We start from the raw sequence: 71,722 nt of genomic DNA on the forward strand, positions 1-71,722 counted from the left end.
AGTTTTGTGTCAGTTTAAGGAAGAAGGAAGAGCTCCTGAAGAACTGAGGCCTCCTTTGAAGCAGAAGGACATGGAGCCCCTCAACATGAAGCAGGAAGAGGAGGAGCAGCTTGATGAGATTAAAACTGATGCCACCAACATTTCATTCTCTGCAGTTTCTCATCAGGTTAAGGAAGAAGGAAGAGAAGTTCTGTTGTCACAGTTTGATCAGAACCAACCTAAAGACAGAGATCTTCCAACCAGCAGCACCACTGACCAGATGAAAGCAGAAAGTGGTAGAGAGGACTGTGGAGGAGCAGAAACTACCAGGAATCCAGATCTAAATCTTTATGAATATGATTCTAACTCTTCAGAGACTGAAGTCAGCAATGATGAAGATGATGACCAGGATGGCAACAATTCTGACTCTCAGCTGAAACTCTTGTCAGATTCTGAGCCAAACACCAAAGATGATAACAAAGACTGGAAGGAGAGCAGGTCTTCTAAATCACATGTTAAGGCTGTCAAATCTTTCAGCTGCCCAGAGTGTGGTGAACAGTTTCTCCATGAGCGGTCTCTCCAGAAACACATGAGAGTGACAAGTCCTTCAGGACTGAAGTCTTCAAGCTGTTGTGTTGATAAGAAACGTGTTAGAGTGAAGCAAAATGTAGACTCTAGCAGGAAAGTTCAGACAAAACTAAAATCATTTAGTTGTGACGACTGTGGAAAAAGTTTCAGCTGCATATCATATTTAAACATTCACATGAGAATTCACACTGGACAGAAGCCTTTTGCTTGTGAGCTCTGTGAAAAAAGATTTAGCCAAAAGGGACATTTAGACACACACATGAGAATCCACACTGGACAGAAGCCTTTTACTTGTGAGCTCTGTGGTCAAAGATTTACCCAAAAGACAAGTTTAAACAGACACACGAGAATCCACACAGGACAGAAGCCTTTTACTTGTGAGCTCTGCGGTCAAAGATTTACCCAAAAGACAAGTTTAATCATACACATGAGAGTTCACACAGGAGAGAAGCCTTTTGCTTGTGAGCTATGTGGACAAAGATTTAGTGATAAGTCAAGTTTAAACAAACACATGAGAGTTCACACAGGGGAGAAGCCTTTTGCTTGTGAGCTCTGTGGACAAAGATTTAGTGATGAGTCAAGTTTAAAGAAACACATTATAGTCCATACAGGACAGAAGCCTTTTGCTTGTGAGCTCTGTGGACAAAGATTTAGTCGAAAGGCACATTTAATCCGTCACACGAGAATCCACACAGGACAGAAGCCTTTTGCTTGTGAGCTCTGTGGACAAAGATTTAGTCATAAGACAAGTTTAAACACTCACATGAGAGTCCACACTGGACAGAAGCCTTTTGTTTGTGAGCTCTGTGGACAAAGGTTTAGTGTAAAGTCTAGTTTAAACAAACACGTGAGAGTCCATACAGGACAGAAGCCTTTTGCTTGTAAGCTCTGTGGACAAAGATTTAGTGTAAAGTCAAGTGTAGACACTCACATGAGAGTCCACACTGGACAGAAGCCTTTATCTTGTGAGCTCTGTGGACAAAGATTTAATCAAAAGTCACAATTAAACAGTCACATGAGAGTTCACACAGGGGAGAAGCCTTTTGCTTGTGAGCTCTGTGGACAAAGATTTAATCGAAAGTCACATTTAAACAGTCACATGAGAGTTCACACAGGGGAGAAGCCTTTTGCTTGTGAGCTCTGTGGACAAAGATTTACCCAAAAGGGACAATTAGACCCACACATGAGAGTCCATACAGGACAGAAGCCTTTTGCTTGTGAGCTCTGTGGACAAAGATTTAGAGTAAAGTCACATTTAAACAGACACATGAGAGTTCACACAGGACAGAAGCCTTTTGCTTGTGAGCTCTGTGGACAAAGGTTTACCCTAAAGGGACATTTAGACACACACATGAGAGTCCATACAGGACAGAAGCCTTTTACTTGTGAGCTCTGTGGACAAAGATTTAGTGTAAAGTCAAGTTTAAACAGACACATGAGAGTTCACACAGGACAGAATTAATTTACATTATTAAAATATACATTTTGGGACTTCTAAGGGTGTTGAATAAAATGTGCTACTGATCTGGAAGCTCTTTTAACTAAAATGAAAGGCAGCAGTTTTATTAAATGTTTTGTTTTTGGAGAAGAAGTTCAAAGTGTTTTATTAAATCTCTTTGTTCACTATTCAGTTTGTTGTTCGCTGTTTCTGGAGTTTAAACGTAAATGCTGATGTTTTGCAAAGTGAGAAGGCTCGCCATCAAAGTCACCAGATTAATCCACTCATGTAATTATCTGTCATGCAAATAAACCTGATCAAAAATTAATACCTATATTATCCATATTGTTTGGCATCCAAATACAATTGGAAACTCGGATTCACAGTTAGCAAAAGTATAAATCTGGTTTTCTCAAAAATTGACTTTTTTTGTAACAGTTATTAACCAGAATATGTACAATGAACTGTTTTTAACGTTTTTCAGGTAAAATAGTGCAAACTTATTTGAAATAACAGCATAAGATTTGCTCACCGATTCCAGAGTTCATCTAGCTCCACTGCACGGTGTAGCGGCTCTCCCTCGCACATCTACACATAACATTTTACTTTCTGTAATTACAAATCCAAGTTTCACTGTGACATATAGAAAAAGTTCATGTACAGGTTAGAAGGTTTTACTTTGCTGTTTAACGCTAACAGGGTAAGCATCGGATGGAAAGGTAGCAAAAGCAGGTTAGCTTCATGTGGCGCTCAGCAAACTGGACAAAACCCGCCACTTCCATCGGTCTAGCTGCTTCACTTCACTCCCAAACCAAGGAAGATTCATCCACCGGCAATGGTACCAACTAATCCAGCTTCTTTTTTCCATTCTTTCTGTTTTTGTAATGTCTGAGGTGCAACCTGAGGTGGAAAGAGTACTACAACTTCCTACTTAAAGGTATAGCAATCGATGTTTCTGAATGTCAGGAAAGAACTGCCCTCTCCACGTTGCGCAACACTCTCCCAGCGCCTGTTTACAAGTAGCTGTCGGCCGTAATGTGTAATAAGAGGCTCTTAAAACAGCATGCAGAACGTTAGCTTACCTCTCGAGCAGAAAACCGGCAACGGCGGCGTCTGTGGGGAGCAGACTGGACCGCGTTATCCTCTTCCTGATTTCCATGAAAGTGCGGGGGTGCACAGAGTACGCATGCGCAGGAAGTGAAAACTAACCCAGGATTGGCTTCACCAGAAATTGACATTATTGCGGACCAATGGTTGACGTGATCCACCCGGAAGAAAAACATCGATTGCTATACCTTTAAATACGAGTACCAATACTTTGATAATTTTTTACTCAAGTACAAGTAAAAGTACTTGCCTAAATTTTTACTCAAGTAAATTTAAAAAGTATCTTAAATTAAATATACTCGAAGTAAAAGATACTTGGTTACATTTTTGTCAGTGTAAGGATGGCTACATCTAAGTAGTGAAAAATCACAACGCCAGTTCACAACACGCTTGTGTGCATGCTCACACACACACACACACACACACACAGTTTGATGGAGGGATTTTTATCCAATCATTGAGAAATGGACGTGCACATTGATTGGACGAGGTTCTTCTAGGATTGTGATTAAAATTATTCTTTATTTTGAAAAAAATTATATATTTTAGACACCATCAGTGTGTGAGGTATCTCAATGTTCTCATGACTAAACTCTAACATGAGACTGTGCTCTAACCCGTCACATAACAAGCTAAATGAAAGTCAGACATGTCAGATGGAGCGTATGACAGCTGCTAACGTCGGCCCTGGCCTACTTTACCTCTACATTACAGTTCCTTTATCCATGTCCATCCTAGAGCTCCTCTCTGACCTTCATGCTTATTTAGAGCAGCTGATTTTTAAAGTTAGCAGAGTTCATCCTTGGTAGTGGGTTCACTCACTCATTTAACCCTTCACCACTGAAATCAGTTTGTTCATCCCAATCCTCCTAAATAATCCTCTGTAGCGTGGTTAACTACATACTAGGATTTAACACTGTTTGCTTCAGTTTGGTTAGATCCTGAGAAAAGATCGGACATTAGCATATGAACTTACATTATGCACAAATATCTAGGATATTAATGCAATCGTTCATACACCAACTGTCTTGGTCTATATTTTAATCCAAAGATTAATGTTTAATTTAAGATAATTAAATATAATAGCAAAAGGTTATTTACTGAATCAGAAGTTAGGAATCTTTGCTTATTCAATAACCAAAATATATACACCATTCTGTGTTTGATTTCAAAGAAGAGTCAGGTTTTTAAAAGTTAAGAATTTATTACTGACACTTTTAAAAATGACAATTTGAAACAGCTTGATATTAAAACTTGTTATTAAACAAACCTGTGTCTGGATGGACAGGGCCGGCTCTAGGTAATTTGGTGCCCAAGGCGAGAGTGCCCATGTGCCCCCCCCCCCCCCCCCGTGCCCACCCAAACCCAAGTCCACCCACCCACCACACATTGGAAAAAGCAACTCCACAGTGATTCCTTAGTTACTAATTTTTTATTTTAAATACTCACACAGCAACTCTTTAAAGTCAACAGCCTGAAGAATAAATGTAAGCTTGAAAGATAAGTAACCTGAGAATATTACAATAACCAACAACTCATAATGTTGAGCAAATGTCATGGGGGGGGGGGGGGGGGTGCAAAATCAACAGCAGCATTAAACTGTGCAATCAAAAGCAAAACTCAAACATCAAAGTGTCATCATAAAGAAAGTTCTACTTTCCATTTTGTTCTACTGCTGTGGCCAGTCAGCAGGATCCATGGGGCCAGCAGCTCCTACATGTTCACACACATCTGTTGAAGCTGATGATGGTGTCTCTTCAGGCTGTTGGAGTGGAGCACTGAGTCTGCTGGTGTTGGGTTCTTCTTCTGTGAGAAAATACACACACACACACACACACACACACACAAAGCAACTTAACCCTCTGATGCATGAATTAAGAACAGCGCCACTTTCATGTTCAGTATTCCTCGGTCATGTGCAGTGATGCTTTTCATTATTTTTAATGTTACTGGACTTTTTATTTTATTGATCTTTTTTAATCTGTTCTATGAAAACATGAATAAAATGATCAAAAACAGGTGGAAGTGGGGAAAAACGTATGTCTCACTCTCAGGTGCTCTTCAGCATCAGATAAATGTAGAACATGAGGAAGAAGAACCGGTGATCTGAGGCACTCTGAGGATTTCATTTATTAAACAAGGAAACACCGACGCGTTTCGGTACGACCTTCTTCAGGACATAAACCTTTATACCTTGAAGATGACTCACTATGTCACAAAAACTAACGTCCATCCTTTTTTACAAATTTACAGCCTAATTGACAATAACATCTTAAGGAGACAATTTCAGATGTGTGTGTTCAGATTATTTAATATTCTCAATGCTAAATCAATGCTGCACTGATTGTGCCAAAAACAAGTGTCTGGTGTGGATTTAAATAAATTAATTTTACATATCGATATATGTGATAAGCCGTTTAATTTGAAAAAGCCCGTTTCTACTGCTGATTACAAATAGCCTAACAAGTAACTTACTCACCTGGTTCTAGATGCTGAGACTGTAGCTCAGTAAATGTGCTGCTGCTGCGTGATGCCTGGATGAAGACGCTGCAGCGTAAACAAGAAAGAGACGGCATAAGATGTCATGCTGTGTTTAGGCAGTTCTCACTCCCCGCCGGGCCCGGCGGCAGCGGGGGAGTCCCCGCCACGGCCGCGGCGGTGCCGCCCGCCCGACGTGAAGGACAAAGTTGAAATTTTGCTACACCCACACCTAACGTTCTTCTGATATACAAATATTAAATTCATATTGTATGCGTACTTAAAACTTGAAACAACGTTCATAAAAGGCTGCAATCAAGCTCCAAAAACCAGTAAAAAATCTTACATTCTTCATCATCACAGTGAGACTCAACATTGTCTCACTGCATCTGGACACGACGATTCAAAAGTAAAATGAATGGGTTAAAGTTACAGATACTGTATTGTGTGTGTAAACAGCTAGCGAGGGTCCGTCCGTGGACCGTGCGTGGCAGGAGAGGCAGTTAGCTACAATGCTAACGCAAAAAGTTCCTTTGCAAAACTTATAAAGTCTACATACCTCTGCTTTGGGCCCGTTTTTATTCTTCTTCCTTCCTTCGCTTTGGGAATGCTGATCCCGATGGCTTAGGTGTTCTTTTCATCGTAAAATATCAAAAGTTTAAAAGCAACTACAACAGGATGTCCTTCTGTGCTACCCACACACGTGATCTATGGCACCCTTAACGGTCAAATGCTTCAGAGCGGTGGCTCAAGCGGGAGCTCGAAATGCAGCCAGATCATTAGAATTTAAATATTGATGTTTTAATTTCATGTCATTTCAGAGGGGAATTTTGAGTGTGTAGAGAGCGCATTTCATATAACAAACATAAACTTAATAAACTTTTTATTTTGCACCCTGTTCATCAGATGGAGCCCTAGGGCCGCCTGTCAGCAAAGCCGGTGTCGGTACAGGATCTGCTCGGGTGCAAAATTGGCTCGGGGTCCGTCGACTGCCGATGACGTCTAAGTAGTTGATTGGCTGAACATTACGGAAGTTACGTAATCACGTTACGTTGTTATCACGTTACGTTGGTCCAGGCAAATCTTTCTGTTGGAAAGATGGACAACTTTTACAAAGAAATCCATCATTACCTCTTTGAAAATACACTTTTAGCATAGAGCTGCATGTATATTAGCAGGGCCAGATTAAGACTTTGTTGTACCCTGGGCAACAATATTCAAGGGCCCCATCATCACGACCCAAGGATCACCATAATATGGTCACATACAGAATATTTTACTGTAATATGCAGTAAATATACTCAATGCTTGAATGCCTGACATCACGTAACCCGCTCAGGGTAACCTTTGACCCACCTTGTGTGGACTGACCAATGAGGAGAGGGTCTTAACTTGAGGCCGTCTCTTCATTGGTCAGTCTGCATGAGACTGACTCTCAACTGACGTTCAGTCGTAGGCAGCGAAGCGTCTCTGTGCAGCGCAAAAGCCCGGGTGGACAGTTTGTTTAATATAGGGTGATCATATTTCCATTTCCAAACAAGAGGACAGGGGATCTGTGCCTATGACGTCACTATGGCAACGCCACACAAACCACGCTGGGACCCATTTTTTGTAAGAACTACATTAATATCAGATTCTGTCAATAAAAGGGCTCTAAAACAATTCATATGTAAATATTTAGCATGTTTATTGCAAAATCTCATTTTTCTGCTTTAGTGCTGCAACAAGGTTTTATTAATAATAAATTATTATACCTTTTGTTTTACTACAGCATCGGTACACAGCAAAATCGTCAGTGTAAATTTAACTCGGATAGTGTTATTTTTAACACTATTGCAGTGTTTATATAATCCTCACCAGTCCAGTGTTAAAATTACACTTTCAATAGTGTTATAAAATAACACCATCAATGGTGTTGTTTTATGACACTTTGGAGTGTTGTTTTATGACACTTTGGAGTGTTGTTTTATGACACTTTGGAGTGTTGTTTTATGACACTTTGGAGTGTTGTTTTATGACACTTTGGAGTGTTGTTTTATGACACTTTGGAGTGTTGTTTTATGACACTTTGGAGTGTTGTTTTATGACACTTTGGAGTGTTGTTTTATGACACTTTGGAGTGTTGTTTTATGACACTTTGGAGTGTTGTTTTATGACACTTTGGAGTGTTGTTTTATGACACTTTGGAGTGTCACTTTTAAGTGTATTTAACACTAATCAGCACTAATATTTGATTAAATTTTTAACAAGTGTTTTTAACATGTTCTAATTATCAATTTGTTATGATATTGTGAAATTCACAGCAAACACCAGTTTGGTTGTAGTTAAGTGTTTGCAATAGTGAAAACACTCCCATAATCAAAATTTACAAAATTTCACATTTCACATGAGGCAACAGAATAATGTGAAAGATAAATGCCATTCATCTCTATTAAGCCTGAACGTAATTGCCTTTGAGGCTCAAGAAATACAACGATACATAAACAAATTAAATAAAAATCCTTTAATTCCAAAGGTCTTCCAAGCACCAAAACAAACTGGCCACCAATCAGCTGCTTTAATACAACTAAAAATAAAATAGAGGCACAACATACTGACCAACACCACTATGTGCACATTGCAAGTCAAACGGTTTGTAACTGATGAGATTGTCTGCTTTCACAACATCCTTTTCTTCAATCTTAAACACTTTGTAGGCATGAAAATGCTCACTGAAGTTATCGACCACAAGCTTGTCCACAAGGAAGTACGTGGTACTGTCAGCTAAAATGATCTTTCTTATCTGACTAAATACAGGCATTTCATTTTTAACATCACAGCAAATGATTAGTCCTTGTCTGTACTCTGTTCCACTTATTTTGATCCAGGTAGAAGAAAATAAGTCTTTTGGTGCTGCATGCAGCGCTTTTGCAAAGATCTCTGTATTGTCCTCAGTGTCCACATTAAATGATTTCAAGGGTCCATGTTCGATGCGATTTAAAGGTGACGTCTCCCAGTGGTATCCTATGGAGATCTGGTGTTTTTTTGCAAGGGACTTTGTGACATTTTTAAAGTTCTTAACAGTGTTTTTGAAAACCTTATGTTTAGCTTCAAACCTCATGCTCCACATATGTATTAGAGGCCCAATTTTTCTTATGCAAGCAGGATAATGGATCATAAAGTGATGTTTTGGGATGAGATTCTTATTTGGATACAACTGTTTGAACAAGACATGGTGTTCTATTATCAAATGCTTTAGGTGTACTGTCATGCCAAATGTAAGAGACGGAGAAAATATTATGTTAATGATCTGTAACAAAAGCAACAGCAAAGTCCAGTTTGGGTTTCCCTCAGGCAAAAGATCACCTAAAATGAGAGGAAGGTTTCTTATAAGGCAAAGAGTCTGAGTGGAATTGAGCCCTATGCTGTTGCCACTGCTTTCCAGGTTTATCCTTGTAGGGCGATTTTTGCGCTCCAAATACCCGTAATCAAAAGCATAAACTCTTGAAAGGAGATCGCTTTTTGACAAAACATTTTCACAAAGATGCTCCAACAGTAACTTTATCTCATACTGTGCCACCCCTTCAAGAATGTCGTGCATTATGTCCAAAGAGAAATTGTGGCAAACATGAAAGAACTGTAGGCCATTTAACGTTGAATTGCGCTTTAAGCCAAACACTGACAACTTCTGTGGGTCTGACTGCAACTCATTGCAATGCATTTCAAACAAATCCTTTCCACGCAGGATTATCTTAGGGTCATCTTCGTCAAAAACAGTCTGGGCATCATCTTTCTCAATCAAGCACAAACGGCAGAAATGTCGTGCACTGAAAGACTCAATAAAACCCAAAATTGAGTGCATTGCCAAGTTATCTCCAGTTATCTGACATATAGTGCCATGAACTTTTTCAGTTGAGAATGGTAAAGCGATGCCAGAATGCTCCAGTGTTTTGATGTCACTTATTAGAGGTTGTAGAATTGGATCAAATCCATATTTTTTCACATCTTCAGTGTGAAACAGTGCTACCAGATGAATGTTCATAAGAGCAGAGTTGAACTTAGGTGGCAAGTTTCTAAGGACAAAATAAAGAGCACCGACTTTATGGACAGTGCGTTTTGAACCCAATGGGTTTGCAGTTTCAAAGTCGTCATAGTACAACTGAATTTGCAAGGAACTCTGACCTTTGGAGAACAAGGGATGTGTCTTACAATAACTTCCATCACAGAAGTCTTCAAATGTGTTTGTTTTTGATATATGTGCTTCACTAAGCAATTTACAAATTTCTGCATTACGACACATAAATTTAATGGTTTCTAAAATTGGAATGTAAACAAATGTTTCTTTTACTGGAACTTGATCATAGGTGCCTGTTGATTTATTTCTCCTTGTATCGAATCGAACTCCCAACATTATTTCAACAGGCTCCACAATGCCCCATTTCTCTCTGAAATATGCCATTCTTTTAGTTTCGGAATTAAAGCTAACAAAGGGGTTTTCATAATTGTCCAAGCTTTCATTTAATGTAGACCTCACAGGGTCATCCTTGGAGAAATGAGCCAAAATGTCATTTTTTACCTGAGCGTGTAGACCAGTAGCAAGATCTTCCAAATCACTAACAACTGATGAAACAGCACTATTTGTCATACCACTTCCTTGCAGTTTACCAATTATTGAAGCACAAATATGTTTCACATTTGCAATAAGATCAGTTCCTTTCTCCTCAAAGCCATTATTTTCTGGGCTCTGCGTGGTATTTGTTTCGCTTTCTTTAGTGTCACCATCTGAACAGTTAACAGGATTTTCTTCATCAAGACTTTGCGAAAGATCCTTTTCATGAACAGCTAAATGTTTTTTGAAACCTGAATATGTAGAAAACTGTCGCCTACAACGATCTTGTGCACAAACCAACTTAAACCTGGTGCTTGGATAGAAACTATGGTCAAGTCTTAAATGAGTTATTAGTAACTGGCAAGCAGCATGAACAGCTTGACAGATGAAACACCTGAACATTTTTTAAACCTAGTTAAAGAATTTTGCTCGAAGCTCACAAACTCTTGGAGATCCACTTGTTGTTGTAGCATCGATGTTGTAGATCGTTGTTTGCACAAAGGTGAAGAGCTGGACCAGGGACTCATCATAGGACAGGTTGAAAACGTAGTGACATTTGAACAGTTCATCAAAAGCACCCAATGAGCTGGTGGCTTGGCAGGGGATGAGGTGCTTGTCCACAACAATGTAGAATGCACCAGTTTTGTTTGGTGTGCGACCAACTGCAAGAATGTATGGCTGCTTCCCCTCTCGTCTCTGCAGGTGTTCATCAATGCTGCAGTTTGACTGAGAAACAAAAACACATACAAATGAAATAGACATTTTTATAATCGTATTTATTGCTGAAACACTCCAGTATGGTCATCCAGCAACCAACAAATGTATAAAATTTTCCACAAATAGATGGTGAGAAACTAATTAAATGTTTTGCTTTTATGTGAAGGGAATAAACCTATGAAACTGGAAAGAACACTTAATAATCATCAAACTTATATAGCGCTTGTTTAGGACACTCAAAGATGCTTTTATGCACTCTCACATTCACACACTGCCAGTGATGGTAAGCTACTTTGTAGTCACAGCCGCCCTGGGGAGGTCTAACAGAGGCGAGGCTGCCATTTGGCGCCGTCAGCCCCTCTGACCACCACCAACACAGGCAAGTTGGGTGAAGTGTCTTGGCCAAGGACACAACAGCAGAATACACCTGGCGGGGGCTGGAATCGAGCCCATGATCCTCCATTTATGAGGCAAGCAGCTTTACCACCTGAGCTACTGCTGCACCAGTAAAAAAGCAGTTGAGAAATGAGCAACTTCAATTTTTTAAGTGCTTCCTGCATGCTATACAGCAAACTGCATATGGTGTGTACATATGGCAATAAGAAAACTATAAAAAGTACTTTTGTAATGACAACTTGCATATAGGAAATAATCCATGCATCATTCGTTCTATTCCATCTATCCATTTTTAATCACTTATCCAGGGTCGGGTCGCGGGGGCAGCAGCCTAAGCTGAGAGGACCAGACTTCCCTCTTCACAGCCACTTGGGCTCCTCTTGAGAAATCCCAAGGCGTTCCCTGCATTCATTTCAGCCGCTTGGGTAGTGACCAAAAGAAAGATTGCGGATACAAACGGCCAAAATTAGTTTTCTCCACAGGGAGTCTGGGTTCTCCCTTCGAGATAGGGTGGGAACCTCAGTCATCCGGGAGGGGCTCGGAGTCGACTCGCAGCTCCTCTGCGTTGAGAGGAGCCAGAGAAGCTACTGTTCCCGTGACCCAACCCCGGACAAGCAGCTGAAAATGTATGGATGGATAACCAAATAAACAAAATTTGCCTTTTTTAAACTTTGTTTAAATAGAAAATGAAAAGAACGAATGATACACGGATAGGAAATAATAGTCTGTTGCTAATGGGTTACCCTAGTTTATTAGACTGTAATAGAAGAGGCGTATTCACCTTGTGAAAGTGCACCATTTTGTCCACCGCATCACAGGGGCTAATTTTTGTCCTCTTTCGACCAGCAGTGGGTGGCAACAAATGAAGAAGGAGCAGCAGAGAAGCCATATCACTGTCCCAGTCTTTTGGCAGGGAAAAAGAAGGCATATTAAAATTCACAAATAAAAAAGCTTGAGCTTGCTGGACTACAATGCAAGAGTGTGAGTAGCCTTACTGGAGTCATCATCTGTTGAAAGGTTCTCAGCAGCTTTCAGAAGTTGGCGAACCTCCGCTGATTGAGTCAGATTTCGGGCCTCATCAATAACCTTGGGTTTAAATGTCGTGTCCCATTTCTCAAGCATTTTAGAAGAGGTTTCAGCTCCAAGCAACAGTTGGAAGTCTTGGTTTACCTATTAATCATTAACGCATGAAAATGCTTTAATTAAATAAGCACCATTGTCAAAATCTGACCAGCTAAGACTGCAGTCAATTGCAGTCGTATTAAAAATACCACTTACTAGTCCTTTAACGTCTAAAAAACGTGGGAATGTTTTGAAGACATCTGCACTTGTCTGTGGATCATGCACAAGGTCCTGTCGATGTTGAAAGGTCATCTTCATCTTTTGAAAGACAACTGTCTCATCGTTACAGTGAAGAAGAAATGAAACTGCCTCCCTGCAGGCATCTCCATCAAGCTGTTGAGGCACTGTGGTTGCTGTTCTTTTACGGTTTGGTCCTTGCACATGAGGTGAGGTGGCTACCTTCTCTGGCCTCTTATATCTACTCCTGGACATGGTTTTGAGGCGCCACGCTAAATATCCTGTGCCTTTTTCCCCATCATAGAAGTGCTCCTGTCAATGAAATAAAAAAAAAATATTAGAAAATAATGTTCACTCACATATCTCAGAAGAGCAACTTAAATTTTACACAAATTTAATTTTCAAATATGGGGTACAACACACACACACACACAATTTTTTAGACCTTTTTTCTAACTGGTGAATTATATTATGTCAAAAACTTAGGAATGCACTTAGTTAACCGCTTAATTGCCGTTAATGTTGTAACCGGGTAAAATAGTTTTTCCCGGTCAACAGTTTCATATCCTGCTGCTGCGTTTCCGTATAATATATTATGTGCCACTAGAGGGCGCAATAGTAACACTATTATAATGTTTCCCGGGCAACCACAGAAGAAATTAGCTTGTCAAACACTGAGCAATTAGCACTGTGGAAGCAGTTTATTCTTTGTTATTTCATTCCTGGAACACAATAGGCCTCCCAACAAAGTGCTGAGCCTGGCAGAACATGTCAGTGTAATTATTTAGTTTAATGTAAGGAAAGGAAGTATTTTTTTTAAACCGTGGTCTCCAGAATGCGCTTATGAGCATGCAATTGCCAGCAGCGATGTGTATTTGATGCCAGACGGTTCACTGCACAACTAGTTCCGAGTCTGAAGGACATTCCAGCTGTCATCTCACTCTTTTCTTTTTGTTCATAAATGTAATGAGCGTTGTTGGTTGGTTCCGGTTAACCGGCTATTAATCGTTAAGGGGCATCATTAGCCGGTTAAAGAAATTTTCAAAATGTGCATCCCTACAAACATTGAACAGTTAGTCTGAGTAGATTTTTCTTCAGGTATACCGTATTTTCCGGACTATAAGTTGCACTTTTTTTTTCCCATAGTCTGGTATATAAGTCACAGGACCAGCCAAAGTGACTTATATACCAAATTATGTAGGCTATACCGCGCTGCTGCAGGTCGGCTCCGACCCAGGAATGAACTCCCCTGTCCCGCTAGGAGGGTTTCAAACACTGCCAAACTCTGCTGGAGATCGTGGCACGCTGCTGAGTACCGCTGATGCAACAGCTTGTTTTTTATTCTGTTGTTACCAGTACTTGTCTTGCAATGTGAAATGCTTGGTCTCAGATTTTGTAAGAAAAATAAAATTTCACCCCAAAATGCAACTTATTCCAGTGCGACTTTTATGTTTTTTCTTTCTTCATTATACATTTTATGGCTGGTGAGACTTATACTCCGGAGCGACTTGTACTCCAGAAAATACGGTATATATATATATATTTTTTTTATTTTTTACTTACGTAGCCTTTTGGAGAAAAAGGATCCTTCAGTGAAGGAAAAAGCGTAATGGATCCCAGGGCATACTTCTCTTTCTGCTTACGTGAAGGAATCCTCCTTACAACAAAGAAAACGAATACAAACAAAAATTAGTAAGTTATAACAAGGTTTTATAAAACCGTAATTCAGTACATCTTGAAAACCAAACATTCCTTTTGCTAGATTGATCCTTTTAATCTGAATCAGTCCAGTTTCTTACCCGTGCATCTCAGTCATATGACTAGCCAGTATGTTAACAAGTTGCCTGCGCGTGCGATGCTGCAGGGATTTCTCGGACTTGTACTCTTCCAAGACATCCTCACCTCCAGGTTTTACATGCAATGCATTCTCTACCATCTACAACAAGTTGTCAATTAACAGAGACAGGTTATGTCTTGCGAAATAAAACAAAAAGTATAAACCATCATTTTTCAGTTCTTACTAATAGTGCATGGTATAAACTGTACAAGATGTAACCGGTATGATTTTGGCCTACGATAAAGATTTACTATCGGCTAACTGGCGCTTGCTGATGACGTCATTGAGGAGTGCGACAGTTCAGCTCTTTAAGTAACAAGGCTGAGCGTAAACTTGTCCCGCTTTTACATGAATGTTGTCAATCTGCGTCAGCTCTGGACGAAACACAGAGAGCAGAGAGCGTGAAGATGTGATTGTAAAGAGCATGAGGTTACATTGGTTACACAGACCTTGTTTTGTAGTCTGATGCTGAGCAGAAAAACATCCTCAGAACAATATGATACATTATTGAATCATTATCGTTATTTGCATTTTTCACTTTAGTTCAGACAATTTAGAATCTAGTCTGTCACATTTAGCTTGTTTTTAAAATATCTTCATCTTTATTCATGTTATAATTTTGTTGCATTGTTAGGAAAAATAACCTTAACATTAAAACTGAGATGTTGTATTTAGTTAAGTTTAGAAAATTAAATGCAATTTATAATAAATAATATATATTGAAATTTATTGTATACTTTAGAATTATTTGTTATGCAATTTAACTGGGCATGTCAGATTGTTCAAAAACAGTGATTTTTACATTTATAAACAGAAGAGAAGAATAAATCGAGATATATATCATTACAACATGTGCTTCAAAATTTAGCGCAATATCAGTTTTAGGTCATTTTGCCCTTTCCTAGTTCATACTAAAACAGACAGAGCTACTTCCCTGCCAGCCAGTAAAAATAAAAAATAAATACCTGCAGCAGCTATTCATTCAGATTATTTTATCATACAATTTACAATTTTTTATGAAACCATATTTATACTATAGCAATCTGAATTATGCCAATTACAGTAGAATTTTTTTAAAATGAATCTGAAGTACCTCTTTTGCAGCCTCAGACTCTGAAACTTCTGTGGTAGACTTGTTCTTGACCCCAGAGCTCAATCTACTTCCAGTAACAGGGATCCCCAAATCTCTGTGAAGATCACTGTCACTAGACGATAGTGACACGGTATCCGTGAGGGAGGATGAGGTTGAATGAGCTATAAGAAAAAAAATTATAATTTCAAACATGAAGAAAAAAATAACTTGCCAACCTGGTGGAGGAGTGCAGTTCTGAGGTAATTCTGCCATAAGTATATGTGTTTAATAAAATCAGCTAAGTATGAAATATGTTGGTTTCATTCCATTTGTTTATTTTATACTAACATTTCATATTCAATTAAAGAGATTAAGCTATAATTTTTCATGAAGGTAGACAGAGTAAAGTGTGATTAGGGTGTATGGGCTGTTGAGTGCATGTGTAACATAGCTTTTATTCTTGTATGTTTGCACCATGTGTTATCCGCATATTATGTGTAAAGTCCTTATCTGTTTAATTATGTAGACCAATTTGCATTATCTTTTCAATAAAATAGATTTCTTAACAAAATTCAATTTGGCTGGATTTTATGCAACTGCAAACAACCACAATTTTAAATGTTTGCCTTTTGGATACTGTTGCTGATCGTTCGAATAGCCAGCTTGTTACAGCCAAAAGGTATTATAAAAATCTGCACCTGAAGATCCATGAGCATTCATTAAAATAAGATTTAACAATGAAATGAAACTTACCATCACCTGCTGAGCTGTCACTTACAGTCAGGCATATGTCAGGATTGGCCTCTATCAGTTCAAGAAAGATGTCTTCCTCCACTGCTGTATCAGTCTCATCAAAAATGTGCAGTTCTGTGACATCAGGAAGCCCAAACTTGTTTTTGACTAAAAGAAGATGATAACATATGAGGTAAATATGTCTGAAGCAAAATTTAGTCTGAAAGAAAGAAGAACTGTATTTCTAAAGCTACTCTAAAATTCCACATTGCTTTCACTTAAAAATGAAGTTTAGTGATGTGACACTTCAGTCACTAACTTATGTGCATACAAAACAAATTTCAGTTATTTACATTTGCTAACTTAACACTGCAAGTAAACATTTACATGTGATGTGAAAATCTACAAATTCTGCCTTTGTCGAAGACCAAATAAAATTACTAAGAAAAAGGTACAATAAGTATAAGTAGTTTAAAATAACAAAAGATTTAGCTTGTTCAGATTGTTGTGAAGGTACACAAGACAGCTACCCACCTTCACTGATGAACTCCAAATATGTGAACCCTGGCTGTAACCGTATGTACTTCTTGGAACTTTGGTGTTTCACCTTCAGCAACATGATGATTTCTTAGGAAAAAATGTCAAAAGGAGAAAAGTAGTTAGTGTTTGATATAATAAAATAGATTTATTTTAAACAAAACATAACTCAAAGCTGGCATAAAAATGAAAAATTCTCAAGTTTTAGTCTCTATATTTATTCTTGTTGCTTATTCTAAAATTTACATATTTCAAACAAACAAGTGTTTTAAATCAGTAGAAATCTAAACAATATTTAAAGAAAAAACTTAAAACAAGACATTATTCATGCTTAGAAAGAACAGAAATGGAAAATCTTTATATTCTCCGTTTATCCAATGTGCACGGATTGACTCGTTAAATCCGCTTGTGTGTGTTTGGTAGTGACTTTCTCTACTGTTTAAGCACAAAGAAGAACAATTACATGCATGGTGCTTAAAGAAAATAGATGAGCTCGCTCTTATCTGGAATTATAAAGTTCTAAATCCCGCTGAGTCATTCGGCTGCGGGTGTTTCTGCTTCAGAAGCAGTTTGTAGTTTACCTCGGTAGTTTACACGAGGAAAGCAGAACTACGTCCACACCCGACTGAACTGTTCTGTCCCTTATATTTTAACAATGTCAATCGCTGTGTCCTCCATCTTTTTCCCATTCGGAGAGCTATTTTTACCAGTCATGTAACCTGCAGCAGTGGGCTAAAGCTTCACAAACATTTGCCGTTAGCAGCGCGTCTGCCTGCTGCCGAGTGGCTGTTCTTTCCATTGAGATTCTAGCGACCCGTTCTCAAACGTCTATCAAGAGAAAGTGTTGTTTGTCTGTGTATGACCATTTTATGTTAGCATGATGCGAATTAGCTCCCCAAACCGGACAGGCGCCTAAAATTAAGTCGGTGCAACGGGACTTCCGGGAATCTCACGATAATTTCCCGCACATTTTGTGCTGCACTAATTAACTTCAGTCCATTTTCTCAGGGTTTAGGGCCAGCCGAACTAATTTCTAAAAAATTCAAAACGGCGCTAGTCTATAGCTAATCAACTCTGAGGCTACCGAGCATCTAAGCTAGCTTTAGCTGGATACAAAATTTTACATCTTACAGTCTAAAACCGAAATTACATTAAAGTCCCATTTTATGTGCTGTTTATGGCTCTTTATTAATAAATATATGTGGTACTTACCGTTTGACGTTGAAAACTTGACACTGCATCTGCTAGCCCGCGCTGCCTGGAACTTTCTAGAGTTGCCCGCTCTCCTCTCAGACCGGATGTAGAAATGAACTCGACAGGAGAGTTGGCGCTTAACTCGCGCTGTTAGCTCCACCCCAAGAGCTATTTGGACACCGTGGGTGTTCAAACCACACCAGGATTCAACAATCATCAACTCTAAATCATTTTCACCAGAAAATTGACACTAATTAACACTGCAGATTTTGCTGTGTAAGCTTCCTGTGCACAGATTATTAAGGATGCTTGTTTCAGCTGTGAGATTAGACGATAGGGTCAATGAAAACATAAGTTGTCCCACACTCCATGGAAACGTTCAGAGAATCCACAAATAGTGGCTTTCAAATGGTTTTGTTACTTTTTACAAGTTTAGAAAAGCAGCAGATGAGACAGCGTGCCTGATAATTTAGTTTTTCATCTATTAATATTAGAACATGTCAGTAATGTCTGAGGGGCTTTTATAAACACTGTATAACTAATACTCCTGGAGAGGTTATGAATTACACAGAGGCTTCTGGGGAGCCCAGTTATGGGGGGGGCATTTTGCCTTGGACCCCAAAATGTCTTGAAACGACCCTGGGTGTGTGACTGAGTTTTGAGGGTGATCTGAATTGTATCAGATGTATAAATATTACATGTGTGTAACTTATTGTTTTATACTGGTAAAAACGTGTAGTGGAGATAAATCTACCTACATTTTACTTTTCAACACTTTGTTTTCTTGTTTTTTTTAACTATTTCCTGTCCTGTCTGTCTCTCATCTTCCTGCGTCTCCTCTAAACTCTCCAGAAAATCTGCTGCCTGGATTCTTACTTTTTCACCTCAGCAGTTACTTCTGAGCAGATCAAAGGGATCTCCTGACCGTAAAGCGCAGAGCGCGTTTCGATGCTGCGTCAGTGAGGTGACATCACCGCAGCACAGGTGATGAGCTCCGCAGTAGCAGAGCGCTTCAGGCACAAATAAGACAGAAAATAGAGAACATGTGCGGACATGAACGATTGTGTGCTAATTATAGTTTTTTGGTTGTGCCACTTTGAGAATGGACCGTGCGCTGGAAGCAGCTGCCTGGAGCGCTGCGCAACAACGATCAGCGCGCTGTGCCGCTCTCTGTGCTCTCTGCTCAAAAGAGTCCATAAATAATGTAATATAGGTAGAAAACGGCTCCCCTGGATGTGTAGGATATACAGTTCCCCCATAATTCGATCTCTGCTCCTGGATGAAAAACCGGACATTTTCATCAATACAAGAACCCCCCCCCCGGACGCCCGAATAGAGAGTGAAAAGTAGACATGTCTGGGGAAAACAGGACGTATGGTCACCCTAGTTTAATATAAAGCGGGAGATTACAGATACAGTACTTTGCTCGTGCCCTTGCTCCCCTGGGCCCTTTAGAGTTCGTGGGCCCTGGACAATTGCCCAGTTGCCCGTATGGTTAATCCGGCCTTGACCCACTGACAAGCCGACTCTGATCATTGGCAGCTCCATAGTCAGAAACGTGGCATTAGAGGCTCCAGCAACCATAGTTAAATGTTTACCTGGGGCCAGAGCGGGCGATATTAAATCTTATCTGAAACTGCTGGCTAAGGATAAGCGTAAATACAGTAAGATTGTTATTCACGCTGGCGGTAACGACACCAGATTACGCCAATCGGAGGTCACTAAAATTAATGTTGCTTCGGTGTGTAAGTTTGCCAAAACAATGTCGGACTCCGTAATTTTCTCTGGCCCCCTGCCTGATCGGACCAGTGACGACATGTTTAGCCGCATGCTGTCCTTCAACCGCTGGCTGTCTAGGTGGTGTCCTGAAAACAACGTGGGCTACATTGATAATTGGAAAACTTTTTGGGGAAAACCTGGTCTGATGCGGAGAGACGGCATCCATCCCTCTTTGGATGGTACAGCTCTTCTTTCTAGGAACATGGCCAGTTTTATTAGTCCTCCATGACTACCCAGGGTCCAGACCAGGAAGCAGAGTCGTAGTTTAACACACCCCTCTGCAGCTTCTGTACTGTTACCCACCCACTACCCCATAGAGACAGTGTCCTGCCCACGGCCAAAACCACACAGATTAAATATCAGGCTTAGTAAAGCAAACCATGGAAATCTCATAAATATTAGAACAAATTCAACTGAGCAGAAGACTAGAAAAATTAAATGTGGGTTGTTGAACATTAGATCCATTTTTTCTAAGACTTTGTTAGCTACCAAAACCAAATGATTTAAAGATGCATTTCCTTTGGTTACTGTCATGGTCTGCATCTCCCCTCATGTGTCTCCTTGTGTTCTCCATCCCTCTCTAGGTTCTCCTTTTGTGTCTCCTAGCGCTCTCATGTGTCTCCTGGTGTTCCCCATTTGCCCCCAGATCTTCTGCCTTCTAGGTTTCCCTCCTCAGATATTCCCCTCCTGTGCTCCCGTGGCCCCCTGCAGTCACGCCCCTGTAGTTTTTCTTTCCGTAGTGTTTTCCTTTAGTTTCAGATTCCCCCCTTGAATATTAGTTATGTTTGTCTGCCCTTCTGGTCTTTAGGTTTTTCTCCTAGGTCATTTTCTTTAGCTGCAGCTGTTCATATTATTAGTCTCTCTAGTGTGTTTTTCCCATCAGTGTTTGAGCCCCCCCCCCCCCCCCCCGATTATTAAGTTATGTTCCCTGCTCTTATTGTCTTCAGGTTTTATTCTTAGGTCATGTCAGTTTCCTCCCTGATTAGTAATTGAGTTCACCTGGTCTCTCTCTCCCCACACACCTGCAATTCATCTCCCTCTCATCCTCCCCAGTGTATATAACCCTGTCTGTGTCTCTATGTGTTGTCGGCCCATTGTTCTTGTCAGTCTCGTCTCGTTCCTGTTCCTAGCTTCCAGTGTTTCTAGTTCTCTAGTGTTTTTGATGACTCCGTTTAGATTTTTGATTTTTGGCTCACTGCCTTTGGATTACTACCTTAATAAAGGATTTTTACTTTATCCTCCACCTCTGCCTCGTTCCTCTGGTATCTGCATCTTGGGTCCTAAAACATCCTCCTACACCAACTCGTGACAGAATGGACCAACCATCCAGGACCCAGCAGAGACTCCAGATGTACAGATACGATGGTGATCCTGAGACCTGCTGGACTTTTATTCAGGACTGTGCTGGCTGCCTGGACTTAAATTCTTCTGAATTCAACAAGGTGTCTTTCATGGTGCTTTGCCTGGGAGGCAAAGCTCTGCGGTGGGCCACCAGCTACTTCGACCATCACCCCATAACAGATGTCTCCTTTTGGCGCTTTGCGAAGGACCTATTATTAACCTTCGGCTCCACTCCACCACCACCTTCCGTCAGTATCTCCACGACCCGGATTTACCAAACCTCCCTACCCTCACCCGGTCCGGACAGCACCACCTCTCCATCTCCGGTGGGCTGTCAATCCTCATCTCCATCTGTTTCAGCCGGCACCATCGCGGAACCTTCGATGGGCCGAGCCACCACACCTCCACCAGGTCCAGTTGGCATTGCCGGCGTTATCCCCGCACCTCCTAGGAGCTGTACTCGTCGCAGACGTCACCACCATCACCAGCAGTCCCCAGAGTTGTGCCACCTATCCAAGAGGCCCCTGCAACCTCAGCCCGAGCCCCTTCCATTAACCAGCAGATCATCCACTCGTCGTCGACGTCACCACCAACACCAGCAGTCTCCTGAAGCCAGAGCTGTGCCGCCTGTCCAAGAGGCCCCTGCTCTGCAGTCCAAGTCTGAGCTCCACCTGCCTTCACCGTATCCAGTCCCAGAGGCCGCACCTCAGCCTGTCCAAGAGCCTCCGGTCCTGCCCGTCCACGAGGTTCCGGTCCCGCCCGTCCACGAGGTTCTGGTGTGTCTAGTGGTATTTGTTAGAACCTCCAGCCCCAAGATCAAGTGAACCCTGTGTAACAAACAAACAATGTGAGTGTTTTAATTGAATAAGGAAAACATTTTTATACCCAGGTTTCTTTCTCGTCTGTTCTTATCTTTTTCTCTTAGCTTCTTAAAGGGAGTAGCGAAGCATAGCAAGTTAAAACATAACAGGAAGCAGAGTAAATGTACATATATTCCTATTATGCAATGTGTTTTGAGGTGAAGTCACAGTAGGGTTGTGATTTGGTGGGAACTTTACTGCCAGAATTTCAGTTTGTGTATTTTATTTTGCAATATGCACACTGTTTGTTACATTGGTCTTTTATTGTGAAGGGTTCTCATGTAGGAACACATTTTCAATGTGTTGGTTCCGGTGGTGCAAAAAAGAGATGCACGCTCATGAGAGGTTCAAGCATGGACTGTTAAACATAGAAGTTCAGAGATTTTTCTTTTAAGATACTTATTTCTGCCTTTAAGCACGGGTCAGCCAACGAGGTATGTTTTATGTATCATAAGTGTCATTTTTTGTTGCTTCTTACCGTATTCTGTCTCACTGCATTTATGTGTTGTTTTAGTTCCACCGTGGCACCATACTGAAGAACTTGATGCTGTAACCACAAGATTTACTACCAGTTAGTCGAGTTCATGCCATCAGTGACAGAACTCTTTATTGACGTAAAGAAAAACATTAAAGAAAGGGCAGAAGTAAAAGAGAAGGAATGATCCTTGTAGATTGTACATCCTCGATACAAGTGCTGCATCCCACGTTGTTGTCCTTTACCCTAGATCGGGGTCGCTTCCAGCCCATGAGCCAACACTTCCTGTCCTGGAAACCACAAATTGCGGCCATCAAGATGTAAATGTTGCTTAGAAATAAATGCTGATAATTAGCTTAAACAGCACGCCGGCATCAGGGAGGCTTAGGTTGTTTATAAGGTTAGATCATGGTGGTAATGTACCACAGTCATGTCCTTTTTACAAAACATTGTGTGATGGCTGTTTAAAGGGGGTATGGGGATGGTCCATCTTTAGCATTTGTGTTTCTGTGCTTACGATCCGTGTTCGGTTGTAGTCCAGTACATGGTTTTCCCTTGTGCAGTGGTCTGTTCCAGCTGATTTCTTTTGTGTACTTTCTGCTTCTTGTTTCGCTGCTCTTGTGTTTCTTTGATCTTTATGATCTTTATTTCACTTTACTATGTTCTATTTTCATGTGTTGAGTTTAGGAATGAAACGATTCATTGAACGATTCAAATGGTTTGATTCATTAAGTTCATCGAGTCATTTCTCACTGATTCAAAGGTTGGTTAATTGTGCGCACCACAGTCTGAACACATTTACTGGTGCACCATGAGATGGTCTAGGTGCTGTGGAGGAAAAAAGAGAAACCAGCAAAGACAGAAACGACTGGAAATGGAAGAAATGGTTTATTTATAGAGCGCCTTTCACAGATATAAATCACAAAGCGCTGTACAACATGATAAAGATCAGGGCAAATTCCTCTAACCAATAAAAACATCAGAAAAACAATAGCAGTGATAAAGTAGAAAATAAAATCATGAGTATAAACAAAGTGAAGGTGTGAACCCGAACAAAGCCATCATTCTGAAACATTTAGGGAGGGAACGCCTGGATGAAAAGGTGAGTTTTTAGATGATTTTTAAAGACGTCTACAGTGTTAGAGAGAGAGATTTGAAGGCAGACTGTTCCAAAGTCTGGGTGCAATAGTCTGAAAGGCCCTGTCCCCTTTGGTTTTCAGTCTGGTTCGAGGAACAGCCAGGAGGTTTTCAGATGTGGATCTAAGGTTCTGAGAGGAGGTGTGTGGGGATAAAAGCTCAGATAGGTAGCTTGGAGCCTGGTTGTTAAGCGCTCTATAGGTCAGGACTAAAACTTTAAACTGTATTCTATATTCTACCGGGAGCCAGTGGAGGGACTGTAAAACTGGAGTGATGTGAGCTCGTCTGCTGGATTTGGTTAGGAGTCTGGCTGCTGCATTTTGGATGGCTTGAAGGCGTGAGAGGGAGGTTTTGCTGAGACCAGTAAAAAGAGCGTTACAGTAGTCTAAGCGTGATGACACAAAGGCATGGATGAGTTTTTCCAGATCTGCAGTAGAAACCAGTTTACGGACTTTTGAAATGTTTCTCAGTTGGATGAAACAAGAGCAGGAGATGGTTTTGACGTGTGAGTCTAAACTTAAAGCTGGATCAAAAATAACTCCTAGGTTTCTAATGTTGGCCTTGGCTGATGGGAAAAAAGGAAAAAATGGTCCTAAGTTTGGGATCAAGAGTTGAACTACGGGCAGATTGGCTAATGCTAAGCTAGCGTGTTGCACGCTCACGATTACGTGGAGTTCCAAAAAAAGTGATGGTTGTGAATATCTCTTCAAGCGGAAGAAAAATCCCCACCAGCTTGTTGTGTGGATGTGTGCAGCTGCTACCTGGAGTCAGGTTGTTGCTGCTGAGAGTCGGCAACTGGAGTCTGCTCCAGACACCGCAGCAGGGCTGTAGCAAGCAGCTGTAGCATGTAATTCACAAATGCTTCCATATTTCAATACAGCTTAGTCTGGATTATGTTGCCAACCTGTACATAATACAATAGATAAGCCACCATTACATTGTTACTGGTAGTTATTACATGTTGTTATAATTTCCAGAAGCTTGCTGCTGAACACGTGACTGAAATACATAAATTGTACTGATTATATGTGACTTTAGATATGTTTAGACTAGGAAGAGTGATGGTAAACCTTCACTAAACGTCATGAGTGATGAAGGAAGCCATAGAGATAAGGAGACGTGGATGCGGGACCATGAACAGAGACGATGGGGTCTACACATTGGATCGTGCATGGGACTGTGTCATCAGTGAGGGGAGAGCGGGCAGCAGAGGGCGACGTCCTCTGCTGCCCGCGGATAAACTGAGTAGGAAGTGACGCCACCATCAGAGTCAGCTCTGAGGAAGTTTACAGCCACGAACAAAACTGTCAGCAAGGTAAGAAAAACTTTTCTGTGTTTTAAAAAGAACCAAAAATGCAACGTCATACTAAAACAAGTCACTTTAGTGTTAACCCTCTCAGGCTCAAAATAAGTCTTGATAAAAGGACGAACAACTAAGTCCTTCAGGGGAACTTCTGAGTTAAAAATACTCATGAAGTACATATGTGGAGTAACCAGGTAGGTAGGTTTTTACGTTGCTAATCTGCAACGCCTGCCTCCAGAGGGTTAAACAAATTATTAAATCTGAAATCAGCTTTAGTCTTCAGTTTGTTCTCAATGTGCATGGCATAACGGATGGTGGCCCTCGCTAGTTTAGAAACTCTGGATACGGCCCTGCTACTGTCTCTCATCAGAAGCGCACGCGAAGCACCGCAGCTAGAGAGGAAGAAGCCTGTGGTTTTTCAAAATAAGGTAAAAAAAATTTAACATTTCATGATATTTTAATTATTTCAAACTGTGTGTGTGTGTGTGTGTGTGTGTGTGTGTGTGTGTGTGTGTGTGTGTGTGTGTGTGTGTGTATTTTCTCACAGAAGAAGAACCCAACACCAGCAGACTCAGTGCTCCACTCCAACAGCCTGAAGAGACACCATCATCAGCTTCAACAGGTGTGTGAACATGTGTGAGCTGCTGGCCCCATGGATCCTGCTGACTGGCCACAGCAGTAGAACAAAATGGAAAGTAGAACTTTCTTTATGATGACACTTTGATATTTGAGTTTTGCTTTTGATTGCACAGTTTAATGCTGCTGTTGATTTTGCATCCTCCCTCCAATGATGTTTGCTCAACATTTTGAGTTGTTGGTTATTGTAATATTCTCAGGTTACTTATCTTTCAAGCTGACATTTATTCTTCAGGCTGTTGACTTTAAAGAGTTGCTGTGTGAATATTTAAAATAAAAAATTAGTAACTAAGGAATCACTGTGGAGTTGCTTTTTCCAATGTGTGGTGGTCGGGTGGACTTGGGTTTGGGTGAGAGGCGTGCAGGCACGTGGGGGGGGGGGGGGGGGGCACATGGGCACTCTCGCCTTGGGCGCCAAATTACCTAGAGCCGGCCCTGCGGGTTGCGATTTGTTGTGGTTGGACTTTTATGTTGAAGAGCTGTTCTTGGCCGGCTGTGTGCAGAGTTCCGGTTCGGTTGTTTAGAAGAAAACGAGCTAGTGTGATCGGAGATCGTTAACGGTGTTTCTGCTGGAGTTAAGACGTGGGCTGCGGCCAACAGTAACCCGGAATAAAGATCCGAAACGGAAACAACAAGTTGGAGTCATTAGCATCTCTTAGAAAAGGCAAAAGTGTGTTTTATAGGTGTGGTGGCTTTTGTTGAGCCGTGGCGGTGCGACACGAACTAGTTTAGCCCAGCAGAAAGGCCCCGCGGCTGGCTGGACCCAGCTCGACACAGCAGCAGAGCGGTAAGCTTCATATCACTCTAAAATGTCGGCTAACTTTACTGTACACGTTCATTTACGGGCATTAGCAGCGTGCTAGCATTAGCATCCCACCTGCTAACGCTAGCACAACATGCTAGTAAAGTTAGCACCCAGATTAATGTGGATTCGGACGATTTTCGTGGAATAAATCGTGATCTGGGAATTGTGATGAACGCCTTTTTACACCAGATGATAACCTTCCACTGACTGTAGCAGCAGAGCGCCTGTGTGTGTTACTCCGTGAGTGTGATGTGATGTTAGCATCCAGTAAATAAACCCCACATCAGCTAAAGAGCAGCGCGACTAAACGAGGCTGAAGTTAACCTCCGATTCGGGAAACGGCTAAAGGGCCGTTACACACAATTTTTCTCTACTCTGACCTTATTTAATCTCCTCTTCCTCAAAAACTACAACACCCACACTATTCAGACCTGTTCTAGAATATTCTACTATAAAAGCAGATCAAATTAAACAGTATAGGATTTGTGGTCCTTTCCCTGATTTGTGAAACTTCAACAAAGCCTGATTTATGGGGGTTTTCAGCATCTGGCCAACGATGGAACAGCTGTAGCTCAAAAACTACAACAGACACTCTGTTAAACCTGTTCTAGATTATTCTACAATAGCAGATTGCATACAACCCTGTTTTGGATTTGTGAAACTAGGGCTGCACGATATTAGGAAAACCTGCGATATTCGATAACAGTGCTTAATATTGCGATATCGATATTACTCACGATAAATGAACAAATACTAAAGTATGCAGTGTTGATGTTGTCTGGCGTGTGACGTCTGCTCTGGGTTCAAAGCAAACAAAAACTAATGCATGAATTCCATTACAACATAACATTTTTATTGCAAACATATGCAGCTGCACCTGCTACTGTATTAGCAGCTGCACCTGCTACTGTATTAGCAGCTGCACCCGCTACTGTATTAGCAGCTGCACCTGCTACTGTATTAGCAGCTGCACCCGCTACCGTATTAGCAGCTGCACCTGCTACTGTATTAGCAGCTGCACCCGCTACTGTATTAGCAGCTGCACCTGCTAATGTATTAGCAGCTGCTCCCGCTACCGTATTAGCAGCTGCACCTGCTACTGTATTAGCAGCTGCACCCGCTACTGTATTAGCAGCTGCACCTGCTACTGTATTAGCAGCTGCACCCGCTACCGTATTAGCAGCTGCACCTGCTACTGTATTAGCAGCTGCACCCGCTACTGTATTAGCAGCTGCACCTGCTAATGTATTAGCAGCTGCACCTAATACAGTATTAGCAGCTGCACCTAATACAGTATTAGCAGCTGCACCTGCTACCGTGTTAGCAGCTGTGCCTGCTAATGTATTAGCAGCTGCACCCGCTACTGTATTAGCAGCTGCACCTGCTACCGTGTTAGCAGCTGCGCCTGCTAATGTATTAGCAGCTGCACCTGCTACCGTATTAGCAGCTGTACCTGCTATCGTATTAGCAGCTGCACCTAATACAGTATTAGCAGCTGCACCTGCTACTGTATTAGCAGCTGCACCTGCTACCGTGTTAGCAGCTGCACCTGCTACCGTGTTAGCAGCTGCACCCGCTACTGTATTAGCAGCTGCACCTGCTACTGTATTAGCAGCTGCACCCGCTACCGTATTAGCAGCTGCACCTGCTACTGTATTAGCAGCTGCACCCGCTACTGTATTAGCAGCTGCACCTGCTAATGTATTAGCAGCTGCACCTAATACAGTATTAGCAGCTGCACCTGCTACTGTATTAGCAGCTGCACCTGCTACCGTGTTAGCAGCTGCGCCTGCTAATGTATTAGCAGCTGCGCCCGCTACTGTATTAGCAGCTGCACCTGCTACCGTGTTAGCAGCTGCGCCTGCTAATGTATTAGCAGCTGCACCTGCTACCGTATTAGCAGCTGTACCTGCTATCGTATTAGCAGCTGCACCTGCTACCGTATTAGCAGCTGCACCTGCTACCGTATTAGCAGCTGCACCTGTTACCGTATTAGCAGCTGCACCCGCTACTGTATTAGCAGCTGCACCTGCTACCGTGTTAGCAGCTGCACCTGCTACCGTGTTAGCAGCTGCACCTGCTACCGTGTTAGCAGCTGCACCTGCTACCGTATTAGCAGCTGCACCTGCTACTGTATTAGCAGCTGCACCCGCTACTGTATTAGCAGCTGCACCTGCTACCGTGTTAGCAGCTGCACCTGCTACTGTATTAGCAGCTGCACCTGCTACCGTGTTAGCAGCTGCACCTGCTACTGTATTAGCAGCTGCACCCGCTACTGTATTAGCAGCTGCACCTGCTACCGTGTTAGCAGCTGTACCTGCTACTGTATTAGCAGCTGCACCCGCTACTGTATTAGCAGCTGTACCTGCTACTGTATTAGCAGCTGTACCTGCTACTGTATTAGCAGCTGCACCTGCTACTGTATTAGCAGCTGTACCTGCTACTGTATTAGCAGCTGCACCTGCTACTGTATTAGCAGCTGTACCTGCTACCGTATTAGCAGCTGTACCTGCTACCGTATTAGCATCTGTACCTGCTACCGTATTAGCAGCTGCACCTGCTACCGTGTTAGCAGCTGCACCTGCTACCGTGTTAGCAGCTGCACCTGCTACTGTATTAGCAGCTGCACCCGCTACTGTATTAGCAGCTGTACCTGCTACTGTATTAGCAGCTGCACCTGCTACTGTATTAGCAGCTGCACCTGCTACCGTATTAGCAGCTGTACCTGCTACTGTATTAGCAGCTGCACCTGCTACTGTATTAGCAGCTGCACCTGCTACCGTGTTAGCAGCTGCACCTGCTACTGTATTAGCAGCTGTACCTGCTACTGTATTAGCAGCTGCACCTGCTACCGTATTAGCAGCTGCACCTGCTACTGTATTAGCAGCTGCACCCGCTACTGTATTAGCAGCTGTACCTGCTACTGTATTAGCAGCTGCACCTGCTACCGTATTAGCAGCTGCACCTGCTACTGTATTAGCAGCTGCACCCGCTACTGTATTAGCAGCTGTACCTGCTACTGTATTAGCAGCTGTACCTGCTACTGTATTAGCAGCTGCACCTGCTACCGTGTTAGCAGCTGCACCCACTACTGTATTAGCAGCTGTACCTGCTACTGTATTAGCAGCTGTACCTGCTACTGTATTAGCAGCTGCACCTGCTACCGTATTAGCAGCTGCACCTGCTACTGTATTAGCAGCTGCACCCGCTACCGTATTAGCAGCTGTACCTGCTACTGTATTAGCAGCTGCACCCGCTACTGTATTAGCAGCTGCACCCGCTACTGTATTAGCAGCTGCACCCGCTACTGTATTAGCAGCTGTACCCGCTACTGTATTAGCAGCTGCACCTGCTACCGTATTAGCAGCTGCACCTGCTACTGTATTAGCAGCTGCACCCGCTACTGTATTAGAGGCTGCACCTGCTACTGTATTAGCAGCTGTGCCTGCTACTGTATTAGCAGCTGCACCCGCTACCGTATTAGCAGCTGTGCCTGCTACTGTATTAGCAGCTGCACCCGCTACTGTATTAGCAGCTGCACCTGCTACTGTATTAGCAGCTGTACCTGCTACTGTATTAGCAGCTGCACCTGCTACCGTATTAGCAGCTGCACCTGCTACTGTATTAGCAGCTGCACCTGCTACTGTATTAGCAGCTGCACCCACTACTGTATTAGCAGCTGTACCTGCTACTGTATTAGCAGCTGTACATGCTACCGTATTAGCAGCTGCACCTGCTACCGTATTAGCAGCTGCACCTGCTACCGTATTAGCAGCTGCACCTGCTACCGTATTAGCAGCTGCACCCGCTACTGTATTAGCAGCTGTACCTGCTACTGTATTAGCAGCTGCACCCGCTACTGTATTAGCAGCTGTACCTGCTACTGTATTAGCAGCTGCACCTGCTACCGTATTAGCAGCTGCACCTTCTACCGTATTAGCAGCTGCACCCGCTACTGTATTAGCAGCTGCTCCCGCTACTGTATTAGCAGCTGCACCCGCTACTGTATTAGCAGCTGTACCTGCTACTGTATTAGCAGCTGCACCTGCTACCGTATTAGCAGCTGCGCCCGCTACTGTATTAGCAGCTGCACCTGCTACTGTATTAGCAGCTGCACCTGCTACTGTATTAGCAGCTGTGCCTGCTACTGCATTAGCAGCAAAACAACAAACTGCATGCATGCAGTTTCTCAGTGACTTTAAAACATCACCTCCACCATAAAACTTTCTCTGATGCTCCAAATACAGAAAAACATCCCTTACCAGGGTTTTTAGAATAAATAAAAACATCATAAAATAAGTTTAAATGTTAAATAATAGTTAACATCACTTAAAAGCAACAGCAAATTCCCTCATTGCTACTGAACATGTTCTCCACTTATGTGGTTATGATATGAGGCTGTTGCTGTAATTGGGAAGTGAACTGTGCTGGGCCAAACTAGGAGAATATTAAGATTTTCTGAGGGAAAGAGAAAAACAATTGTCTACCTTTCAGAAGAGGAACTGGCAAAAAACTACATGTAAAATATGTGAAAACGTTTGTTTTTAACCCCAAATTGAACAAGTTTACCTAGATCTTATTCATCATTATATATATATATATTTTTTCATTTCCATTTAATAATCGTTCAGCTGCTGTTTTGTACAGATATTTTTATTTCTTCATACATTCTTATACATTTACATACTGTGTATTTTGTTGTACAGTTACTTTATTCTCAACTACAACTTATATATATTTTATCTTATTCCTTCCCAGCTAAATTTAGCTTTTATTCTAATTTGTATTGTATTGTGTATTTTGTTGTAAAGCTATTCTATTATTCAACTTTAATTCAGATATAATTTACTTTACTCTTTCCCAGTTAAATTGACCCTTCATTTTAATGCGTGGTGTACAGTTTATTTTTATTTTCAACTCTTAGGTCACGAGCAGTTGTGTAAGGCATTTCACTGCATTTTGTACTGTGTATGAATGTGTATGTGACAAATAAAAATTGAATTTGAATTTAAAAAGCAGCTCCGATGATGAAACTGCAACTATGATTCTGATAACAAGCTAACAAAGTGAACTAGCTCCTCTAAGATAAGCGGCTAGCAGAGCTTCTGACTGACAGTTTATGTGCAGCAGCAAATCAACTATCCTGATTAACAAGGTTATAAAAGCTCATGAATGAAAAATCACTTTGATGTGTGGGGGAACTTTTCCAGGCCCTCTTTAGCAGGGTGGGACTGGGAGGAGAGTGCTGTAGCCTTTTAGCTGGAAGCTAACCGGAGCCTGGGGCTAACACTAGCGACATGAAGGTGGGTTGGTTCACCGGCACGTGTCGGAGTCAGCCCGGTAAAAATGATTAACGACACCGAGCGGAGTCATGTTCACGTTTGAAAGCAGCAAAGAGTCCAGTAACATCAGCACAAAGTGTGTTTGATAACAGAGCTGTTCTCAGGCTGGGTCTTCCCTAAGGGGAAGGATCCATTTTATGGAGTTGCTTGCTGGTCAGCCAAAAACTGCTGAGTCACTCAGAAACTATGGGTTCCTGTTGCCGGGCAGATTATTCCACCAACCCCCACAGAGACAAATTACATGTCTTATCAGCATACCAGAGCTGGGCTGAAAGGACAACGCCCTGAGACTTACTTTAACACATGATTACTTAAAAAGAACATTTAAGACAGGAAAATACATTAAAGCTTTAACTCTCACCGACACTCGTCTGCATGAGCGTCAGAAATCTGATCAAATCAGCTGTAAAATAATGAAAACAACAGTAAAAAGGCTCCTTTGCTTTTTAGAGTCCACATCCAGAAGGCTGGAGCCGTGTTTCACTGACAGGCTGTCAGGCTAACGCCCTGATGAGCTCAGCTGGGACAAACTGGTCTGATGTTTAGGTAAGTGAAGATCTGCTTCTCCAAGGCCTTGAGATGCTAGTAAAAATAATGTAGCCAGTGCTAATGTTACTTTTCTTCTCCTCTGAGGAACACAGAACGCTCAGATGTTGGAGCTTCACGTCACCTACTGAGGAGCACCAGTAAAGAGACGGCGTCTGGACCAGACCAAAGTGAGTGATGACACTTTAGCCCTACACCTCAGCCTCTAGGAGCCACCCTCATCATCATTAACTCATTCACTGCCATTGGCGACAAAAGTTGTCATTTTAAAAGGAACCCAGGTTACAAAACTCTGTGCTTCTTAAAAGATAAATGTTAGTATCAGTTATATTAAAATGGTGTAAAAACCTTCTTGATGTCTTAATCTTTATAAAATTAGTAAAAATGGTTTAACTCGTAGGTCGCCATTGTTGTTAGCATCGCACTGCACTCTGGGTAGTGACGTCATATGGTTGTACCTCGGTTGCACCGGCGGCTTTGGGACCCTGTAGTGACTGTTGAGCGACATCAACACGTCATCTGTTCAGCCTTTTCACTTTGAACCAGAGCGAAACATTAATGATGACATCACTGACCATGTGTCACAACACGAGCATCAACATGAAGAGCAAGAAGGGCGGGATGAAGCGAGAGCAGGACAGAACCGGTGGCGCGTGTGCGGCAAATGCGTCTCCGTGGTAACCGAGAGGGAGAGAGCTCACATTTGTGTCAGCAGAAGTTCTCTGTAAGCTATCGTGTGATCAGATTTATTCAGTGATGAATGATTTAGGAGAATTTTAGCATCCAGAGCTGTCGTGTGCTTCATAGATGATTAGGATGTTCAGTGTGTTAGCAGAGTTTCGTTTACCCAGCGGTTGGTCCAAGACTCCAAAATGAATCTCCAGGATTAAAAAGGAGGAAATAAATCCATATATAGAGCGTCTGTTTCACGGGCCTTCACTGGTGGTAGCACACACTGATTGCAGCCACTAAACACCAATGCTCCCTTTTATTGGTCACTTTATGGGGTCAAAGTTTAACTTCCTCTACAGGTACTTTTCAGTATAAAAGCATACATGTATATACACACACATTCTTATCTACATATTTACACAGATGCATAACATAACAGAGCATAACAGAGCACATTAGACTGATGCTTAACACAGTGAAACCACTTTAATCGTTGTTGCAGATATTATATATGTGGACAACACTGAGTTGCTGTTCTTACTGCTTGTTTTACTGACGGGAGAGCTGAACGTTCAGCTTCATCCGTGATGAGTGGCGTGTCCGATGGTTGGCTGAACGTGACAGAAGCAGCCGGAGCGGGTTATGGGCTCAGGACAGCGACCCCCCCCCCGTCTCCTACACATCTGTGGTCCCTCACACTCTCTATTGGACGCTCCTATAGAGAAACCTTACATAAACAAGTGCGTGTACACACACAGGTGCTCTCAAAAGTTTGGGCTTGGGCACGTTCAACACAGGTCTTAAGGCTGTCGTTGCCACTAAATGCACTGTGATTTATTATCGTGTGATTGTTCAGTTAAACAATGTTGATTTTATATTTCATCATCAGGTTGACGCAGTGATAGCTTGCTCCTGATGTATTGTTCAGGGTGTCCTTTTTTTTTTTAAATCTTTTCTCTTTCTGCAGGTCTAGAAGCAGACTCTAGTTCATTATTGTTTATTTTTGTGGAACCTCCCACCCCCTTCCCCCCATCTCCCCGCCTCTTGTCTTTTCCTTTCTCTTTCACCTCTGACTCCGTGTCTGGTCGGAATTACAAAGCATTCAACAACAATAACAATAAAGTTTTAAGTATCAGGCGTGACATTAAAAGCAGACGCTTTGATGCTCCACCTGAGAGTAAATCTGTAAGGCTTGTTACCAGCATTCAGACATCAATTCTGTTTGCTTCACAGCCAGACAGGACACGGGGAAGAAAAAGAGAGACGAAATGAATACACACCCAAGCATCGTTCACAGGATCTCTCAGGGAACATCCGTTCTCTGAGGGTTTTTATTAGCAAGCACACACAACACATCACATCACACTCCTAAACTGCTCCGTAGAGATTCAGGTGGAAAGCTGTTTAACGTAGGGAGTAAAAACAATACCACAACTCCCTCAAACAAAACCAGGTGCATTCAGTCAACATGCTGTTTCCCATGGGAGTATAACTGATAACGCAGACCAGCGTGGTCTGAGGAAGGTGGTTGTCCTCCCTGTTGGACGGGGAAGAAGAAGAAGAAAATATCATTTCTATAGCGCCTCTCAAGATAAAAATCACGAAGGTCATACAAAAGCCAGCCTGAACAAGTGAGTCTTCAGCTGTGTTTTAAAGGAGACCACTGATGTCAGGCTCAGGGGGAGAGAGTTTCAGAGTCTCGGGGCCACAGCAGCAGACAATCTGTCACCTTTGACCTTTAGCCTGGTGCTGCACAACCAGTAGGCTTTGATCACTGGACCTCAGACACCTGCTGGGGGTGTAGGGACTAAGAAGATCACCAATGTAAGATGGTGCTTGTCCATGTAAGGCCCTATAGACCAGAACCAGGATCTTGAAATGAACCCTGAAGTTGACTGGCAGCCAGTGAAGCTGGAGGAGAAGCGGGGTGATGTGGGTGTGTTTGGAGGACTTGGTCAGAAGCCGAGCACAGGCGTTCTGAACCACCTGTAGACGGTTCAGGGAGGTTCTGCTCAGACACGTGAAAAGAGAGTTACAGTAGTCTAAGCGTGAGGAGATGAAGGTGTGGAGAACTGTCTCAAGTTCAGAGCGGGACAGAATGGGACTCAGCTTAGCAACGTTCCTGAGATGGAAGAAGGAAGAGCGAACAAGAGAACTGGCATGAGAATCCAGGGTGAGAGCTGGGTCAAAGGTCACGCCAAGATTCCTGACAGAAGGTTTGGTGTGAGAAGCAAGCTGACCAAGAGAGTCTCTGACTTTGGGAACCAGCTTGTCTGGGGCACAGATGAGGATCTCAGTCTTATCTTCATTCAGCTGAAGAAAGCTCCCACCATCCAGGTTTTGATAGAGTCTAAGCAGGTGTGTAACAGCTGCAGCTTAGACATCTCATGGGGCTTAAAGGAGATGTACAGTTGGATGTCATCTGCATAAAGATGGTAGGAGATTCCTTTGAAGGAGCTCAGGATGTGCTGAAGAGGAAGCAGATAGAGGAGGAAGAGCAGAGGCCCCAGCACAGAACCTTGTGGGACACCAGGGTTTCCCTTACATAGGCGTAGCCGTGGCGGGCCGCCACGGCTGGATTCCCACTGCCACGCCTACAAGATCCCAAGTTTTTATTTTTTGTGCTGTTTCCCGAAGAAGTAGCGGGAACTACCATGTTGTCGCTTGTGATCTCAGCCGGCAGGCAGCAAGGAGGAGCAGGCAGGGCAAGGTGCAGTTACAGCATAAGTTACTGAGTTTAAAATTAGAAAGGTAGCAGTGGATATAATGCTTTGTGGTTTACATGTTTCAGCAGCATTAAGATAAACGAGTGTTGACGATCTTGACAGGTTCTCCTCCCCCCACCAGGCTAATCATCACTTATTCATGTAAAATTTATTTTGCAGTTTTGAAGAAATTTGGTTTTGGTGATAAATTCACTTCTTGGATTCAGCTTCTTTATTCATCCCCTAAAGCCAGTGTTCACACTAATGATGTTTATTCTGATTATTTTGCGCTGGGTCGTGGTTGCCGTCAAGGTTGCCCTTTGTCACCTTTACTCTTTGCCATTGCCATCGAGCCGCTGTCCATTACATTAAGATCTTCTTCTGTATTCAAGGGAATCCCCCGTAATGGAATTACACATAAAGTATCATTGTATGCGGATGACTTGTTATTATATATGACTGACCCTGCTCGCTCCATTCCTGCTGTTTTAAGTATTCTGGAGAACTTCAGCTTGTTTTCAGGTTATAAATTAAATTTAGGGAAAAGTGAGAGTTTTCCTGTTAATACGGCAGCACGTCAACTCCAACAGTCCGATCTACCCTTTCGTCTTAGTCCCTCTGGGTTTAAGTACTTAGGGGTTAACGTGACTCGCTCTCTATCTGGCCTTAAATCAGCAAATTTGTCTCCTCTTTTATCTAGGATCACATCTGATATTCAAAGATGGGGTAATCTCCCGCTTTCTTTAATCGGTAAGATTAATGTCGTTAAAATGAATATCCTACCAAAATTTTTATTTTTATTTCACTCAATTCCCTTATTTTTGCCTAAACATTTCTTTGCTTCACTGGACAAGATTATTGGTTCTTTTATTTGGGGAGGGAAGCCGCCTAGGGTTTCTAAAACGTTGCTGCAGCAATGCAGATTTAGTGGAGGACTTGCATTACCTAATTTTCTAGCTTATTACTGGGCCGCTCACATTCAAAAACTCTGCTACTGGCTAAAATCTTCTGGTTCCTCGTGGTGTAAATTGGAGCTATTATCATGTAAGGGCTCCTCTTTACCAGCTTTGCTCTATTCCTCTTTACCCGTAAAACCCTCTTTGTATACTGATAATCCGGTGGTTCTTAACACACTCAAAATCTGGTTTCAGTTTAGACGACACAATAATTTTGTAATGCCATCCTCTTCGGGTCCTCTAACCAACAATCATTTGTTTCCCCCTTCACTTTTGGACACGACATTCTCAGTGTGGTGTGACAAGGGTATAGGACAGTTTAAACATTTATATGTAGTTGGTGTGTTCGATAGTTTTCCCAATTTGTCTTCTCGTTATAATCTCCCTATTACCCATTTGTTTCGCTATTTTCAAATTCGAAATTTTGTTGCCAAGTGTTTCCCGAATTTCCCCTTTTTACCTCCAGAACAGCGGTGGGAAACTATGTTAAATTTTATTCCTCATCACAGAGGAACCATTTCGAAACTTTATGATGCTATTCTGTCTCTTACTAACCACTCTAAGGTTAAGCTTAGGGGTATATGGGAAGGAGAACTAGGAATTGGAATACATGAGGAGTCTTGGGAACAGGCTATAGCAAGGGTACGATCTTCCACCTCCTGCGCTCGTCTTGGACTTATCCAATTTAAGGTCATTCATAGGGTGCATTTCTCTAAGTCTAGACTTTCTGAACTGTATCCGGAAGTGGAAAATAAATGTGATAAATGCCAGGGTTCTCCTTGTCACCTTAGCCACATGTTTTTTTTGTGTCCTGAGCTACAACGTTTCTGGACAGGGTATTTTGCTATTATGTCAACTGTTCTTGGCGTAACTCTTCATCCTTGTCCTCTGATTGCGGTATTCGGGATTCCTGACCGCTCACTTATACTGGACTCCACACAAAAGGATATCATTGCCTTCACATCCCTATTAGCGAGACGTTTGATATTGTTACATTGGAAGTCTGCTAAGTGTCCTACTGTTTCCCAGTGGCTTAAAGATGTCATGTTTTTTTTAAAACTTGAAAAAATTAAATATACGCTGAGTTTTTTTCATAAGTGGCAACCCTTTATCTCTTATTTTACTAGTTTAGAGGTATTACCTGTTTAATTGTACTTCTGTTATTGTTATATTCCGGTAATATGTTTGACGGTTGTGTTGATCTGTGTGGGACGGGGACGGGGGGGTGGGGGGGGGGTGTTTGGTATGGTTTTTTTTTTGTCTAATTGTCTTGTCCCCCTTCTTTTTTTTTGTTGTTGTTGTTGTTCTGTCTGATTGTTGTTATTCACCTAGAAAAAATGAAGAAAGGTTAATTGTATTTTGGTAATTGCAAGTAGTGTTGTTTTCTTTTTTCAATAAAAATATAATTAAAAAAAAAATTCATGTAAAATTTATTTATTTTTTCATGTCTGACTTTAACCGCATCTAATACTGTATTACGGCGTGAGCGCAACAGCGACAACTTAAGATCGATGTGTGAGCAGCCTGAGAGGTCGGGTGTTTTCATCGGAACCCTTAAAACCTCCAGCAGGCTACGCTGCACTATTGACGTGTTAGCGCGCGGCGCTAACAACTTAGCGACGTGACATGTCCCGGAGAAAGCGTAAAAACACGTTGGACGCTCTTCTGAAGCGGGAAAATAACACCGCTTCTTAAGCAGAGCACGACGTCGCCTCGGCTCGTTCACCCTCTGCCGAGCCGGACTGAGCTCGATAACATTGACCCAGCACAGCCACTGGGTCGATGGAGCTGCCCCGTGACTGCCTGATGGAAAACCAGCGGGTTTCATCAGACTCGTAAAGTTTCTTGTTTTTGCTGGGGACCCCCTGTATTTTACCGCTCCCTCCTGCAGTCTTCTAGCTTAGTGAACTAGACCAAATTCTTGCTTTGCAAATTTTGGTCTAGGCACGCTCCATTAGAGCCTCCGCAGCTCCTACCAGGACTCTGGCTAGCCAATCACAGCTCTCTAGAGGGGTTTCAAACACATAAAGAGCTGTGATTGGTCCATAATGGTGGGCCAATCATAGTGCTCTATCTGCTTAGTGAACAAATCAGAGCTTTATCCGCTTTGTGGGCCAATCAGGGCACTCTATATGCCTGGTGGGTGGGATGATGCAACAGAGTGAAACAAGAGTATGTCACATTCATTGTCCAGTGGAATGCGGAGATCATTTGAAAGACAACAGTAGAACCCGCCCCACAACCGAGAGCCGTCAATGGAGCGTGGCCAGACTAAATAATACATTTATTTAGTCTGGCTTTCCAGGCTAGCAGTCTTCCCCTATTAACATTTAAAATGATTCTGTAAATCCGTGTATCAATAGAAACAATCTCTGCCTCTGCCAGCTGCAGTAAATGTAGTTTCCATATAATAAATAAGAGGTGCATTCATCTGTGTATCTCCTTTGATCCGCATTAGTGATATTCTCAGCACCAGAACAGTGAAGCAAAGAAACATTCCTGAGTTTGTTAGTAATTTTATTTATTAGGTGCATCTGACCTGTTCTATTTTTCTCTGAAATGAGATCAAATCAGTGCTTCTATGGGTTGTCTCCACTCTGCACTGGAAACTTTTACTTTATTTAGAGACGTGTCATAATTTCTCCCCAAGGCCCCCCCCACCCCCCCACCGGCCCCACCGCCACAGCTGGAAAAATTCCTAGGGGAAACACTGGACACCATGGGTAAGGGAGGTGGTGGAGGCTGAAGGAGAGATGCTAGATCTAACCTTATTGACTTTGTCCACAAAGAAAGACAGAAAGTTCTCACAGTCTGCAACAGAGTGGATGGAGGCTGTAGGAGAGGCAGGAGAGACGGTGCTGCTGATGGTGTTAAACAGCACCTTGGGGTTCCCTTTGCTCTGGGACACCAGGTTGGAGAAATAGGAAACCCTAGCGTCTCTGACTGCAGAGTAAAGCCGGGCGTACACTGTGCGACTTTTTCACTTTTTTGAGCCGATTTTCCAGTCGTGCGAGAATCCACGACATCGAGGCGAGTTTTGTGCCGAGCGTCGTGTCGTGTACCGGGGGTTACGAGAGGCGATTAACACCACGTGACCAGCCGCCGATCAGCAGTCGTGAGGTCGCAGGGACTTCTGGTGTGTTTAATATTTCGCTCGTCCCTCGTGAGGGTATCGCACTGTTGAAGCGGCGCTGCGAGCAGCTGCGACCCAAAAAAGTATCAGAACCGCTCACGGCGCATGCGCGCGCAATCCTGCATCAACGCCGGTCGCTCGCTATTTCCCTAATAACACACGTTGTTCGTTTTTGTTTCTACACGTTTTTTTACTCACAGAGATTGTCAAGAAAGTGTGTTTGTCGTGTTCATGTCAAATTAAACTGATCACAAAACACAGATTTACTTTCTTATTTCGTTTTACTCATCCAACCCCCATAAATCCCTGTGTGTCCTCCTGCAGCACTCCCGAAGGACAACAGGCAAGACAAGACAAAAAAGTCTGACGTGTTGAGTAAAAACTGCTATTTTTAGCATATTTTAGGGCCGACGTGTTGCTACCAGACGTACAGTGTGAGCACAGGACTCGTGAGATCTGTTCTGCGAGGAAGTCGTACAGTTTGAGCTGAAGCTGAACGCTACGAGTGAAAAAGTCGCACAGTGTACGCCCGGCTTTAAAGGATGTCAGAAGATCCTTTAGGTGCAGCAGATGGACGTGGAGATGGGTTTTCTTCCACAAACGCTCAAATGTTTCTGCATTGGCGCTTCAGGCTGCGAAGGCTGTCATTAAACCAGGGAGTAGTCTCTATCAGTTGCTCTTCTATCAGCTTGAATCAGTCGGCCCATTCTCCTCTGACCGCTAGCTTCAACAAGGCATTTGGCCCACAGGACTGCCGCATACTGGATGTTTTTCCCTTTTCACACCATTCTTTGTCAACCCTAGAAGTGGTTGTGGGTGAAAATCCCAGTAACTGAGCAGATTGTGAAATACTCAGACCGGCCCGTCTGGCACCAACAACCATGCCACGCTCAGATTAGCTTAAATCACCTTTCTTTCCCATTCTGACCTTCAGTTTGGAGTTCAGGAGATGGTGTTGACCAGGACCACGCCCCTAAATGCAGGGTGGTAGAGACGTATGGAGACGGTCGTTCTGAGACATGAGACTGTGTGTTTTTGGTGAACATTAATGCAGGAGTGTGTAAAACAGCTCATGTTTAATTAAAATAAAATAAAATATTTATTTAACTTGACATGAATTGTAATGCTTGACTGTTGTGCTACAGCCATGGGAGGAACATTTTGGGTCCCAGCCAGATTCTCTGCTTCCCTGCTGCTCTCTCCATCATCATGCTGCTCCTTGCTCTGCCTCTCCACTTGTCTCTCCTTCACTCACCTCCTCCACTTCAGCCTACTTGTCTAATATATTAGCCACATGTTAGATTCCCTTCAGTCACCAATAGGAACGTTGGGAATATCACACGTATCACGGTACAGATCACTCAGAGGGAACTGGGTCACGATAAAGAACAATGAGCATCTTCATCTAACGTTACCTCAACATCTTCCTCGGCTTCCTTCCTCTTCTTCTGAAAATGCGAGCAGAAATGAGTCTCGGTGGGAACATGACCCGACATGAAGCTGTACGCTGTTACCGATCTGGAATTACGCATTAACGACAGACCACATTGACTACGTTACTGTTCACATGTAGCAGCGTGCGTTAGCATGAAGCTGGTTTTCACAGGTCTGAACTAAAAATGCCTTCTTTTAACGTAAGGTTCCTTTCTTCCACCTTTTCTCTCCCTGTAGTTTTCTTTAACTCGTGAGAGCAGCGCACCGCACAGAAGCCGGCTCCTTCGCACACGGGGAAAAACGGCAGTACTGGTTTTTCAAAGTAAAATACATTTTAAAGTTTTGTTATATTTAAATTCATTTTAAACTGTGATAATTCATTCTCTGTAGTTTTGTGTCAGTTTAAGGAAGAAGGAAGAGCTCCTGAAGAACTGAGGCCTCCTTTGAACCAGAAGGACATGGAGCCCCTCAACATGAAGCAGGAAGAGGAGGAGCAGCTTGATGAGATTAAAACTGATGCCACCAACATTTCATTCTCTGCAGTTTCTCATCAGGTTAAGGAAGAAGGAAGAGAAGTTCTGTTGTCACAGTTTGATCAGAACCAACCTAAAGACAGAGATCTTCCAACCAGCAGCACCACTGACCAGATGAAAGCAGAAAGTGGTAGAGAGGACTGTGGAGGAGCAGAAACTACCAGGAATCCAGATCTAAATCTTTATGAATATGATTCTAACTCTTCAGAGACTGAAGTCAGCAATGATGAAGATGATGACCAGGATGGCAACAATTCTGACTCTCAGCTGAAACTCTTGTCAGATTCTGAGCCAAACACCAAAGATGATAACAAAGACTGGAAGGAGAGCAGGTCTTCTAAATCACATGTTAAGGCTGTCAAATCTTTCAGCTGCCCAGAGTGTGGTGAACAGTTTCTCCATGAGCGGTCTCTCCAGAAACACATGAGAGTGACAAGTCCTTCAGGACTGAAGTCTTCAAGCTGTTGTGTTGATAAGAAACGTGTTAGAGTGAAGCAAAATGTAGACTCTAGCAGGAAAGTTCAGACAAAACTAAAATCATTTAGTTGTGACGACTGTGGAAAAAGTTTCAGCTGCATATCATATTTAAACATTCACATGAGAATTCACACTGGACAGAAGCCTTTTGCTTGTGAGCTCTGTGAAAAAAGATTTAGCCAAAAGGGACATTTAGACACACACATGAGAATCCACACTGGACAGAAGCCTTTTACTTGTGAGCTCTGTGGTCAAAGATTTACCCAAAAGACAAGTTTAAACAGACACACGAGAATCCACACAGGACAGAAGCCTTTTACTTGTGAGCTCTGCGGTCAAAGATTTACCCAAAAGACAAGTTTAATCATACACATGAGAGTTCACACAGGAGAGAAGCCTTTTGCTTGTGAGCTATGTGGACAAAGATTTAGTGATAAGTCAAGTTTAAACAAACACATGAGAGTTCACACAGGGGAGAAGCCTTTTGCTTGTGAGCTCTGTGGACAAAGATTTAGTGATGAGTCAAGTTTAAAGAAACACATTATAGTCCATACAGGACAGAAGCCTTTTGCTTGTGAGCTCTGTGGACAAAGATTTAGTCGAAAGGCACATTTAATCCGTCACACGAGAATCCACACAGGACAGAAGCCTTTTGCTTGTGAGCTCTGTGGACAAAGATTTAGTCATAAGACAAGTTTAAACACTCACATGAGAGTCCACACTGGACAGAAGCCTTTTGTTTGTGAGCTCTGTGGACAAAGGTTTAGTGTAAAGTCTAGTTTAAACAAACACGTGAGAGTCCATACAGGACAGAAGCCTTTTGCTTGTAAGCTCTGTGGACAAAGATTTAGTGTAAAGTCAAGTGTAGACACTCACATGAGAGTCCACACTGGACAGAAGCCTTTATCTTGTGAGCTCTGTGGACAAAGATTTAATCAAAAGTCACAATTAAACAGTCACATGAGAGTTCACACAGGGGAGAAGCCTTTTGCTTGTGAGCTCTGTGGACAAAGATTTAATCGAAAGTCACATTTAAACAGTCACATGAGAGTTCACACAGGGGAGAAGCCTTTTGCTTGTGAGCTCTGTGGACAAAGATTTACCCAAAAGGGACAATTAGACCCACACATGAGAGTCCATACAGGACAGAAGCCTTTTGCTTGTGAGCTCTGTGGACAAAGATTTAGAGTAAAGTCACATTTAAACAGACACATGAGAGTTCACACAGGACAGAAGCCTTTTGCTTGTGAGCTCTGTGGACAAAGGTTTACCCTAAAGGGACATTTAGACACACACATGAGAGTCCATACAGGACAGAAGCCTTTTACTTGTGAGCTCTGTGGACAAAGATTTAGTGTAAAGTCAAGTTTAAACAGACACATGAGAGTTCACACAGGACAGAATTAATTTACATTATTAAAATATACATTTTGGGACTTCTAAGGGTGTTGAATAAAATGTGCTACTGATCTGGAAGCTCTTTTAACTAAAATGAAAGGCAGCAGTTTTATTAAATGTTTTGTTTTTGGAGAAGAAGTTCAAAGTGTTTTATTAAATCTCTTTGTTCACTATTCAGTTTGTTGTTCGCTGTTTCTGGAGTTTAAACGTAAATGCTGATGTTTTGCAAAGTGAGAAGGCTCGCCATCAAAGTCACCAGATTAATCCACTCATGTAATTATCTGTCATGCAAATAAACCTGATCAAAAATTAATACCTATATTATCCATATTGTTTGGCATCCAAATACAATTGGAAACTCGGATTCACAGTTAGCAAAAGTATAAATCTGGTTTTCTCAAAAATTGACTTTTTTTGTAACAGTTATTAACCAGAATATGTACAATGAACTGTTTTTAACGTTTTTCAGGTAAAATAGTGCAAACTTATTTGAAATAACAGCATAAGATTTGCTCACCGATTCCAGAGTTCATCTAGCTCCACTGCACGGTGTAGCGGCTCTCCCTCGCACATCTACACATAACATTTTACTTTCTGTAATTACAAATCCAAGTTTCACTGTGACATATAGAAAAAGTTCATGTACAGGTTAGAAGGTTTTACTTTGCTGTTTAACGCTAACAGGGTAAGCATCGGATGGAAAGGTAGCAAAAGCAGGTTAGCTTCATGTGGCGCTCAGCAAACTGGACAAAACCCGCCACTTCCATCGGTCTAGCTGCTTCACTTCACTCCCAAACCAAGGAAGATTCATCCACCGGCAATGGTACCAACTAATCCAGCTTCTTTTTTCCATTCTTTCTGTTTTTGTAATGTCTGAGGTGCAACCTGAGGTGGAAAGAGTACTACAACTTCCTACTTAAAGGTATAGCAATCGATGTTTCTGAATGTCAGGAAAGAACTGCCCTCTCCACGTTGCGCAACACTCTCCCAGCGCCTGTTTACAAGTAGCTGTCGGCCGTAATGTGTAATAAGAGGCTCTTAAAACAGCATGCAGAACGTTAGCTTACCTCTCGAGCAGAAAACCGGCAACGGCGGCGTCTGTGGGGAGCAGACTGGACCGCGTTATCCTCTTCCTGATTTCCATGAAAGTGCGGGGGTGCACAGAGTACGCATGCGCAGGAAGTGAAAACTAACCCAGGATTGGCTTCACCAGAAATTGACATTATTGCGGACCAATGGTTGACGTGATCCACCCGGAAGAAAAACATCGATTGCTATACCTTTAAATACGAGTACCAATACTTTGATAATTTTTTACTCAAGTACAAGTAAAAGTACTTGCCTAAATTTTTACTCAAGTAAATTTAAAAAGTATCTTAAATTAAATATACTCGAAGTAAAAGATACTTGGTTACATTTTTGTCAGTGTAAGGATGGCTACATCTAAGTAGTGAAAAATCACAACGCCAGTTCACAACACGCTTGTGTGCATGCTCACACACACACACACACACACACACAGTTTGATGGAGGGATTTTTATCCAATCATTGAGAAATGGACGTGCACATTGATTGGACGAGGTTCTTCTAGGATTGTGATTAAAATTATTCTTTATTTTGAAAAAAATTATATATTTTAGACACCATCAGTGTGTGAGGTATCTCAATGTTCTCATGACTAAACTCTAACATGAGACTGTGCTCTAACCCGTCACATAACAAGCTAAATGAAAGTCAGACATGTCAGATGGAGCGTATGACAGCTGCTAACGTCGGCCCTGGCCTACTTTACCTCTACATTACAGTTCCTTTATCCATGTCCATCCTAGAGCTCCTCTCTGACCTTCATGCTTATTTAGAGCAGCTGATTTTTAAAGTTAGCAGAGTTCATCCTTGGTAGTGGGTTCACTCACTCATTTAACCCTTCACCACTGAAATCAGTTTGTTCATCCCAATCCTCCTAAATAATCCTCTGTAGCGTGGTTAACTACATACTAGGATTTAACACTGTTTGCTTCAGTTTGGTTAGATCCTGAGAAAAGATCGGACATTAGCATATGAACTTACATTATGCACAAATATCTAGGATATTAATGCAATCGTTCATACACCAACTGTCTTGGTCTATATTTTAATCCAAAGATTAATGTTTAATTTAAGATAATTAAATATAATAGCAAAAGGTTATTTACTGAATCAGAAGTTAGGAATCTTTGCTTATTCAATAACCAAAATATATACACCATTCTGTGTTTGATTTCAAAGAAGAGTCAGGTTTTTAAAAGTTAAGAATTTATTACTGACACTTTTAAAAATGACAATTTGAAACAGCTTGATATTAAAACTTGTTATTAAACAAACCTGTGTCTGGATGGACAGGGCCGGCTCTAGGTAATTTGGTGCCCAAGGCGAGAGTGCCCATGTGCCCCCCCCCCCCCCCCCGTGCCCACCCAAACCCAAGTCCACCCACCCACCACACATTGGAAAAAGCAACTCCACAGTGATTCCTTAGTTACTAATTTTTTATTTTAAATACTCACACAGCAACTCTTTAAAGTCAACAGCCTGAAGAATAAATGTAAGCTTGAAAGATAAGTAACCTGAGAATATTACAATAACCAACAACTCAAAATGTTGAGCAAATGTCATGGGGGGGGGGGGGGGGGGTGCAAAATCAACAGCAGCATTAAACTGTGCAATCAAAAGCAAAACTCAAACATCAAAGTGTCATCATAAAGAAAGTTCTACTTTCCATTTTGTTCAACTGCTGTGGCCAGTCAGCAGGATCCATGGGGCCAGCAGCTCACACATGTTCACACACATCTGTTGAAGCTGATGATGGTGTCTCTTCAGGCTGTTGGAGTGGAGCACTGAGTCTGCTGGTGTTGGGTTCTTCTTCTGTGAGAAAATACACACACACACACACACACACACACACACACACACAAAGTAACTTAACCCTCTGATGCATGAATTAAGAACAGCGCCACTTTCATGTTCAGTATTCCTCGGTCATGTGCAGTGATGCTTTTCATTATTTTTAATGTTACTGGACTTTTTATTTTATTGATCTTTTTTCATCTGTTCTATGAAAACATGAATAAAATGATCAAAAACAGGTGGAAGTGGGGAATATTTGAAAAAACTTATGTCTCACTCTCAGGTGCTCTTCAGCATCAGATAAATGTAGAACATGAGGAAGAAGAACCGGTGATCTGAGGCACTCTGAGGTTTTCATTTATTAAACAAGGAAACACCGACGCGTTTCGGTACGACCTTCTTCAGGACATAAACCTTTATACCTTGAAGATGACTCACTATGTCACAAAAACTAACGTCCATCCTTTTTTACAAATTTACAGCCTAATTGACAATAACATCTTAAGGAGACAATTTCAGATGTGTGTGTTCAGATTATTTAATATTCTCAATGCTAAATCAATGCTGCACTGATTGTGCCAAAAACAAGTGTCTGGTGTGGATTTAAATAAATTAATTTTACATATCGATATATGTGATAAGCCGTTTAATTTGAAAAAGCCCGTTTCTACTGCTGATTACAAATAGCCTAACAAGTAACTTACTCACCTGGTTCTAGATGCTGAGACTGTAGCTCAGTAAATGTGCTGCTGCTGCGTGATGCCTGGATGAAGACGCTGCAGCGTAAACAAGAAAGAGACGCCATAAGATGTCATGCTGTGTTTAGGCTGTTCTCACTCCCCGCCGGGCCCGGCGGCAGCGGGGGAGTCCCCGCCACGGCCGCGGCGGTGCCGCCCGCCCGACGTGAAGGACAAAGTTGAAATTTTGCTACACCCACACCTAACGTTCTTCTGATATACAAATATTAAATTCATATTGTATGCGTACTTAAAACTTGAAACAACGTTCATAAAAGGCTGCAATCAAGCTCCAAAAACCAGTAAAAAATCTTACATTCTTCATCATCACAGTGAGACTCAACATTGTCTCACTGCATCTGGACACGACGATTCAAAAGTAAAATGAATGGGTTAAAGTTACAGATACTGTATTGTGTGTGTAAACAGCTAGCGAGGGTCCGTCCGTGGACCGTGCGTGGCAGGAGAGGCAGTTAGCTACAATGCTAACGCAAAAAGTTCCTTTGCAAAACTTATAAAGTCTACATACCTCTGCTTTGGGCCCGTTTTTATTCTTCTTCCTTCCTTCGCTTTGGGAATGCTGATCCCGATGGCTTAGGTGTTGTTTTCATCGTAAAATATCAAAAGTTTAAAAGCAACTACAACAGGATGTCCTTCTGTGCTACCCACACACGTGATCTATGGCACCCTTAACGGTCAAATGCTTCAGAGCGGTGGCTCAAGCGGGAGCTCGAAATGCAGCCAGATCATTAGAATTTAAATATTGATGTTTTAATTTCATGTCATTTCAGAGGGGAATTTTGAGTGTGTAGAGAGCGCATTTCATATAACAAACATAAACTTAATAAACTTTTTATTTTGCACCCTGTTCATCAGATGGAGCCCCAGAGGGCCGCCTGTCAGCAAAGCCGGTGTCGGTACAGGATCTGCTCGGGTGCAAAATTGGCTCGGGGTCCGTCGACTGCCGATGACGTCTAAGTAGTTGATTGGCTGAACATTACGGAAGTTACGTAATCACGTTACGTTGTTATCACGTTACGTTGGTCCAGGCAAATCTTTCTGTTGGAAAGATGGACAACTTTTACAAAGAAATCCATCATTACCTCTTTGAAAATACACTTTTAGCATAGAGCTGCATGTATATTAGCAGGGCCAGATTAAGACTTTGTTGTACCCTGGGCAACAATATTCAAGGGCCCCATCATCACGACCCAAGGATCACCATAATATGGTCACATACAGAATATTTTACTGTAATATGCAGTAAATATACTCAATGCTTGAATGCCTGACATCACGTAACCCGCTCAGGGTAACCTTTGACCCACCTTGTGTGGACTGACCAATGAGGAGAGGGTCTTAACTTGAGGCCGTCTCTTCATTGGTCAGTCTGCATGAGACTGACTCTCAACTGACGTTCAGTCGTAGGCAGCGAAGCGTCTCTGTGCAGCGCAAAAGCCCGGGTGGACAGTTTGTTTAATATAGGGTGATCATATTTCCATTTCCAAACAAGAGGACAGGGGATCTGTGCCTATGACGTCACTATGGCAACGCCACACAAACCACGCTGGGACCCATTTTTTGTAAGAACTACATTAATATCAGATTCTGTCAATAAAAGGGCTCTAAAACAATTCATATGTAAATATTTAGCATGTTTATTGCAAAATCTCATTTTTCTGCTTTAGTGCTGCAACAAGGTTTTATTAATAATAAATTATTATACCTTTTGTTTTACTACAGCATCGGTAAGCTTCCTGTGCACAGATTATTAAGGATGCTTGTTTCAGCTGTGAGATTAGACGATAGGGTCAATGAAAACATAAGTTGTCCCACACTCCATGGAAACGTTCAGAGAATCCACAAATAGTGGCTTTCAAATGGTTTTGTTACTTTTTACAAGTTTAGAAAAGCAGCAGATGAGACAGCGTGCCTGATAATTTAGTTTTTCATCTATTAATATTAGAACATGTCAGTAATGTCTGAGGGGCTTTTATAAACACTGTATAACTAATACTCCTGGAGAGGTTATGAATTACACAGAGGCTTCTGGGGAGCCCAGTTATGGGGGGGGGGGGGGGGGGGGGGGGGGGGGGGGCATTTTGCCTTGGACCCCAAAATGTCTTGAAACGACCCTGGGTGTGTGACTGAGTTTTGAGGGTGATCTGAATTGTATCAGATGTATAAATATTACATGTGTGTAACTTATTGTTTTATACTGGTAAAAACGTGTAGTGGAGATAAATCTACCTACATTTTACTTTTCAACACTTTGTTTACTTGTTTTTTTTAACTATTTCCTGTCCTGTCTGTCTCTCATCTTCCTGCATCTCCTCTAAACTCTCCAGAAAATCTGCTGCCTGGATTCTTACTTTTTCACCTCAGCAGTTACTTCTGAGCAGATCAAAGGGATCTCCTGACCGCAAAGCGCAGAGCGCGTTTCGATGCTGCGTCAGTGAGGTGACATCACCGCAGCACAGGTGATGAGCTCCGCAGTAGCAGAGCGCTTCAGGCACAAATAAGACAGAAAATAGAGAACATGTGCGGACATGAACGATTGTGTGCTAATTATAGTTTTTTGGTTGTGCCACTTTGAGAATGGACCGTGCGCTGGAAGCAGCTGCCTGGAGCGCTGCGCAACAACGATCAGCGCGCTGTGCCGCTCTCTGTGCTCTCTGCTCAAAAGAGTCCATAAATAATGTAATATAGGTAGAAAACGGCTCCCCTGGATGTGTAGGATATACAGTTCCCCCATAATTCGATCTCTGCTCCTGGATGAAAAACCGGACATTTTCATCAATACAAGAACCCCCCCCCCCGGACGCCCGAATAGAGAGTGAAAAGTAGACATGTCTGGGGAAAACAGGACGTATGGTCACCCTAGTTTAATATAAAGCGGGAGATTACAGATACAGTACTTTGCTCGTGCCCTTGCTCCCCTGGGCCCTTTAGAGTTCGTGGGCCCTGGACAATTGCCCAGTTGCCCGTATGGTTAATCCGGCCTTGACCCACTGACAAGCCGACTCTGATCATTGGCAGCTCCATAGTCAGAAACGTGGCATTAGAGGCTCCAGCAACCATAGTTAAATGTTTACCTGGGGCCAGAGCGGGCGACATTAAATCTTATCTGAAACTGCTGGCTAAGGATAAGCGTAAATACAGTAAGATTGTTATTCACGCTGGCGGTAACGACACCAGATTACGCCAATCGGAGGTCACTAAAATTAATGTTGCTTCGGTGTGTAAGTTTGCCAAAACAATGTCGGACTCCGTAATTTTCTCTGGCCCCCTGCCTGATCGGACCAGTGACGACATGTTTAGCCGCATGCTGTCCTTCAACCGCTGGCTGTCTAGGTGGTGTCCTGAAAACAACGTGGGCTACATTGATAATTGGAAAACTTTTTGGGGAAAACCTGGTCTGATGCGGAGAGACGGCATCCATCCCTCTTTGGATGGTACAGCTCTTCTTTCTAGGAACATGGCCAGTTTTATTAGTCCTCCATGACTACCCAGGGTCCAGACCAGGAAGCAGAGTCGTAGTTTAACACACCCCTCTGCAGCTTCTGTACTGTTACCCACCCACTACCCCATAGAGACAGTGTCCTGCCCACGGCCAAAACCACACAGATTAAATATCAGGCTTAGTAAAGCAAACCATGGAAATCTCATAAATATTAGAACAAATTCAACTGAGCAGAAGACTAGAAAAATTAAATGTGGGTTGTTGAACATTAGATCCATTTTTTCTAAGACTTTGTTAGCTACCAAAACCAAATGATTTAAAGATGCATTTCCTTTGGTTACTGTCATGGTCTGCATCTCCCCTCATGTGTCTCCTTGTGTTCTCCATCCCTCTCTAGGTTCTCCTTTTGTGTCTCCTAGCGCTCTCATGTGTCTCCTGGTGTTCCCCATTTGCCCCCAGATAGAGCTGAAACAACTAATCGATTTAATCGATTATAATCGATTATTAAAATAGTTAACAACTTTTTTAGTCATCGATTAGTTGTTTAATAATCATATTTTACCGCATAAAGTCTATTTTTTACCACAATCTGACATCGGTTACAAGCTGTTAAATTTGCCGCCAGTGTGTGGCAGTAATGAGCCACTGATCTACCAGTGGAGCCGTAGAAGAAGAAATGAGCCAATGGGTGCCCTCGGTTTTCATGACGTATCACGTTACTGACGCTCATCTTGCTGTGAGAAAATGGCGGAACAAGAGGAAATACGGAAGAAAAATAGAAGCGACAAAACTGAAGAGAAACCCCGGACAAAAACCTCACGAGTATGGGAGCACATTTGAGACGAAAGCATGTGGGGGCTGATGCAGCAGAGGAAGAGCACCGCGGTCAAGTGAGCCGTCATTTGGAAGAGCCAGCCCGGTAAGTAACAGAAAATAAACAAGCTGGACTTAGTGTTTTAGCTGAGTTCGTTATAGTGGATGTTAAACATGTTTTTTTGCCGCGTCAGTCTGCGGTGTTCTACTTCTGATTGACTAGATGCAATCGTGAATCTCCTCCGTGTTGTGTATCATGCGCTTGCCAAATTTAGCACGTCTGTTTATAAGAATGTTCTCGTTAAGAGAAAAACGGCACAAACCCATAACTATGTTCCTCATTCAAAAAAGGACAACTCCGCGGAGAAAAATATACAGACAAGCTGTGTCCAGGTGAATATAACGCGGCATAGTTGTACACTTTCAATTTTTAAATACAGGAGAAATTCAGAAAAAGTCATTTTTTTACTATTAAAAGGCTGTTTTACTATCTAACGCTGTAAAACGCCTCACAACACATTTTTATCATGTTTCTTAAACAGTATTACACAAAATAAACATTTTTCACATTTCTCTGGCTAATTTAAACACTCCCGACTCAAAGTAAAAACCTCATGAGCTTCTTACTTAGAGCTTTTTAATAGTAAAAATGTTTTACTTTTTTTCTGAATATCTCCTGTTGCGGGCTATTTTGTAGAACGTAACCCTCAAAATAAATGATCACTGTATATTGTTAATTAATTCAAATAATATAATATTGATTTAGTGTTGTAGTGTGTGTGCTGCTTTATTTTATATGTGTACTTATTTCAGTCTATTTGTGTTTCTTATGCAGAAAAAAACAAGCAACGATGGACAACTACATGGGGAAGAAGACACTCACCCCCCAGCAATTCATACCACTTACAAACTCTATTCTAAACATGCTGGTAAAAGACATGAGGCCACTATCCATGGTGGAAGGAGCAGGCTTCCAGCTAATGCTAAAAATTATTCTGGACTGATATTTTGCACTGTTTAGCTCATTTTATACTGCTGACTGTGTTCATGTGCAATAAAATAGATTGCAGTCAACTGCACAATTCTCTTATGTTTTTTTGTTCTTAACTGAAATGCATCCATCACTTGTATAGGTTAAATAGCTAAACAATAACAAACCGATTAATCGATTAATCGAAAAAATAATCGACAGATTAATCGATTATGAAAATAATCGTTAGTTGCAGCCCTACCCCCAGATCTTCTGCCTTCTAGGTTTCCCTCCTCAGATATTCCCCTCCTGTGCTCCCGTGGCCCCCTGCAGTCACGCCCCTGTAGTTTTTCTTTCCGTAGTGTTTTCCTTTAGTTTCAGATTCCCCCCTTGAATATTAGTTATGTTTGTCTGCCCTTCTGGTCTTTAGGTTTTTCTCCTAGGTCATTTTCTTTAGCTGCAGCTGTTCATATTATTAGTCTCTCTAGTGTGTTTTTCCCATCAGTGTTTGAGCCCCCCCCCCCCCCCCCCCCCGATTATTAAGTTATGTTCCCTGCTCTTATTGTCTTCAGGTTTTATTCTTAGGTCATGTCAGTTTCCTCCCTGATTAGTAATTGAGTTCACCTGGTCTCTCTCTCCCCACACACCTGCAATTCATCTCCCTCTCATCCTCCCCAGTGTATATAACCCTGTCTGTGTCTCTATGTGTTGTCGGCCCATTGTTCTTGTCAGTCTCGTCTCGTTCCTGTTCCTAGCTTCCAGTGTTTCTAGTTCTCTAGTGTTTTTGATGACTCCGTTTAGATTTTTTATTTTTGGCTCACTGCCTTTGGATTACTACCTTAATAAAGGATTTTTACTTTATCCTCCACCTCTGCCTCGTTCCTCTGGTATCTGCATCTTGGGTCCTAAAACATCCTCCTACACCAACTCGTGACAGAATGGACCAACCATCCAGGACCCAGCAGAGACTCCAGATGTACAGATACGATGGTGATCCTGAGACCTGCTGGACTTTTATTCAGGACTGTGCTGGCTGCCTGGACTTAAATTCTTCTGAATTCAACAAGGTGTCTTTCATGGTGCTTTGCCTGGGAGGCAAAGCTCTGCGGTGGGCCACCAGCTACTTCGACCATCACCCCATAACAGATGTCTCCTTTTGGCGCTTTGCGAAGGACCTATTATTAACCTTCGGCTCCACTCCACCACCACCTTCCGTCAGTATCTCCACGACCCGGATTTACCAAACCTCCCTACCCTCACCCGGTCCGGACAGCACCACCTCTCCATCTCCGGTGGGCTGTCAATCCTCATCTCCATCTGTTTCAGCCGGCACCATCGCGGAACCTTCGATGGGCCGAGCCACCACACCTCCACCAGGTCCAGTTGGCATTGCCGGCGTTATCCCCGCACCTCCTAGGAGCTGTACTCGTCGCAGACGTCACCACCATCACCAGCAGTCCCCAGAGTTGTGCCACCTATCCAAGAGGCCCCTGCAACCTCAGCCCGAGCCCCTTCCATTAACCAGCAGATCATCCACTCGTCGTCGACGTCACCACCAACACCAGCAGTCTCCTGAAGCCAGAGCTGTGCCGCCTGTCCAAGAGGCCCCTGCTCTGCAGTCCAAGTCTGAGCTCCACCTGCCTTCACCGTATCCAGTCCCAGAGGCCGCACCTCAGCCTGTCCAAGAGCCTCCGGTCCTGCCCGTCCACGAGGTTCCGGTCCCGCCCGTCCACGAGGTTCTGGTGTGTCTAGTGGTATTTGTTAGAACCTCCAGCCCCAAGATCAAGTGAACCCTGTGTAACAAACAAACAATGTGAGTGTTTTAATTGAATAAGGAAAACATTTTTATACCCAGGTTTCTTTCTCGTCTGTTCTTATCTTTTTCTCTTAGCTTCTTAAAGGGAGTTGCGAAGCATAGCAAGTTAAAACATAACAGGAAGCAGAGTAAATGTACATATATTCCTATTATGCAATGTGTTTTGAGGTGAAGTCACAGTAGGGTTGTGATTTGGTGGGAACTTTACTGCCAGAATTTCAGTTTGTGTATTTTATTTTGCAATATGCACACTGTTTGTTACATTGGTCTTTTATTGTGAAGGGTTCTCATGTAGGAACACATTTTCAATGTGTTGGTTCCGGTGGTGCAAAAAAGAGATGCACGCTCATGAGAGGTTCAAGCATGGACTGTTAAACATAGAAGTTCAGAGATTTTTCTTTTAAGATACTTATTTCTGCCTTTAAGCCCGGGTCAGCCAACGAGGTATGTTTTATGTATCATAAGTGTCATTTTTTGTTGCTTCTTACCGTATTCTGTCTCACTGCATTTATGTGTTGTTTTAGTTCCACCGTGGCACCATACTGAAGAACTTGATGCTGTAACCACAAGATTTACTACCAGTTAGTCGAGTTCATGCCATCAGTGACAGAACTCTTTATTGACGTAAAGAAAAACATTAAAGAAAGGGCAGAAGTAAAACAGCAGGAATGATCCTTGTAGATTGTACATCCTCGATACAAGTGCTGCATCCCACGTTGTTGTCCTTTACCCTAGATCGGGGTCGCTTCCAGCCCATGAGCCAACACTTCCTGTCCTGGAAACCACAAATTGCGGCCATCAAGATGTAAATGTTGCTTAGAAATAAATGCTGATAATTAGCTTAAACAGCACGCCGGCATCAGGGAGGCTTAGGTTGTTTATAAGGTTAGATCATGGTGGTAATGTACCACAGTCGTGTCCTTTTTACAAAACATTGTGTGATGGCTGTTTAAAGGGGGTATGGGGATGGTCCATCTTTAGCATTTGTGTTTCTGTGCTTACGATCCGTGTTCGGTTGTAGTCCAGTACATGGTTTTCCCTTGTGCAGTGGTCTGTTCCAGCTGATTTCTTTTGTGTACTTTCTGCTTCTTGTTTCGCTGCTCTTGTGTTTCTTTGATCTTTATGATCTTTATTTCACTTTACTATGTTCTATTTTCATGTGTTGAGTTTAGGAATGAAACGATTCATTGAACGATTCAAATGGTTTGATTCATTAAGTTCATCGAGTCATTTCTCACTGATTCAAAGGTTGGTTAATTGTGCGCACCACAGTCTGAACACATTTACTGGTGCACCATGAGATGGTCTAGGTGCTGTGGAGGAAAAAAGAGAAACCAGCAAAGACAGAAACGACTGGAAATGGAAGAAATGGTTTATTTATAGAGCGCCTTTCACAGATATAAATCACAAAGCGTTGTACAACATGATAAAGATCAGGGCAAATTCCTCTAACCAATAAAAACATCAGAAAAACAATAGCAGTGATAAAGTAGAAAATAAAATCATGAGTATAAACAAAGTGAAGGTGTGAACCCGAACAAAGCCATCATTCTGAAACATTTAGGGAGGGAACGCCTGGATGAAAAGGTGAGTTTTTAGATGATTTTTAAAGACGTCTACAGTGTTAGAGAGAGAGATTTGAAGGCAGACTGTTCCAAAGTCTGGGTGCAATAGTCTGAAAGGCCCCGCCCCCTTTGGTTTTCAGTCTGGTTCGAGGAACAGCCAGGAGGTTTTCAGATGTGGATCTAAGGTTCTGAGAGGAGGTGTGTGCGGATAAAAGCTCAGATAGGTAGCTTGGAGCCTGGTTGTTAAGCGCTCTATAGGTCAGGACTAAAACTTTAAACTGTATTCTATATTCTACCGGGAGCCAGTGGAGGGACTGTAAAACTGGAGTGATGTGAGCTCGTCTGCTGGATTTGGTTAGGAGTCTGGCTGCTGCATTTTGGATGGCTTGAAGGCGTGAGAGGGAGGTTTTGCTGAGACCAGTAAAAAGAGCGTTACAGTAGTCTAAGCGTGATGACACAAAGGCATGGATGAGTTTTTCCAGATCTGCAGTAGAAACCAGTTTACGGACTTTTGAAATGTTTCTCAGTTGGATGAAACAAGAGCAGGAGATGGTTTTGACGTGTGAGTCTAAACTTAAAGCTGGATCAAAAATAACTCCTAGGTTTCTAATGTTGGCCTTGGCTGATGGGAAAAAAGGAAAAAATGGTCCTAAGTTTGGGATCAAGAGTTGAACTACGGGCAGATTGGCTAATGCTAAGCTAGCGTGTTGCACGCTCACGATTACGTGGAGTTCCAAAAAAAGTGATGGTTGTGAATATCTCTTCAAGCGGAAGAAAAATCCCCACCAGCTTGTTGTGTGGATGTGTGCAGCTGCTACCTGGAGTCAGGTTGTTGCTGCTGAGAGTCGGCAACTGGAGTCTGCTCCAGACACCGCAGCAGGGCTGTAGCAAGCAGCTGTAGCATGTAATTCACAAATGCTTCCATATTTCAATACAGCTTAGTCTGGATTATGTTGCCAACCTGTACATAATACAATAGATAAGCCACCATTACATTGTTACTGGTAGTTATTACATGTTGTTATAATTTCCAGAAGCTTGCTGCTGAACACGTGACTGAAATACATAAATTGTACTGATTATATGTGACTTTAGATATGTTTAGACTAGGAAGAGTGATGGTAAACCTTCACTAAACGTCATGAGTGATGAAGGAAGCCATAGAGATAAGGAGACGTGGATGCGGGACCATGAACAGAGACGATGGGGTCTACACATTGGATCGTGCATGGGACTGTGTCATCAGTGAGGGGAGAGCGGGCAGCAGAGGGCGACGTCCTCTGCTGCCCGCGGATAAACTGAGTAGGAAGTGACGCCACCATCAGAGTCAGCTCTGAGGAAGTTTACAGCCACGAACAAAACTGTCAGCAAGGTAAGAAAAACTTTTCTGTGTTTTAAAAAGAACCAAAAATGCAACGTCATACTAAAACAAGTCACTTTAGTGTTAACCCTCTCAGGCTCAAAATAAGTCTTGATAAAAGGACGAACAACTAAGTCCTTCAGGGGAACTTCTGAGTTAAAAATACTCATGAAGTACATATGTGGAGTAACCAGGTAGGTAGGTTTTTACGTTGCTAATCTGCAACGCCTGCCTCCAGAGGGTTAAACAAATTATTAAATCTGAAATCAGCTTTAGTCTTCAGTTTGTTCTCAATGTGCATGGCATAACGGATGGTGGCCCTCGCTAGTTTAGAAACTCTGGATACGGCCCTGCTACTGTCTCTCATCAGAAGCGCACGCGAAGCACCGCAGCTAGAGAGGAAGAAGCCTGTGGTTTTTCAAAATAAGGTAAAAAAAATTTAACATTTCATGATATTTTAATTATTTCAAACTGTGTGTGTGTGTGTGTGTGTGTGTGTGTGTGTGTGTGTGTGTGTGTGTGTGTGTGTGTGTGTGTGTGTGTGTGTGTGTGTGTATTTTCTCACAGAAGAAGAACCCAACACCAGCAGACTCAGTGCTCCACTCCAACAGCCTGAAGAGACACCATCATCAGCTTCAACAGATGTGTGTGAACATGTAGGAGCTGCTGGCCCCATGGATCCTGCTGACTGGCCACAGCAGTAGAACAAAATGGAAAGTAGAACTTTCTTTATGATGACACTTTGATATTTGAGTTTTGCTTTTGATTGCACAGTTTAATGCTGCTGTTGATTTTGCATCCTCCCTCCAATGATGTTTGCTCAACATTTTGAGTTGTTGGTTATTGTAATATTCTCAGGTTACTTATCTTTCAAGCTGACATTTATTCTTCAGGCTGTTGACTTTAAAGAGTTGCTGTGTGAATATTTAAAATAAAAAATTAGTAACTAAGGAATCACTGTGGAGTTGCTTTTTCCAATGTGTGGTGGTCGGGTGGACTTGGGTTTGGGTGAGAGGCGTGCAGGCACGTGGGGGGGGGGGGGGGGGGCACATGGGCACTCTCGCCTTGGGCGCCAAATTACCTAGAGCCGGCCCTGCGGGTTGCGATTTGTTGTGGTTGGACTTTTATGTTGAAGAGCTGTTCTTGGCCGGCTGTGTGCAGAGTTCCGGTTCGGTTGTTTAGAAGAAAACGAGCTAGTGTGATCGGAGATCGTTAACGGTGTTTCTGCTGGAGTTAAGACGTGGGCTGCGGCCAACAGTAACCCGGAATAAAGATCCGAAACGGAAACAACAAGTTGGAGTCATTAGCATCTCTTAGAAAAGGCAAAAGTGTGTTTTATAGGTGTGGTGGCTTTTGTTGAGCCGTGGCGGTGCGACACGAACTAGTTTAGCCCAGCAGAAAGGCCCCGCGGCTGGCTGGACCCAGCTCGACACAGCAGCAGAGCGGTAAGCTTCATATCACTCTAAAATGTCGGCTAACTTTACTGTACACGTTCATTTACGGGCATTAGCAGCGTGCTAGCATTAGCATCCCACCTGCTAACGCTAGCACAACATGCTAGTAAAGTTAGCACCCAGATTAATGTGGATTCGGACGATTTTCGTGGAATAAATCGTGATCTGGGAATTGTGATGAACGCCTTTTTACACCAGATGATAACCTTCCACTGACTGTAGCAGCAGAGCGCCTGTGTGTGTTACTCCGTGAGTGTGATGTGATGTTAGCATCCAGTAAATAAACCCCACATCAGCTAAAGAGCAGCGCGACTAAACGAGGCTGAAGTTAACCTCCGATTCGGGAAACGGCTAAAGGGCCGTTACACACAATTTTTCTCTACTCTGACCTTATTTAATCTCCTCTTCCTCAAAAACTACAACACCCACACTATTCAGACCTGTTCTAGAATATTCTACTATAAAAGCAGATCAAATTAAACAGTATAGGATTTGTGGTCCTTTCCCTGATTTGTGAAACTTCAACAAAGCCTGATTTATGGGGGTTTTCAGCATCTGGCCAACGATGGAACAGCTGTAGCTCAAAAACTACAACAGACACGCTGTTAAACCTGTTCTAGATTATTCTACAATAGCAGATTGCATACAACCCTGTTTTGGATTTGTGAAACTAGGGCTGCACGATATTAGGAAAACCTGCGATATTCGATAACAGTGCTTAATATTGCGATATCGATATTACTCACGATAAATGAACAAATACTAAAGTATGCAGTGTTGATGTTGTCTGGCGTGTGACGTCTGCTCTGGGTTCAAAGCAAACAAAAACTAATGCATGAATTCCATTACAACATAACATTTTTATTGCAAACATATGCAGCTGCACCTGCTACTGTATTAGCAGCTGCACCTGCTACTGTATTAGCAGCTGCACCCGCTACTGTATTAGCAGCTGCACCTGCTACTGTATTAGCAGCTGCACCCGCTACCGTATTAGCAGCTGCACCTGCTACTGTATTAGCAGCTGCACCCGCTACTGTATTAGCAGCTGCACCTGCTAATGTATTAGCAGCTGCTCCCGCTACCGTATTAGCAGCTGCACCTGCTACTGTATTAGCAGCTGCACCCGCTACTGTATTAGCAGCTGCACCTGCTACTGTATTAGCAGCTGCACCCGCTACCGTATTAGCAGCTGCACCTGCTACTGTATTAGCAGCTGCACCCGCTACTGTATTAGCAGCTGCACCTGCTAATGTATTAGCAGCTGCACCTAATACAGTATTAGCAGCTGCACCTGCTACTGTATTAGCAGCTGCACCTGCTACCGTGTTAGCAGCTGTGCCTGCTAATGTATTAGCAGCTGCACCCGCTACTGTATTAGCAGCTGCACCTGCTACCGTGTTAGCAGCTGCGCCTGCTAATGTATTAGCAGCTGCACCTGCTACCGTATTAGCAGCTGTACCTGCTATCGTATTAGCAGCTGCACCTAATACAGTATTAGCAGCTGCACCTGCTACTGTATTAGCAGCTGCACCTGCTACCGTGTTAGCAGCTGCACCTGCTACCGTGTTAGCAGCTGCACCCGCTACTGTATTAGCAGCTGCACCTGCTACTGTATTAGCAGCTGCACCCGCTACCGTATTAGCAGCTGCACCTGCTACTGTATTAGCAGCTGCACCCGCTACTGTATTAGCAGCTGCACCTGCTAATGTATTAGCAGCTGCACCTAATACAGTATTAGCAGCTGCACCTGCTACTGTATTAGCAGCTGCACCTGCTACCGTGTTAGCAGCTGCGCCTGCTAATGTATTAGCAGCTGCGCCCGCTACTGTATTAGCAGCTGCACCTGCTACCGTGTTAGCAGCTGCGCCTGCTAATGTATTAGCAGCTGCACCTGCTACCGTATTAGCAGCTGTACCTGCTATCGTATTAGCAGCTGCACCTGCTACCGTATTAGCAGCTGCACCTGCTACCGTATTAGCAGCTGCACCTGTTACCGTATTAGCAGCTGCACCCGCTACCGTATTAGCAGCTGCACCTGCTACCGTGTTAGCAGCTGCACCTGCTACCGTGTTAGCAGCTGCACCTGCTACCGTGTTAGCAGCTGCACCTGCTACCGTATTAGCAGCTGCACCTGCTACCGTATTAGCAGCTGCACCCGCTACTGTATTAGCAGCTGCACCTGCTACCGTGTTAGCAGCTGCACCTGCTACTGTATTAGCAGCTGCACCTGCTACCGTGTTAGCAGCTGCACCTGCTACTGTATTAGCAGCTGCACCCGCTACTGTATTAGCAGCTGCACCTGCTACCGTGTTAGCAGCTGTACCTGCTACTGTATTAGCAGCTGCACCCGCTACTGTATTAGCAGCTGTACCTGCTACTGTATTAGCAGCTGTACCTGCTACTGTATTAGCAGCTGCACCTGCTACTGTATTAGCAGCTGTACCTGCTACTGTATTAGCAGCTGCACCTGCTACTGTATTAGCAGCTGTACCTGCTACCGTATTAGCAGCTGTACCTGCTACCGTATTAGCATCTGTACCTGCTACCGTATTAGCAGCTGCACCTGCTACCGTGTTAGCAGCTGCACCTGCTACCGTGTTAGCAGCTGCACCTGCTACTGTATTAGCAGCTGCACCCGCTACTGTATTAGCAGCTGTACCTGCTACTGTATTAGCAGCTGCACCTGCTACTGTATTAGCAGCTGCACCTGCTACCGTATTAGCAGCTGTACCTGCTACTGTATTAGCAGCTGCACCTGCTACTGTATTAGCAGCTGCACCTGCTACCGTGTTAGCAGCTGCACCTGCTACTGTATTAGCAGCTGTACCTGCTACTGTATTAGCAGCTGCACCTGCTACCGTATTAGCAGCTGCACCTGCTACTGTATTAGCAGCTGCACCCGCTACTGTATTAGCAGCTGTACCTGCTACTGTATTAGCAGCTGCACCTGCTACCGTATTAGCAGCTGCACCTGCTACTGTATTAGCAGCTGCACCCGCTACTGTATTAGCAGCTGTACCTGCTACTGTATTAGCAGCTGTACCTGCTACTGTATTAGCAGCTGCACCTGCTACCGTGTTAGCAGCTGCACCCACTACTGTATTAGCAGCTGTACCTGCTACTGTATTAGCAGCTGTACCTGCTACTGTATTAGCAGCTGCACCTGCTACCGTATTAGCAGCTGCACCTGCTACTGTATTAGCAGCTGCACCCGCTACCGTATTAGCAGCTGTACCTGCTACTGTATTAGCAGCTGCACCCGCTACTGTATTAGCAGCTGCACCCGCTACTGTATTAGCAGCTGCACCCGCTACTGTATTAGCAGCTGTACCCGCTACTGTATTAGCAGCTGCACCTGCTACCGTATTAGCAGCTGCACCTGCTACTGTATTAGCAGCTGCACCCGCTACTGTATTAGAGGCTGCACCTGCTACTGTATTAGCAGCTGTGCCTGCTACTGTATTAGCAGCTGCACCCGCTACCGTATTAGCAGCTGTGCCTGCTACTGTATTAGCAGCTGCACCCGCTACTGTATTAGCAGCTGCACCTGCTACTGTATTAGCAGCTGTACCTGCTACTGTATTAGCAGCTGCACCTGCTACCGTATTAGCAGCTGCACCTGCTACTGTATTAGCAGCTGCACCTGCTACTGTATTAGCAGCTGCACCCACTACTGTATTAGCAGCTGTACCTGCTACTGTATTAGCAGCTGTACATGCTACCGTATTAGCAGCTGCACCTGCTACCGTATTAGCAGCTGCACCTGCTACCGTATTAGCAGCTGCACCTGCTACCGTATTAGCAGCTGCACCCGCTACTGTATTAGCAGCTGTACCTGCTACTGTATTAGCAGCTGCACCCGCTACTGTATTAGCAGCTGTACCTGCTACTGTATTAGCAGCTGCACCTGCTACCGTATTAGCAGCTGCACCTGCTACCGTATTAGCAGCTGCACCCGCTACTGTATTAGCAGCTGCACCTGCTACTGTATTAGCAGCTGCACCCGCTACCGTATTAGCAGCTGCACCCGCTACTGTATTAGCAGCTGCACCCGCTACTGTATTAGCAGCTGCACCCGCTACTGTATTAGCATCTGCACCCGCTACTGTATTAGCAGCTGCACCCGCTACCGTATTAGCAGCTACACCTGCTACTGTATTAGCAGCTGCACCCGCTACTGTATTAGCAGCTGCACCTGCTAATGTATTAGCAGCAAAACAACAAACTGCATGCATGCAGTTTCTCAGTGACTTTAAAACATCACCTCCACCATAAAACTTTCTCTGATGCTCCAAGTACAGAAAAACATCCCTTACCAGGGTTTTAGAATAATTAAAAACATCATAAAATAAGTTTAAATGTTAAATAATAGTTAACATCACTTAAATGCAACAGCAAATTCTCTCATTGCTACTGAACATTTTCTCCACTTATGTGGTTATGATATAAGGCTGTTGCTGTAACTGGGAAGTGAACTGTGCTGGGCCAAACTAGGAGAATATTAAGATTTTCTGAGGGAAAGAGAAAAACAACTGTTTACCTTTCAGAAGAGGAACTGGCAAAAAACTACATGGAAAATATGTGAAAACGTTTGTTTTTAACCCCAAAATTGAACAAGTTTACCTAGATCTTATTCATCATTATATATATAAAAAATTTTTTCATTTCCATTTAATACTTGTTCAGCTGCTGTTTTGTACAGATATTTTTATTTCTTCATACATTCTTATACATTTACATACTGTGTATTTTGTTGTACAGTTACTTTATTCTCAACTACAACTTATATATATTTTATCTTATTCCTTCCCAGCTAAATTTACCTTTTATTCTAATTTGTATTGTATTGTGTATTTTGTTGTAAAGCTATTCTATTATTCAACTTTAATTCAGATATAATTTACTTTACTCTTTCCCAGTTAAATTGACCCTTCATTTTAATGCGTGGTGTACAGTTTATTTTTATTTTCAACTCTTAGGTCACGAGCAGTTGTGTAAGGCATTTCACTGCATTTTGTACTGTGTATGAATGTGTATGTGACACATAAAAATTGAATTTGAATTTAAAAAGCAGCTCAGATGATGAAACTGCAACTATGATTCTGATAACAAGCTAACAAAGTGAACTAGCTCCTCTAAGATAAGCGGCTAGCAGAGCTTCTGACTGACAGTTTATGTGCAGCAGCAAATCAACTATCCTGATTAACAAGGTTATAAAAGCTCATGAATGAAAAATCACTTTGATGTGTGGGGGAACTTTTCCAGGCCCTCTTTAGCAGGGTGGGACTGGGAGGAGAGTGCTGTAGCCTTTTAGCTGGAAGCTAACCGGAGCCTGGGGCTAACACTAGCGACATGAAGGTGGGTTGGTTCACCGGCACGTGTCGGAGTCAGCCCGGTAAAAATGATTAACGACACCGAGCGGAGTCACGTTCACGTTTGAAAGCAGCAAAGAGTCCAGTAACATCAGCATGAAGTGTGTTTGATAACAGAGCTGTTCTCAGGCTGGGTCTTCCCTAAGGGGAAGGATCCATTTTATGGAGTTGCTTGCTGGTCAGCCAAAAACTGCTGAGTCACTCAGAAACTATGGGTTCCTGTTGCCGGGCAGATTATTCCACCAACCCCCACAGAGACAAATTACATGTCTTATCAGCATACCAGAGCTGGGCTGAAAGGACAACGCCCTGAGACTTACTTTAAAACATGATTACTTAAAAAGAACATTTAAGACAGGAAAATACATTAAAGCTTTAACTCTCACCGACACTCGTCTGCATGAGCGTCAGAAATCTGATCAAATCAGCTGTAAAATAATGAAAACAACAGTAAAAATGCTCCTTTGCTTTTTAGAGTCCACATCCAGAAGGCTGGAGCCGTGTTTCACTGACAGGCTGTCAGGCTAACGCCCTGATGAGCTCAGCTGGGACAAACTGGTCTGATGTTTAGGTAAGTGAAGATCTGCTTCTCCAAGGCCTTGAGATGCTAGTAAAAATAATTTAGCCAGTGCTAATGTTACTGTTCTTCTCCTCTGAGGAACACAGAACGCTCAGATGTTGGAGCTTCACGTCACCTACTGAGGAGCACCAGTAAAGAGACGGCGTCTGGACCAGACCAAAGTGAGTGATGACACTTTAGCCCTACACCTCAGCCTCTAGGAGCCACCCTCATCATCATTAACTCATTCACTGCCATTGGCGACAAAAGTTGTCATTTTAAAAGGAACCCAGGTTACAAAACTCTGTGCTTCTTAAAAGATAAATGTTAGTATCAGTTATATTAAAATGGTGTAAAACCCTTCTTGATGTCTTAATCTTTATAAAATTAGTAAAAATGGTTTAACTCGTAGGTCGCCATTGTTGTTAGCGTCGCACTGCACTCTGGGTAGTGACGTCATATGGTTGTACCTCGGTTGCACCGGCGGCTTTGGGACCCTGTAGTGACTGTTGAGCGACATCAACATTAGGGATGCACCGATCAGGTTTTTTGCTGCCGATCACCGATACCGATATCAAAGAATGCTGATCACCGATACCGATCACCGATACCGATCACGTGGATTGGCCAGAAATTTTCTACAACATTATAATGAGTGCTACAAACTACATAATCTGGGAATAAAGGAAATGTAACCTAATCTAAAATGGTCTGTATTAGGGTTGTCACGGTGTGAAAATTTAACCTCACGTTTACTGTGACCAAAATTACCACGGTTTTCGGTATTATCGCGGTATTTTTTTAAAACGTGCTACATTTTCACACAATTAAATAAACCCTGTATGTCAGGAAATATTGTCCTCAGTTTGTGTCTAAATTTTGCCTAAAATGTGTTATTTTGTAATTATGTTGTTCATTTGTTTACATTTTTCCCCTTTAGCCTTTAAAATACCAATATTTGTCCATAACTTCTTATTTTATGTCTGTTTGATGTCATCATTTTAAAAATATTAGATCAGATGATACTTAGTACTCAAGTAGCCTTCTAATCAGATACATTTTTACCCTTACTTGAGTAATAAACCCTATATCAGGAAAATATCGTCCTCGGTTTGTGGCCTTCCAGTGAGCTTTGCAGATGTGGGAAAATGTCATCAGGCAGTAATCGTTGTTAAATTCATAATTATTCTCGGAGAGAGACCAACTCTTATCTGCCCCTGGGAGCCCCGTAATGCATAGCGTCATTTCAACATGGCGGTGTCCGTGACACGGTTTATATGCAGGTAGCGGCGCTGCGGCTGCTTTATATAGCCACTCGTTGCATTCTCCCTCAACCCAAATCCTCGGATCACGCATTTTAGCTAAAACGCTAACGTTAACTTGCCTTGCGTTGACTGTAGAGTTGTGGGTGATGGTCACGCAGATGTGTCATGAGATTTGAAGCGTTGCTGCCTTTCACAGACACTTTTTCTGCACGTGCTGCAAACAGGATAGTCGTCTTCTATCAACTGTCCCTCGGCATTCTTCAAATATCTAAAAGATGCCCGTACTTCCGACTTTGTCTTCTTTGAGGGATAATAAATGTCCTCCTGAGCGCTGCCGTCTCCTCCTTTGACCATTATTTCAGCTTTAGCTTCAAGAAAGTTTTGTTGTAAACAAAGCGTGCACGTGCCGCCGGCAACTTCAGCCGATGATACGGTGGCTGGTAAGGGTCACTGCGCCTACACCGTAGCCACGGTAATCCACCAAGATAATCTAGTTTTTTTTAAAAACAAGACGGTTATTATTATTGTCAACTTTTTTTTTTTTACCGGGGTTTACCGCTACACTGGTTACCGTGACAACCCTACCTAATCGGTTTGCTTTGATCTATTTTGAAAATTCCGATCAAAACCGATAGGGGCGCTATCGGCCGATTACGATCAAATGCCGATCCATCGGTGCATCCCTAATCAACATGTCATCTGTTCAGCCTTTTCACTTTGAACCAGAGCGAAACATTAATGATGACATCACTGACCATGTGTCACAACACGAGCATCAACATGAAGAGCAAGAAGGGCGGGATGAAGCGAGAGCAGGACAGAACCGGTGGTGCGTGTGCGGCAAATGCGTCTCCATGGTAACCGAGAGGGAGAGAGCTCACATTTGTGTCAGCAGAAGTTATCTGTAAGCTATCGTGTGATCATATTTATTCAATGATGAATGATTTAGGAGAATTTTAGCATCCAGAGCTGTTGTGTGCTTCATAGATGATTAGCATATTCAGTGAAACCACTTTAATCATTGTTGCAGATATTCTATATGTGGACAACACTGAGTTGCTACACTTACTGCTTGTTTTACTGACGGGAGAGGTGAACGTTCAGCTTCATCCGTGACGAGTGGCGTGTCCGATGGTTGGCTGAACGTGACAGAAGCAGCCGGAGCGGGTTATGGGCTCAGGACAGCGTCCCCCCCTCCGTCTCCTACACATCTGTGGTCCCTCACACTCTCTATTGGACGCTCCTATAGAGAAACCTTACATAAACAAGCGCGTGTACACACACAGGTGCTCTCAGAAGTATGGGCTTGGGCACGTTCAACACAGGTCTTAAGGCTGTCGTTGCCACTAAATGCACTGTGATTTATTATCGTGTGATTGTTCAGTTAAACAAAGTTGATTTTATATTTCATCATCAGGTTGACGCAGTGATAGCTTGCTCCTGATGTATTGTTCAGGGTGTCCCTTTTTTTTTTAAATCTTTTCTCTTTCTGCAGGTCTAGAAGCAGACTCTAGTTCATTATTGTTTATTTTTGTGGAACCTCCCACCCCCTTCCCCCCATCTCCCCGCCTCTTGTCTCTTCCTTTCTCTTTCACCTCTGTCTCCGTGTCTGGTCGGAATTACAAAGCATTCAACAACAATAACAATAAAGTTTTAAGTATCAGGCGTGACATTAAAAGCAGACGCTTTGATGCTCCACCTGAGAGTAAATCTGTAAGGCTTGTCACCAGCATTCAGACATCAATTCTGTTTGCTTCACAGCCAGACAGGACACGGTAAAAAAAAAGAGACGAAATGAATACACACCCAAGCATCGTTCACAGGATCTCTCAGGGAACATCCGTTCTCTGAGGGGTTTTATTAGCAAGCACACACAACACATCACATCACATTCCTAAACTGCTCCGTAGAGATTCAGGTGGAAAGCTGTTTAACGTAGGGAGTAAAAACAATACCACAACTCCCTCAAACAAAACCAGGTGCATTCAGTCAACATGCTGTTTCCCATGGGAGTATAACTGATAACGCAGACCAGCGTGGTCTGAGGAAGGTGGTTGTCCTCCCTGTTGGACGGGGAAGAAGAAGAAGAAAGTATCATTTCTATAGCGCCTCTCAAGATAAAAATCACGAAGGTCATACAAAAGCCAGCCTGAACAAGTGAGTCTTCAGCTGCTTTTTAAAGGAGTCCACTGATGTCAGGCTCAGGGGGAGAGAGTTTCAGAGTCTCGGGGCCACAGCAGTAGACAATCTGTCACCTTTGACCTTTAGCCTGGTGCTGCACAACCAGTAGGCTTTGATCACTGGACCTCAGTGACCTGCTGGGGGTGTAGGGACTAAGAAGATCACCAATGTAAGATGGTGCTTGTCCATGTAAGGCCCTATAGACCAGAACCAGGATCTTGAAATGAACCCTGAAGTTGACTGGCAGCCAGTGAAGCTGGAGGAGAAGCGGGGTGATGTGGGTGTGTTTGGAGGACTTGGTCAGAAGCCGAGCACAGGCGTTCTGAACCACCTGTAGACGCTTCAGGGAGGTTCTGCTCAGACACGTGAAAAGAGAGTTACAGTAGTCTAAGCGTGAGGAGATGAAGGTGTGGAGAACTGTCTCAAGTTCAGAGCGGGACAGAATGGGACTCAGCTTAGCAACGTTCCTGAGATGGAAGAAGGAAGAGCGAACAAGAGAACTGATTTGAGAATCCAGGGTGAGAGCTGGGTCAAAGGTCACACCAAGATTCCTGACAGAAGGTTTGGTGTGGGAAGCAAGCTGACCAAGAGAGTCTCTGACTTTGGGAACCAGCTTGTCTGGGGCACAGATGAGGATCTCAGTCTTATCTTCATTCAGCTGTATAAAGCTCCCATCCATCCAGGTTTTGATAGAGTCTAAGCAGGTGTGTAACAGCTGCAGCTTAGACATCTCATGGGGCTTAAAGGAGATGTACAGTTGGATGTCATCTGCATAAAGATGGTAGGAGATTCCTTTGAAGGAGCTCAGGATGTGCTGAAGAGGAAGCAGATAGAGGAGGAAGAGCAGAGGCCCCAGCACAGAACCTTGTGGGACACCAGTGTTTCCCTTACATAGGCGTAGCCGTGGCGGATTCCCACCGCCACGCCTACAAGATCCCAAGTTTTGTTTTAAATTTTTATTTATTTATTTTTTTATTTTTTTTTTTGCGCTGTTTCCCGAAGAAGCAGTGGGAATTACTATGTTGTCGCTTGTGATCACAGCCGGCAGGCAGCAAGGAGGAGCAGACAGGGCAAGGTGCAGTTACTGAGTTTAAAATTAGAAAGGCAGCAGTGGATATAATGCTTTTTGGTTCACATGTTTCAATAGCATTAAGATAAACGAGTGTTGACGATCTTGACAGGGTTTACTCCAGTGCTTATTAGGCCAGGTTCTCCTCCCCCTTCTTTTCATCACTTATTCATGTAAAATTTATTTATTTTTTCATGTCTGACTTTAACCGCATCCAATACTGTATTACGGCATGAGCGCAACAGCGACAACTTAAGATCGATGTGTGAGCAGCCTGAGAGGTCGGGTGTTTTCATCTGAACCCTTAAAACCTCAAGCAGGCTACGCTGTACTATTGACGTGTTAGCGCGCGGCGCTAACAATTTAGCGACGTGACATGTGTCGGAGAAAGCGTAAAAACACGTTGGACGCTTCTTCTGAAGCCGGAAAATGACACCTCTTCTTAAGCAGAGCACGACGTCGCCTCGGCTCGTTCACGGCCGGACTGAGCTCGATAACACTGACCCAGCACAGCCACTGGGTCGTTGGAGCTGCCCCGTGACTGCCTGATGGAAAACCAGCGGGTTTCATCAGACTGGTAAAGTTTCTTGTTTTTGCTGGGGACCCCCTGTATTTTACCGCTCCCTCCTGCAGTCTTCCCCTATTAACATTTAAAATGATTCTGTAAATCCGTGTATCAATAGAAAAAATCTCTGCCTCTGCCAGCTGCAGTAAATGTAGTTTCCAAATAATAAATGTTTATGTTTATGTATTTAGCAGACGCTTTTGTCCAAAGCGACTTACAAGTGATAATCGGCATGTTGCCCTTGAGGCTAACAACAACAACAACAACAAATTGACATCAGTCATGGAGAGGAGAGAACAGGGAGTGGACAGTAGGGAGGGGGGACGGGTGCAGGGAGGGTGCTAGTTTACAAGATGCTCTCTGAAGAGCAGGGTCTTCAGGTGTTTCTTGAAAATAGAAAAGGAAGCCGCAGTTCTGGTAGTGTTAGGAAGGTCATTCCACATTTGTGGAACGATGCATGAGAAGAGTCTGGATTGTCCTGAGCGTGGTGTAGACACTGCTAGCCGACAATCCTGTGATGACCGGAGCGGCCGGGCCGAGACGTAAGCCTTTGCAAGAGGATTCAGGTAGATGGGAGCCGTACCATCTCGGACTTTGTATGCTAGTGTTAGCAATTTGTATTTGATGCGTGCTGCTAGCGGTAGCCAGTGGAGCTCAATGAACAGAGGGGTGACGTGTGCTCTTTTAGGCTGATTGAAGACCAGACGCGCCGCTGCATTCTGGATCATTTGAAGAGGTCTCACAGTACAGCCTGGAAGACCAGTTAGAGGGCATTGCAGTAATGGAGGCGGGAGATGACAGTAGATTGCACCAGGAGCTGGGGGGCATGTTGTGTTAGGTATGGTCTGATCTTACGTATGTTACACAGCGCAAAGCGGCATGAACGGGCAACAGAGGCAACATGATCTTTAAAGGTCAGGTGTTCATCAATCACAACACCCAGATTTCGAACTGCCTTTGAAGGAACCAGCGATAGGAAGTCATAAATAAATAAGAGGTGCATTCATCTGTGTATCTCCTTTGATCCGCATTAGTCGTCGTCGTCGTCGTCTTCCTCCGCTTATCCGGGTCCGGGTCGCGGGGGCAGCATCCCAACTAGGGAGCTCCAGGCCGTCCTCTCCCCGGCCTTGTCCACCAGCTCCTCCGGCAGGACCCCAAGGCGTTCCCGGACCAGATTGGAGATGTAACCTCTCCAACGTGTCCTGGGTCGACCCGGGGGCCTTCTGCCGGCAGGACATGCCCGAAACACCTCCCCGGGGAGGCGTCCAGGAGGCATCCTGACCAGATGCCCAAACCACCTCAACTGGCTCCTTTCGATCCGGAGGAGCAGCGGTTCTACTCCGAGTCCCTCCCAAATGTCCGAGCTCCTCACCCTATCTCTAAGGCTGAGCCCGGCCACCCTACGGAGGAAACTCATTTCGGCCGCTTGTATCCGCGATCTCGTTCTTTCGGTCATTACCCAAAGCTCATGACCATAGGTGAGGATTGGGACGTAGATCGACCGGTAAATCGAGAGCCTGGCTTTCTGGCTCAGCTCCCTCTTCCCCACGACAGATCGGCTCAGCGTCCGCATCACTGCAGATGCTGAACCAATCCGCCTGTCGATCTCCCGATCCCTCCTACCCTCACTCGTGAACAAGACCCCGAGATACTTAAACTCCTCCACTTGAGGTAGGACCTCTCCCCCGACCCAGAGTTGGCAAGCCACCCTTTCCTGGTCGAGAACCATGGTCTCAGATTTGGAGGTGCTGATCCTCATCCCAGCCGCTTCACACTCGGCCGCGAACCTACCCAGCAAGAGCTGAAGGTCAGAGCTGGATGAAGCTAGGAGGACCACATCATCCGCAAAATTCAGAGACGAGATTCTCCTGCCACCAAACTCGACACACTCCACACCACGGCTGCGTCTAGAAATTCTGTCCATAAAAGTGATGAACAGAACCGGTGACAAAGGGCAGCCCTGGCGGAGTCCAACCCTCACTGGGAACAGGTCCAACTTACTACCGGCAATGCGGACCAAACTCACGCTCCTCTGGTAAAGGGACTGAATGGCCCTTAACAGAAAGCCACCCACCCCATACTCCTGGAGCGTCCCCCACAGGGTGCCCCTGGGGACACGATCATAAGCCTTCTCCAAATCCACAAAACACATTTG

At 43.2% G+C, this 71,722-nt stretch overlaps 3 protein-coding genes and 1 long non-coding RNA gene across 8 annotated transcripts in view; 3 read left to right on the top strand and 1 right to left on the bottom strand.

Moving 5' to 3' along the window:
* The window catches only part of LOC139066221 (zinc finger protein 665-like), a 17,812-nt gene extending 15,479 nt beyond the window's left edge, over positions 1–2,333 (top strand). For 2 of the 3 annotated variants that reach the window (XM_070548513.1, XM_070548512.1), the window contains exon 4: positions 1–2,333. This exon is cut by the window's left edge and continues 151 nt beyond it. In XM_070548513.1, the coding sequence (XP_070404614.1) occupies positions 71–2,029 (1,959 nt within the window). In that variant the 5' untranslated portion in view covers positions 1–70 and the 3' untranslated portion in view covers positions 2,030–2,333. The other variant, XM_070548514.1, reaches the window with a different exon arrangement.
* Positions 2,334–7,680: 5,347 nt separating this feature from the next.
* Positions 7,681–18,341, bottom strand: LOC129166603 (uncharacterized). Its single transcript, XM_054749612.2, has 10 exons — positions 17,981–18,341; positions 16,766–16,858; positions 16,253–16,399; positions 15,521–15,681; positions 14,390–14,526; positions 14,154–14,247; positions 12,570–12,902; positions 12,287–12,461; positions 12,073–12,194; positions 7,681–10,904 (listed from the first exon to the last, which is right to left on the bottom strand). The coding sequence occupies exons 1-10, from the start codon at positions 18,177–18,179 to the stop codon at positions 10,590–10,592; spliced, it is 1,776 nt and encodes a 591-aa protein (XP_054605587.2). The 5' UTR covers positions 18,180–18,341; the 3' UTR covers positions 7,681–10,589.
* A 7,588-nt stretch (positions 18,342–25,929) lies between these two features.
* On the top strand, positions 25,930–43,667 carry LOC129152268 (zinc finger protein 665). 3 transcript variants are annotated; one of them, XM_070548510.1, is made up of 4 exons: positions 25,930–26,280; positions 32,091–32,186; positions 32,274–32,356; positions 41,324–43,667. In XM_070548510.1, exon 4 carries the CDS (start codon positions 41,545–41,547, stop codon positions 43,501–43,503), a length of 1,959 nt encoding a protein of 652 aa, XP_070404611.1. In that variant the 5' UTR covers positions 25,930–26,280; positions 32,091–32,186; positions 32,274–32,356; positions 41,324–41,544; the 3' UTR covers positions 43,504–43,667. The 3 variants fall into 3 exon arrangements, with proteins under 3 accessions (XP_070404611.1, XP_070404610.1, XP_070404612.1); XM_070548509.1 differs by having other exon boundaries at positions 32,282–32,356; XM_070548511.1 differs by lacking the exon at positions 25,930–26,280 and having other exon boundaries at positions 32,282–32,356; positions 41,324–41,408; positions 41,488–43,667.
* Positions 43,668–49,202: 5,535 nt separating this feature from the next.
* On the top strand, positions 49,203–52,470 carry LOC139066254 (uncharacterized). Its single transcript, XR_011519178.1, has 2 exons — positions 49,203–51,494; positions 52,224–52,470. It is a non-coding gene; the product is annotated as an uncharacterized lncRNA (long non-coding RNA).
* The last annotated feature ends 19,252 nt before the right edge of the window (positions 52,471–71,722 follow it).

Source organism: Nothobranchius furzeri, chromosome 2, assembly GCF_043380555.1.
Source record: "Nothobranchius furzeri strain GRZ-AD chromosome 2, NfurGRZ-RIMD1, whole genome shotgun sequence".
Taxonomy (NCBI): domain Eukaryota; kingdom Metazoa; phylum Chordata; class Actinopteri; order Cyprinodontiformes; family Nothobranchiidae; genus Nothobranchius; species Nothobranchius furzeri.

Bases quoted from the DNA above. Each gene is read 5' to 3' on its own strand.
- LOC129166603 (XM_054749612.2), bottom strand. From the start codon at position 18,179: ATGATTGTTGAATCCTGGTGTGGTTTGAACACCCACGGTGTCCAAATA. The intron at 16,859-17,980 runs GTAAGTACCACA...TTTTTTCCTAAG, and splicing joins CAAGTTTTCAACGTCAAACG to AAATCATCATGTTGCTGAAG. The intron at 16,400-16,765 runs GTGGGTAGCTGT...ATCTTCTTTTAG, and splicing joins TTTGGAGTTCATCAGTGAAG to TCAAAAACAAGTTTGGGCTT.
- LOC129152268 (XM_070548510.1), top strand. From the start codon at position 41,545: ATGGAGCCCCTCAACATGAAGCAGGAAGAGGAGGAGCAGCTTGATGAG.